At 30.8% G+C, this 64,700-nt stretch overlaps 5 protein-coding genes and 1 long non-coding RNA gene across 7 annotated transcripts; 2 read left to right on the plus strand and 4 right to left on the minus strand.

Moving 5' to 3' along the window:
• Nucleotides 1-1,160: 1,160 nt before the first annotated feature.
• On the minus strand, nucleotides 1,161-5,155 carry LOC109814601 (catalase-4). Its single transcript, XM_020379061.3, has 8 exons — nucleotides 4,997-5,155; nucleotides 4,716-4,812; nucleotides 3,864-4,141; nucleotides 2,512-3,288; nucleotides 2,268-2,357; nucleotides 1,710-1,777; nucleotides 1,511-1,604; nucleotides 1,161-1,407 (listed from the first exon to the last, which is right to left on the minus strand). Exons 1-8 carry the CDS (start codon nucleotides 5,009-5,011, stop codon nucleotides 1,348-1,350), a joined length of 1,479 nt encoding a protein of 492 aa, XP_020234650.1. The 5' UTR covers nucleotides 5,012-5,155; the 3' UTR covers nucleotides 1,161-1,347.
• A 15,047-nt stretch (nucleotides 5,156-20,202) lies between these two features.
• Nucleotides 20,203-28,779, plus strand: LOC109814602 (1,4-alpha-glucan-branching enzyme 1, chloroplastic/amyloplastic). 2 transcript variants are annotated; one of them, XM_020379064.3, is made up of 14 exons: nucleotides 20,203-20,556; nucleotides 21,168-21,284; nucleotides 21,768-21,978; nucleotides 22,923-22,992; nucleotides 23,091-23,360; nucleotides 24,061-24,967; nucleotides 25,115-25,231; nucleotides 25,367-25,429; nucleotides 25,611-25,718; nucleotides 26,440-26,541; nucleotides 26,838-26,905; nucleotides 27,197-27,278; nucleotides 27,812-27,928; nucleotides 28,264-28,779. In XM_020379064.3, exons 1-14 carry the CDS (start codon nucleotides 20,488-20,490, stop codon nucleotides 28,564-28,566), a joined length of 2,604 nt encoding a protein of 867 aa, XP_020234653.1. In that variant the 5' UTR covers nucleotides 20,203-20,487; the 3' UTR covers nucleotides 28,567-28,779. The 2 variants fall into 2 exon arrangements, with proteins under 2 accessions (XP_020234653.1, XP_029130442.1); XM_029274609.2 differs by lacking the exon at nucleotides 20,203-20,556 and having other exon boundaries at nucleotides 21,691-21,978.
• Nucleotides 28,780-29,947: 1,168 nt separating this feature from the next.
• LOC109814618 (uncharacterized) lies at nucleotides 29,948-30,959 on the minus strand. Its single transcript, XM_020379085.3, has 2 exons — nucleotides 30,764-30,959; nucleotides 29,948-30,680 (listed from the first exon to the last, which is right to left on the minus strand). The coding sequence occupies exons 1-2, from the start codon at nucleotides 30,882-30,884 to the stop codon at nucleotides 30,181-30,183; spliced, it is 621 nt and encodes a 206-aa protein (XP_020234674.1). The 5' UTR covers nucleotides 30,885-30,959; the 3' UTR covers nucleotides 29,948-30,180.
• A 10,054-nt stretch (nucleotides 30,960-41,013) lies between these two features.
• LOC109814612 (Zn-dependent exopeptidases superfamily protein) lies at nucleotides 41,014-46,248 on the plus strand. Its single transcript, XM_020379078.3, has 11 exons — nucleotides 41,014-41,279; nucleotides 41,679-41,736; nucleotides 41,827-41,937; nucleotides 42,157-42,294; nucleotides 42,770-42,839; nucleotides 42,919-42,974; nucleotides 43,235-43,360; nucleotides 44,552-44,691; nucleotides 45,220-45,292; nucleotides 45,391-45,465; nucleotides 45,789-46,248. Exons 1-11 carry the CDS (start codon nucleotides 41,137-41,139, stop codon nucleotides 46,104-46,106), a joined length of 1,308 nt encoding a protein of 435 aa, XP_020234667.1. The 5' UTR covers nucleotides 41,014-41,136; the 3' UTR covers nucleotides 46,107-46,248.
• A 318-nt stretch (nucleotides 46,249-46,566) lies between these two features.
• LOC109814610 (Pentatricopeptide repeat (PPR-like) superfamily protein) lies at nucleotides 46,567-50,477 on the minus strand. Its single transcript, XM_020379076.3, has 5 exons — nucleotides 48,597-50,477; nucleotides 48,267-48,419; nucleotides 48,076-48,147; nucleotides 47,434-47,626; nucleotides 46,567-47,056 (listed from the first exon to the last, which is right to left on the minus strand). The coding sequence occupies exons 1-4, from the start codon at nucleotides 50,316-50,318 to the stop codon at nucleotides 47,516-47,518; spliced, it is 2,058 nt and encodes a 685-aa protein (XP_020234665.2). The 5' UTR covers nucleotides 50,319-50,477; the 3' UTR covers nucleotides 46,567-47,056; nucleotides 47,434-47,515.
• Nucleotides 50,478-53,371: 2,894 nt separating this feature from the next.
• LOC114916924 (uncharacterized) lies at nucleotides 53,372-58,389 on the minus strand. Its single transcript, XR_003805589.2, has 3 exons — nucleotides 58,019-58,389; nucleotides 54,712-54,777; nucleotides 53,372-53,629 (listed from the first exon to the last, which is right to left on the minus strand). It is a non-coding gene; the product is annotated as an uncharacterized LOC114916924 (long non-coding RNA).
• Between the last annotated feature and the right edge of the window lie 6,311 nt (nucleotides 58,390-64,700).

The raw sequence follows: 64,700 nt of genomic DNA on the forward strand, positions 1-64,700 counted from the left end.
ACCAACCAAATAAAGAATTAAAGACAACCTTAGTTCAGTTTTATTTAAGTGTTTTTAGTGATATTTTAACTTCAAATTAGTATTTTAGCATTTGCAATGCACATATTAAATATTTATTATATAATTAAAATTTATAATAAATTATATAAAATAAATATTATATTTAAAATTTGTATAAATATATATATATATTATTTATAATAAATAATTTATATTATAACATATTATTTTTATTTATTGAAAATTTATTTAATATTCAAATTTAATTATGAAATAATTATGACAAATAAAAATTTAATTAGATAAAACATTAAAAAATTTTAAAATTCTTCTCATTGAAAGAAGTTCCTAATATTGTTTGCATAAAATAAAAATTCGTGTATAATATGAGATTGATTAGAAATTCTTCCACGAATTTTAAAATATAGGTTTTGATTCTTTTTAATTGAAACTATGCATTTCAAGTTTTGAAATGGAAATTTGCAAGATAGGAATTAATATTGAGAAAATGAAAAAATGTAAAACAAAATTAAGGTACGCGAGCTCAAAAACTTGGTAATAGGAAGATTTGTTCTCCTCGTGATTGATATCATGGGAGTTTTTATACCAAGCTAAAAAGCATGATTGAATTTTAAAAATGGAAAGAACTGAGAGGACTAGAAAATGTGATTGACAAAATAAAATTAAAAAAAGAAAAAAGAAAAAAGAAGATAATTACAATTAGGCTGCAGCGAGACTAACAAACTTAACATCTAACCAAGGCCATAACATCCTAACTAATTTTGAACTCTAATGGAAAGCACCACTAAATTGAAAATAGCCATTTCTAGGTTAAAGAAAGCAACTAAAGCCATACATGTTAAATGGCAGTCAATGCCTCAATAAAAACGAATTAGCATGATACCTGACCAGGAAGAATTTAAGTTCTTATCAACACAGCCAACATAAGCCATAATACATTTTATTTTGACATTTTATTGTTGGTCGAATCTCATTTTTTTCTTGTAAAACAATAACGCGAAGCTGCTTCATTGATGCTAAGAAATTGATTAATTTCAAATTCTCATTACTTTTTAATTTAAAAACTTTCTTAATTAATACAATAACAAGGTGGAAACACAGTTAAACAACAATAGCAAGGAAACATGCCGAAGAGAGAATAATACTAACACATACAAATGGCATTTATTGAGATAGCTCAACGAGTTGCATATATGGATTTATGGGTACACAACACAATATTGCAGGAAAAGGATTAGTCCTTTCAAATTATATTCAAAACTACATCCATATCGTACACTTTGAACATCTGCAACTCTTACAATCATTCTGGGATTGGAAACAACATTAAATACTTGGCCTCAAGTTCAGATGAGATGCTATCTTTTGGCCTAGAGAACGATCAGCCTGCATTACAATCCCAACAAAGAACATGTAAGCAAACCATGCAAATTCATTTATAGTAGTTCCTAGATTGAATAAATTAGCATGTTTAAAATATAAATCTCACCTGTGACCAGTATGTTATCCAAACACTGCGGATTTCATGAGTGACACGTGGGTCAGATAAAGCCTCAACCCATCGGCGGATAAATCTATCTTGCCTGAAAATGAGTAAAAAAAAAAAGAAAACAGCAGAGAACCCAACGTTAGACCTCACCCAACATATTTCACATTGATCACTTCAGTAGTTTGTTTATAACAAGAACCTGTCAGGTGCCCAAGATCGGTATCTCTCTCCAGGCTGCTTGAAGTTGTTCTCCTTCTCAATTGCACACTGCATTAAGACGAAGAGTTGTTCAAAAGTTTTAAGTGATATTTTACTGTTTTTCAAAATCTTATCATTTGTTTTATAAAGCCTTAATAATTAATCTCTTCTATCCAAAAGTAATGCTAAAAATAAACACAACCTAACCTTGTGTTGATGGAAGCCTAATTTATCAACAATTATGAAACATTTAACCAGTGTTTGGGGTCCATTCTTTGTTAACTTTCTTATCAGATCAATTTTACATACTGTATTTGCTAAACAAAAGTATTTTTTCTTACAGATTAAATTAAAAAGCATATAAAAGAAATATACATTTTGTCTAATGCTCTTTGAATTTTTCAGAAATTTTTGCTAGATATCTAAAATGTGTAATTTGGTTTCTAAGACAAACAAGAACTGAATGAACTATGCAATCTAAACTAAAACCCATGGCAGGTGGGTTCCTTCACTCACAGATGTTCCACATTTTCATATTAAGCAATTTGTCGAAACTAACCTTTTCACGCCTTCCGGTGTAGATAGCAGGAGGTGTGGGAAACCTTTCTGCATGACGAACAGGATCATACCTTGAAGGGAAGTAATTGACCTATAAATTGGCAGAGCTCAGTCACAAGAAAAAATGTGAATAACAGCTAAAGAATAGGTAGCAATCTCACCCTATCAGCATGTAAATAAATAATTTAACCGCACTAAGTAGTTAACATGGCAAACAGCTTCTCATACAGAAAACATTAACTTACCTCCTCATCCCTGTGCATGAAATTCATGAAACCTTCATGATGATTGTTGTGGTGAGCACACTTGGGAGCATTAGCAGGAAGTTGCAGATAGTTTGGTCCAAGTCTGTGCCTCTGTGAATCAGCATAAGAGAATATCCTGGTTTGAAGCATCTTATCATCTGAGTAATATACACCAGGAACCACAATGGCAGGGCAAAATGCAAGTTGTTCATTCTCAGCAAAGAAATTATCAATGTTCTTATTCAAGACCAAGCGACCAACAGGCTGCAAGGGTATAATGTCCTCAGGCCAAGTCTTTGTTACATCAAGAGGGTCAAAGTCAAATTTGTCTTCGTGATCAGGATCTATTGTCTGAACGAACAGTTTCCACTCAGGATAGTTACCAGCAGCAATTGAATCATGAAGGTCTTGAGTGGCATGGCTGTGGTTGGATCCTCCTACCTTAATGGCCTCTTCCTCCAATAGACACTTTATACCACTCACGGTCTTCCAGTGAAATTTCACATACACTGCTTTCCCTGCCTTGTTGATCAGGGTATAAGTGTTAACTCCAAAACCATCCATGTGCCTGTAATCTTGTGGAACGCCCAAATCATCAAATAAAAAGGTGAACATGTGAAGGCTTTCTGGAAAGTGAGAGAAGAAGTCAAGGATCCTCCAATTCTCCTGGATGTGGGACTTGGGATTGGGTTTAAGAGCATGGACCATATCTGGAAACTTCATGCCATCACGTACAAAGAAGACGGGAAGGTTGTTTCCAACAAGGTCAAAGTTACCCTGTTTCACAAGGTAAAATTTGGAATCATGTACAAGTACAATACCATACAACTACAATTTCCATATCACCTCCTTTTAAAAACTAGAGCATTTCAGCAACTCAGCTAGCACGAAAGTTACAGTGGGAATTTCTTTCAAGGTTAAGCTATTCATTTGGTCCTTTTAGTTGTCTCCATTAAAAGTTTCAGTCCTAATATAATAAAAAAAACTTGTAAGTTTTAATCCCTACTCCCTACACATACATAAAAGTTGAGGTTTGGTCCTTTATGACTGAAGAAAAATTTTCAGCCAGTATAAAACTGCTTCAAAACTTTCTGTCGGAAATAAACTGCTACAAAAAAAAAAAAAAATTGACTAAAACATAAAAAAGATACAAGTACAGAGACCAAATTAACAGTTTAACATTCTTTATAAGAGATAAGGAGAAATCTAAACAAATTGTTTAGGGACTAAAACTTATTGAGCACCACTACAGAGACCAAATGAACAGTTTATAACCTTCTTACAGTAATCGTATTAATTCACTGAAAGTGGAAGATACTTTTAAATTATGCTATATACTCGTAAATCTTTACCTCTCTGGTGTAGAATTTCACAGCAAAACCTCGAGGGTCCCTCAAGGTTTCAGGGCTACCACGCTCATGAATGACAGTCGAGAAACGGACAATTACAGGTGTCTGAACTCCAGGGGCTCGAAGGAAATCTGCACATGTCAGATGAGAAATGTCATGAGTGACCTCAAAGAAACCCTTTGCACTAGCTCCCCTGGCATGGACAACACGTTCTGGAATCCGTTCCCTATCAAAGTTTGCAAGCTTTTCCACAAGATGATAATCCTCCAGCAGAATTGGACCTGCCAAAAGGGGTCAAATAACATAAATTTTCTGATTCAATAATAGTCATCCAAATTCAATCCTAGCTATACACGACAGAGTGACAGACAGATAAATAAGCCACCACCCTATCAGCACCAAAAAAAATCAGGAAAAAAAGGACATGTATAAAAGCACTCGATCTTTTTTTCTTTCTACATAATGATAGGTAACATGCTGTAACATAGATTAACGAAATAAAAGATTAAACTATGCACAACATATATAATTTCTACCAACAAATAAAATAAAAAATCAATCTTTGGCACAGGGTGTTGCATTTCTGAATATTCTGTAAGCTGTAATTACCAAGGAAAATAGCTAATTACATAAGTCACATTCATTTACATGCATGTGGTTTGTGCTTTATTAAAACGCAGGACCATATCCTGCACTAATAATAGCACTCACTACACACAATAAAACCCGTGAAATTATATTATTTAGCGGGATTCTTCTTCACTGGCATGAAACAAAGAGAAAGTTGAACAGTTACAGCAAATAAGAAGTCATTAAAATGCGTAATTATGCAAGAGTATCGGGTAGGATTGATACCTCTAGCTCCAACGGTTAAAGAGTTGTTGTTGTTCCAAACAGGAGCACCAGAATTGGTGGTCCAGAAGGGAGAATTGAAGGCACTGGATGGCCGGTGCTGCATCACATAAAACACTAGTAAGCAAACATAATAATTGATTCACAGTTACACACCAAGTAGTTGCTCAAATTTCAAAGAGTTGATAAGTTTCAGTAAACATAATGAAGAGTTGAACGCGTGGAGATATAATCGGAAAACAGAAGGCAACAAAAGAAGAGAAGAGAAGAGTGAAGAGCAATACCTTGTAGGGATCCATGGCAATGGCAGAGAGAGAGAGAGAGAGAGAGAGGATGAGGATGAGATTAAGGAGAAATGGAGAATGGCAACGCTATTTAATTTCGTGTGGCAATGGCGAGTCTTACCGCCTTATAAAGACTCTCACTCTTTTATCTCTATTTTCCTTTTTCAATATTTCGTACTCGTCTTTTTCACATTTTTTTATAAATAGAATAATATTATCACTCAATTTCACGAGACGGGTTGGATGGTATATTCTTATAATCTTATTAGGACGAGAGAATACAAAATAAAGACAAAAATTAACGATATTTCTTTTTAGTTAAAGGAAAAAAATGAAAAATAAATTATTTCTACATTTTTTTTTTCAATTAAGAGAGTATATTAAATTAGGATTTCAAAAGAAAATCTCATAAAAATCATGTGACTTTTTATCGAGATTTTCTTAATATAAAAAATTGTGATATTTAATTTTTTTTTTTTTTGAAAAAGAGTGTCATAATATTTAATTGAGACTTTTTTATTTTAAAACACATCTTCTATTATTTCTAAGATAGCTTTTTTGAGGTTTTCTAATATAATTTATGCATAATGTATTTATGCATAATGTATTTATCCGACAATTTCATACAAACTCTCGAAACTTTGAATGAATTTTTTTTAACTTTTTTCTATCCTCATTTTTTTTCTCTTTTCCTCTCTTCATATATCTCAATTTTCTCTTCTATGTTGTTTCGTGGATTTTTTTATTTTTTTATTTTTTTATTTTTTACCAATGAGGTATAATTTTAAAAAAATAAAAATAAGTAAATTTTGAAAAAATATCTAAAATAAGATAAGTCGTGTATGAGAATCACCACTTTCAAATGGAACTCGTATTTGATAAAAACAAATCTCAAATTTATTTTAAAAGTCATGTTTGAATTCACGACCTTTTTTTATTATTAATTTTTCAATAACAAGTCGTATTTTATTCACAATTTGCATAGTTTTATATTTTTACGTTAAAATAATAATTTTTCACATGAAATTAAAAATGGTTTATCAAAACATAACTTTAGATATTTTTTGTTTTTTTTCTTAAAAAAAAAAGTGATGGTAGTGTTTGAGAAACACGACTTTCATTTAAAAGTTGTATTTTTCAAACACAATTTAAATTTTACCTTATTTTGAAAAAAAAATTAAAAATTTACCAATTATAGAGACTTTCAAAAAATAATTTTATCCTATTTTTATTAAGTCTTATTTCTCCTATCTTTTGTAGTTTCTTTTATTTAACATCGATGAATGAAAGATACTTCGTATCTTTTTGTGTTTTATTTAAATGAATAAAAAAAATATATGTGAATACTGTTGTGTGTAAAATAATCGTTGATCAGAAATTGTGTAAAAGTGAAAGAAAATATTAAAAATGTCTTAATATAAAGTGGAGGCTAAACGTAGTTGAGGATAGAAGTATCCCTTTATATATTATTAGAAATTTAAAATTTTAAAATAAAATAAATTGAAATTAAATAATAAAGATGTTTAAGAATTTGAGTGGTTAAAGGAGTAGTTATATGAGTAATGTGTAACATGCATAATTTTTTTTCTTTCAAAAAGAATGCCATAATGTTGAACCAGTGGATAAATCTTTACCTTTATTATTACTAATTAATAAATATAATATTTTTAAAATGTATTGTTCGAATTCAAAGTATAAAAGAGAAAATGTAATATGAAATAATGTTATATAGAAGAAAGAAGATGAAATTAAAATTAATTGTTTATTAAAAAAATTAAAAAAAAAATGTGTCAATTTTACATTTGTGTTATTCAAAACTTTACCATTTTTTTTTATTAATTGTGTTGTTTTTAAAATTTCATGTTATCATTTGAAATCTCATAAAATCCTTTTAAAATCTATAAATTTTTATGATATAAATCTATTAAGATTAACTTATGATATCTTTTTTTATTAAAAATTAGAAAATCTTGATAATAATTTTAACAATATATTAAAATTAATTAATTTTGATTGGTTGTGAATTATTTTTTTTAATATATTACAAAAAAAATTTGGTCTCCAAAGCCCAAAAATAATATATTAAAATTAAATTATATTTTTCTAAAATAACTATTACATTTAAAGCAAATTGAAAATAAGAATAATGTTAAAATAAGAAAAATAGTGTTCATAATGTAATAATATTTTTTTGGAAAATTATAAAGTAAATCATATATAATTATCTCATTTATATAAAATAAATCATTTTTATTTATCTCAATTAAAATACTCTTTATTATCTTGATATTTTATTTACTTATTTAGCTATGTCAACACTAAACGGATGATAATTAATAATAGAGATTAAATAAAAATACTAAAGAGGAGAGGCGGATCTTGATATATGTAAAAATTATGATAACTAAAATAAGAAAGACATACTTTCAAAAACTTAAAATATATTTAAGTCTTCTTATTATTACATTTTTAATAAAAAAATTAAATTAGAAAATATCTAGGTATTCCAATTTTATAATAATATGATCTATATCTACGTTATCATATTAACAAATTTATATAAACAAAATTTATCATTTTTATATATTTTTTTCATTTCTAATTATTTATTTAATTAAATTATAAAAATATTAAAAAAATTGTAAATAAATTTAGCATTCATATAAATATTTAAATGTGTTAAATGTTTTAAAAGAAAAATATGAAATTTATCAAGTTATAATGCATTACTTTTCTCTAATTATCATTATTTTTTATACTCTAAAAAATCAACAAGTATTACATAATTATCTTAACAACTGTAATTATTATTATATTTTTATTTAAAAATAAATATATGAATTGTCTGCATATATCATGTTCATAATAGTATGAAACTATGAATTGAAGGGTGATAATGATGAAAAATGAATTACTTTAACTAGTGACAAGAATTTTGACTTTAATTATATTTTATGTCCATTTTATTTCACTTTTTTTTTCTTCTTAATCTCCAATAGGACCCAAGTGTGGATAGGTTCTCGCGAAGTTCTCGGCGATATTTTACGGAATGTAATGGATAAGGACCACAAGTATTATTTAAATGAATTAATATATAATGAGTAATATTTTATGGTGGGAATAAAAAAGCGATAGATAAGAGTGAAGAGAGTTGGATTAAGTTGAGAAAACGATTAAAAAAAATTAGAGAACGTGATGCATTCATGGTTCCTTATCTTAGTGTTCCGGCGTTTTCTTCTGTGTTAGCCGTAGCAATATGTAGAGACCATTCCTAACATGACACGATACCTAAAGTCCTTGAAACGTGTGCTCCCACTCCCACCATAACTATCGCTTAAATTCAAAATAAATAACATCAGTTACAATCTATAATTTATATTAAAAAATAGTTATATTATTTATATAATATTTCTTATATTTTTACAGTTTTTTTTTACTTATTAATATATACTAATAATATTCTATACTATTTTGTTTAATGATAATAAATATATGTACAATTTATACATTATAACTTTGATTAGTTTATTAAGAAAATTCATTATTATAGTAAGATTTTCATCTCATTATACATTTATTTCTTTTCTCATTTGAAATAGTTATATCTTAAAAAAAATATTAGTTGAAGTAATTTGACATGTTATTTAACCAAAAATTAAGGTTAGATTCTCAATTTGGATAGAGATATTATTTTATCTTTATAGGAATTGATTCAATAAAAAATAATTATGCTTTTTTATAATTAATAAAAATAAAATAAAATTGTTATATGTTTTATGGTTGAAAGGTCAAAAATATAATTATCTTTTTTATCATATCGATTATTTATTATATTATATTTTTTTTATTTCTCTTAAAATGGTATAATTTTTGTGGACGAAATCCTATACAATACAATTACACATATCCAAGACGTCCTTAGGTGCACCCAAAGAGACAACTTATTTTTTTGGAAGGGTGCATGTCGTGCCAACATTCAACCTTTTTCTACTCTATTTTATTTTTCAAAACACGCTATAGAGTAGTTTTTGTAGGCCAGCAATGTAAGAAAAAGTTAGAGTATAGTTTTTGTAGACCAACAATGTAAAAAATTATTAGAAGTTTCTAATATAAGTAGATTGATATTTGTATGACTAAGGTTCAATTTTTTTTTTTTTATTAAAAAAAAGAATTGAACCTTAGTCATACAATTAAAAGCAAAATTTACTTTTAAAAATAGGTTAATTCGTGGAAATAAATTATATATTATAGTTATTAAAAAAAATTAGTATAAATTAATCATAAATTACGTCAAGAAATTTTTAATATAATCATTATTAGTCAACAATATAATTATAAAAAAGAAAAATCAACAATATACAAATTCTTTATAATATCTTAAATGACCTTTTTACTCAAAAATTATTAATATGAAAAGCTTGTTGATTTTCATGAGACCGAAAAATCTTACAAAATTGAAGTGTTTAACAAGCATTTTCTTTTAAAAAAAAGATTTAAATACATTTTTCATCCCTAAAATTTTAATTTTATTATAAATTTTGTTTTTTTCATATATATATATATATATATATATATATATATATATATATATATATATATATATATATATATATATATATATATATATGCGCATATACATGTAAAAATTTAGTCTTTAAATCTTGATAATGTTGTGAATTATTACACTTTTGTCAATTTTTCATTAAGATCAAATAGATTATTTACATGACATTAAGTTTAATTGCATTTTATAACTCCTTTTATCCTCAAATATTTTTTTCATGAATTTTGTCCTGAAAATGTTGAGATTGATGGCAATTATAATTTTACATTAGCCTATACTTAATATAATATAATTGTAGATAACTATTTTAAATTTATATTAATCTTCATATTATTTTAATATTAACTATAATTGAGTACTAGATAAACCTCCAAAATAGCATAATTTATGATATCTAAATTAAAAAAGACTTGATTATGTATTGACATGATTCAGTACATTAAAATAAATATGACATTAAAATGTATATATATGTAAGTAAATAAATGAAGTGTCTAACCCATATTTTGGTTGCAATGTAGACAGAATCAAATGCATTTCTGGTGTGAAGGGTGATATTGTAGAGAGGACAAAATGCGAATGACTGTATAAGTGGTTGAGATAAAGCCATGTACATTCCCAACTCACCATCACTTCTACTGCTGACCCTACTTTTACACCATGTTTGCTTCCACAATTAAAACTCGTTTATGTAGTAATTTCCTCGTCAAATACACAAAAGCTACATATTCTATAATTTTGCTATTTTTCCACATCCAAAACGTGTTCCCAGACACACATTCGCCCCTCACTGAATATGGAAAGGAAACAATTTGTGGAGACTATGAAGAAGAAGGCAACGACTTCTCTACGAACAGGTTCACAGAAACAGATGGAAAAGGTCAAGTTTCAAGAATACCGGGACCCTCGCTTGGGTTCAAAACTTCTTTTCTTCAGTGTAATTCCATTTTTTCTTGACCATGAGGGACAAATGAAATTGTTCAGACTGCACTAACATTTTAGCTATTTTTCTAAAAAATATTACCAAAGTACCAAATTAACTCATTGTTAATATTCATCAAGAAAAAGAAACACTTGCTCATTTATTATAATTAATTAATGGAAAACAATAATGTATCAACATTTTTATTAGCTTAATGTATAAATTGAATGTACGTAAAAAAAAATATTGAAAGCATGGGCATTACAACATATTATAAATCATTCAAAAGTTATTATAAACAAAAATGAGGGAACGTAGAATACAGAGTTAACAGTACTTTAAATTATTTATTAAACCATGACAGAATGTATTCAATTTATATAAAGAAAAATGAGTTTGTCGGATCATTTATTGAGCACTGTTCTCTACTTTCTATTTTCTCTATGTTTTCTCATTGATGATTAATATTTCAATTTGTTTCATCGACCCGTATTCCATATTAATACTTTCAAATGTTTTATCAATATGTTTCAATGAAATATTATAATCTTAAAAATATTATAAATTTTTTATTTAAATTTAATATTTTTTTTTTGATATTTTACTAATGTTTATTGATGATACATATCGATAAAATATTTAAATTTATTAAAATATTACAAAATATCTATTACAGTTAAATAAAATATATAAATATATTTAATAAAAAAATATTAATCTATGATAAATTATAAATAAAAATTATTTTCTATATAAATAATTTAAAGGAAGAAATGAGATCGATAATATTATTTATATTTTATAAATAATAAAAAATAATTTATGATAAAATAATTTATAATTTATTTATTTTTAGTAATGTAAAGTAAATATATTTTTAATTTGAATTTATAAAATAACAATTATATATTTATATATTTGAGTTTTATAAATTTTGATTAAAATTATAACTATATATTTATTATATTTCATGAATATTAATAAATATGAAGACATATACCATATTTTATATATTTAAAATAATCTATTGTTAAGTTCTTTCTTTTCTAGAATTAAAAACTTGTTAATTCTACGTTTTTAATAATCTTGTACTAGTTATGTATTCTCGATCTATTAATGAAAATATTTTATTATATTTTAAGGACATGCGTGAGAGTCTATATACATAAGAGTATGTTTATTTTATAGTTGAGAAGTCTTAAACGTTCAATTCAAAGTTACAAGACTCATAGATTCAGTTGAATAGACATTAGAAAATATGCTGATGTTAAAACAAACACACACTAACAATATATGTTTGTTTTATAGTTAAGAAACCTCAAACATATGTTCAATTTAAAGTTATAAGACTCATGAATTCAGTTGAACGAGCATCGAAAAATGTATGATGTTAAAACAAACACGGCCTAAGTCATCTACCTTTAGAAAAGTACATTGCATATGTCAATAGTTCGATTCAATTCGTAGTATTGGCATCTACCGACAACATGTTCCACGTGAGGCCAACATTGTTGCGGATAAATTCTACTTGGTTGTGTTTGTTTTGGAGTTAAACTCCTGTTAAATCCAAAGCAACTCCCTCCTGCTTCTTAGTTTTTTTTTTTCTTTTGAAAAGTAGAAAATGTTGTTGGCCTACTTGGTTTTTCTCTTTTTACGTGTTCTTTACAGCTTGTACCAAAAACAAAGGCGGTGTACACATTCCAATTTATGTTATACTCTAATATATACTTCAGTACTTTATATAGTAGCATCCCTAATTTTTCAGTGATTACTTGTGACACCCTTTATTTAATAAACCTATTTCCCTTTTGCAGGTGTAGTTGCACACAATGGATGGGAATTCCAGAAGCTTCAACTTCAAATCTTGCTCCAATGTTGTACAATTTTACCTTTAAAAAAGGGTTTTCAAGGGTCCCATTGTTGAGCTCGTATTTGTTTTTGCATGTGTAATCTACACTTGTGCTGCCTTGTTACTTCACGTCTTTATTGTAAAATTTAGCATCCTACTCTATGCTGATGGGGATTTGGTTGTAGCTTTTTAACATTAATGTGTATGTTTTTACGTGAATGAGTACCTCGTTCCGGGTAAATACCGGACCATACAAGTTTGTAAAGTTTTTGAAGCAGGTCCCTTATGTTCAATTGTTTTACACCATTCTGGGTGCTATTGTCTCTTGGTTGAACAGGTTTTCCTGAACATCATTAAGCAAAAGGGTCGCTTGTGTGCTCAATAATGTTGTATGTAGAACAATTGTTTTACGGTTCAATACAGTTGTATTTGTTTCAAAATTTAATGAATTCATTTGCTCATTACTTCTATGTTTTTGTTTTTTTCTTTTTGTTTTAATTTTCATTTATTCTTCTTAAAAGATAATAATCTAGTAATGGTAAAATGTTTCAATCTAAAAAATGTATTAAGATTAATATAATTGCTCTCAACCAAGACCAAAATTAAATATTCAAAAGTGTGTTTTATTTATCCTTACTCTAAAGTTAGATTTTTTTATATTTGATTGTTATGATTTTATGGGTATCGAGAATTTTAAGGTCTTCTAAGATCTTTGTTTATTATGAGATATTGTATTTTCATATATGATTATAATTATTAAAGATGTATAAGATTTTGTACTAGATATAAGAGTCAGACTAATTCTAATTGCTTTTAAAAGTGTCTAATTTAGTCAGTTATATGATAGATATAGGGATCTATTTTATCTCAACTTTCCCTTGGGTCTTTGATGGGCTAGGATTAATTTCAACTGCCCCTTGGATCTTCGCTGGGTCGATTGCATGTTTTCAACTACTGATATGACTCTGTTAGAAAATATTTAGATGGATATACTTATTTACCAACCCCAAGCTTGAAATGCGTAAATGTTAGATTGAAGCATACTTCAAACGAGTCAATACTCTTGATCCTCCTAACATTGCATTATTCTATCAAAAATATTTGAGAGGGTACACTTTGTTGTACACTTGTCCACCAATCCTAAGCCTGAAAGGCTTAAGGGCTAGGTCGAAGCGTACTCCAAACAAGTCAATACTCTCGGCCTTTCCAACTTAGCATATCTCAATAAAAAAATATCTAGAAAGGTACACTTTTCCCCAAATCCCAAAATTAAAAGGCATAAAGATTAGATAGAAGTGTATTTGAATAAGTCGATATTCTCGATCCTCTCAACTTGGCATATCCCTATCAAAAAATATGGAGATTACGAGTTTAATACACTACTTATATATATATATATATATAATATAATATAATATAATATAGGTTGACATGAGTTGGTCAACTTTTACCTCATTTATAAAGTAAGACTCCCAATACTACGTGAATTTCTTTCCATACTAATAAATAAATGATAATATGTTGTGAAGTGATGAATTATGACCTTGAAAAATCATCAATTTTTTTATTCATTAAACTTATAATTATGGTATCAAAATTTATTATAAAACTTTGTGCATATTACTACAACTAACTAAATCAATGTTAATAATTAAAAAATCATCCATTTAACTTGTTAGATACCGACATGTTTAATAGTTTACAAATTTCTTAATTATTTTGGTGGTTTTTTTTTTTGTAACTAATATATTTAAAAATTTTAATTATAAAATTTTAGATGATTTGGTAAAGTTTAAAAAAAGTTTTATATTTTAGGGTTTAAAATTTATGATTCTAGAGTATAAGTTTCTAGGGTTTATATCATGTGCTTTATTAAAGTTTAAAAGATTAGTTATACCATGTCTTTATTTTTATTTGATTGACAATATTTTTTACACACAGTTAAATGGTTAATGGAGGGAGCCAAGATGAAAAATATGTTTCATAATGATGGGAAAAACATAATTTTTTATTATTTAACCAATTATTTCATAAAACACCTAAAATTTTGTAAGTAACATATTTAACTATAAAACTGAACACTATCAAAGTTTTAAAAATTAGTTTATCATGACTTTTTTTTATTTGATTGATACATAGTTAGATAGTTATTGGATGGAGACAAAATGAAGAAATATGTTTCTCGATGAGGAGAAAATGTAAAAGGAAAAAAAAAAGTTATTAAACGAATCAACCCATGAAACATTCAAATAAAAACTCTAAAATAAAAAAATTACTAAACTCTATCTTGAGAAAAACAAAGAAAATCTTAAACTCATTGATAAAATAAAATAAGAGAAAAAAGTATATTTTTTTTACAATATATGTAGAAATGAAATCAGAAAAAAAAAAAAAAAAGTTAAAACCATCAAACACAAACATATTTGTTTGATTGTATACCACATAGATAATGAAATGCATGAATAAAGTGTAAATATACATGATAAACACGAAGATAAAGTAAAAACAAAATAAATAAGAAGATTCAAAACAAAACAAAAAAAGACACAAAATATATATCTAGAAGAAACTTATTCAAAAAGCATGTTATAGATTAATGAATGATATATATATGGTGATAGTTTTAAAGAAAGCAAAAGGTAAAGAGTTTAGGATTTAAATTATGAATTTAATTATAAAATAAAATATTATCTTTTAATTATAATTTAAGTTAGAATTTCAAACAAATTTTATTTTTTAAATTAAAAAGATTAAAAAATTATTACTAAAAATACTTTAGTGCTTTCAGTTTTAAATATGACATAATATAGAGAAGTATAATTATGTAAATTTGTTAAGCCTATTCAATTTATATATATATATATTAATTAGATAAAATGTTTTTTATTTCAATTTTAATTAGGATTTCAAACAAATTTTTATTTTTTAAATTTTTAAAAAAATATATTACTAGAAAGAGTTTAGTATCCTTGATTTTTACACGTGGTGTAATATAGAGAAATATAATTATGTAAATTTGTTAATCAACTCTGTTAATAACGAGGAGGATTTAAATGATATTGGTATAGTTTTTTATCAACTATTACACCGTTTAATAACTTTCAATTAAATGTGAATTTTTTAAAACCTACCGTTAGATTGAAAGTTTCTTACTCCTAGATCATATATACAAAATTTTATATTAAGTTAAAATGATTTGATACCTTATTCTTATAGAACAAAATTGATATAATATATACATTTCAAAATATACTAAAATATGAATACTTTAATTACTTTAAAATTATTGTTCAATTTTAACAAAATTTAATATACACATAAGATGATGTGAAGTTATAATTCAGCAGTTAGATTAACAAAATTCACAATTAATATAAATAGAGATGACAATGGGGCTAGATTGGTACGAGTTTCTATCTCTGTCCCCATCTCCTATACTCATTCCCATCTTTGTATCTATCGGACATGAGATTTGTGTCTAAAAATTAATTAAATAACTTTTTATAAAAAAAATAGGAAACAAAATTTTCAATAAATTTCACTCGACATAAATTTTAAAGTAGAGTAAAAATTGTATAAACATAAAATATTTTTTTTAAAAAATGTTTTTATAAGTTTAAAGTGCATACTAGCTAGTACGAGGTGGATAAACATATATCTATTTCTATGTTCGTATTTGGTCAAATTGGATTTTTTTGTCAAAGTTAATATGAGTTGGAATATTATTTATGAAAATGAGTTTATTTATCATCCATAAACATAAAATTATTAAAATAGTATAATAGTTGATAAAAGTTATATCAATATCGTTTAAATCTTCTTTATATATAACTATATATAATACGATTTAAATATCTATTTTATTTGTATATTTTTATTAATTTTAATTTTTATTCTTATAATTAAAAACTTTTCTATCTTTACCAAAAAAAAAGTCTTCCAAAAGAATATATATATATATATATATATATATATATATATATATATATATGGTTATAATTACACTGGTGTAACTTTTACTAAGTGTTCTTACCGGAAATCTACTGTAGAGATGATCTGCCGAGTAAGATTGGTGAGCCTCCTTCGCTGGTACGTTGGTGTTCCAAGATGGGGGTGGTACCTGCAAAAGAGACTCTGATGCTAAAGTTAGGGTTTATGTGAATATGAGTCTCGTATAAATAATGCACGTACCTTTGTGTGTATTAGGGTTTTGTTGGGCCTTGGGCCCGAGATCAGTTTATGACCTAATTGGATAGCGAGCCGATGTCGCCTAGCGCGTGTCCGAGGTCACTCCGCGCTGTGATGCCGAGCTCGAGCTCGGCATAGCGGTACGGATAATACACTAGCCCCCCGAGCTCCGAAGACCGTAGGTCGAGGAGTTAAGACCGAGCTTGACAAGGGATCGTGACTTTTCGCGTACGCCTATTTGTCATGACGCCATGTGTCATAATCGTCACCTCGTTCCCATAACGCGTGGGCGGCGCGGTGACAAGATTATATTTTTATTTGTTTGATGACGTGACCTCTTTGGGCCGATGTGGTGTTCCGATGTCCATGTTTCATGGTCGGGCTGAGGAGCTCGGCAATAATGAGCTTACTGCTTGATTAGGCTGGTAAACCTTTGACCGAGTCAGCAGATTGGTGAGGGATAAGTCGGCAACTCGGTTGGCCAGTACACTTGCCCCCCAAGCACCGAGTGATGTAAGAGCAAAGGGGCTTCTAAGGAGTTCCCAAATTTGTTGTTTGAAGGTTCAAATTCGACCTTGTTAAGTAGATGTGATCTCAAGGTTCAGACTCGACCTTGGCATATCAAGGTTCGAACTCGACCTTGGTTAAGAAAATGTGATCTCAAGGTTCGGACTCGACCTTGGCATATCAAGGTTCGAACTCAACCTTGGTTAAGAAAATGTGATCTCAAGGTTCAGACTCGACCTTGGCATATCAAGGTTCGGACTCGACCTTGGCATATCAAGGTTCGAACTCGACCTTGGTTAAGAAAATGTGATCTCAAGGTTCGAACTCGACCTTGGTATATCAAGGTTCAAACTCGACCTTGGTTAAGAAAATGTGATCTCAAGGTTCGGAGTCGACCTTGGCATATCAAGGTTCAAACTCGACCTTGGTTAAGAAAATGTGATCTCAAGGTTCGGACTCGACCTTGGCATATCAAGGTTCGAACTCGACCTTGGTTAAGAAAATGTGATCTCAAGGTTCGGACTCGACCTTGGCATCAAGGTTCGGATTTGACCTTGGCAACGTAATTTGTATTTGAAGGTTCGAACCCGACTTTAACATCAAGGTTCGAACTCGACCTTGGCAAGTCATCATGGTTAATGTGCCAATACCGAAAATGTATGGGAATGGAGTTGCTTTGTTGATTTATTTTTGAGGTGTGCCTCGTTAAAACCTTCCTTGGCCAAAAACCCTTTTCTTTAGTGGGAAAAAAGGTTGAGGAGGAAAAAAGAGTACATCACCTGAATTTACAAGTTAAGAGAAATAAAATTTGAGGTGGGTGGAATTTCAAGTTCCAAATTTTCCTTTGGAGGGGTTTGTTCTTGCTTCTCCCCGTAATCGCCAAACAAGGTCTCCAACTTTAAATGTTCGTGGCCTGACCTTGGTCTTGCTTTCCTTGTGGTTTGTCGCGAATTGCCTTGCAAAACTCGGCATGCTCCTCCATTTGGATGTACCCAGCAGCGCGAGCTCAGAGCTCGTCCATGTCGGGAGGAGGTCATCGACAAAGGCTATCGACGAAAGGTCCTGGCTTCAACGCCATGAGCATGGAGTGCAGTGCGACCTCGGGATTCAGATTTCGGATCTTTACCGAGATGGCGGCGAATCGTTCCATGAACGTCCGGAGTGGCTCGTCGTCACTCTGTTTGAGACTGGCCAGGGCAGCTGATGTTATGTTATGAGGTCGACTCGTCGCATACTGTGCTGTGAACCGTCTGACCAGGGTGCCGAAGCTGTCAATTGACTCAGCAGGTAGCTGGGTGTACCAGTTGAGCGCGACCTCCTTCAGTGAGGTCGGAAAAACCCTACACAAAATAGCATCGTTGTTAGTGTAGAGGTTTACCTGTGTCGTATACAGGTCGATGTGCTCATTGGGGTCCGTCGTGCCATCATAGCGATCGAGGTGGAGAGGCTTCCACCCCTGGGGGAGTGGTGTCTCCATGATGCTGTCCACAAAGGGATGACGGTGGAAGGTTGCTTGACCCCCTGTGACATGAGTTGGGGCCTTGCTGACTTCATGGGCCGACTTGTTCGTCGGAACATGAGACCGATGCGTGGCAGGTCGTGGAGTCGGTGCCCTAGTCGCAGTTCGGGGCTGAGAGACCGAGTGCCCTTCTTCCTCGTGGAGGTTGCTCGCCTCAAGAGGATGATCAGAGGGGCGTCGAGGGAGCTGGGCGCGAATCTGCTCGTTCTCATAACGTAGCGCCGCTAGGTCAGCTTCATTGGCGGTCTGCATTGCCGCTAGGTCAGTTTCGTGCTGGGCACGCATGTTTCGCAGATCGGCATCGTGTTGCTGCCGCATCTGTTCGACCTGGTCGATCAGTCTCCTCAATGTGGCTTCGTTGTCCATGGTAGTTGAGTGATCTGCGTCGTCTGTTGCGCGTTTGCTATGACTTCTGGTGAATACCATAAGCGTGGCCGATAAGAGCTGTCTTGATCGGCCCCACGGTGGGCGCCAAATGTTTTTACCGGAAATCTACTGTGGAGATGATCTGCCGAGTAAGATTGGTGAGCCTCCTTCGTTGGTACGTTGGTGTTCCAAGATGGGGGTGATACCTGCAAAAGAGACTCCGATGCTAAAATTAGGGTTTGTGTGAATATGAGTCTCGTATAAATAATGCACGTACTTTTGTGTGTATTAGGGTTTTGTTGGGCCTTGGGCCCGAGATCAGTTTATGACCTAATTGGATAGCGAGCCGATGTCGCCTAACGCGTGTCCGAGGTCACTCCGCACTGTGATGCTGAGCTCGAGTTCGGCATAGCGGTACGGATAGTACACTAAATATTACACCGCTCAATAACTTTATATTAAATGTGAATTTTTTAAATTCAACCGTTAGATTGAAAGTTCATATTACTTTATACGTGTATATTAAATTTTGTTAAAATTAAAAAGCAACTTAAAAATAATTAAAGTGTTCATATTTTAGTGTATTTTGAAATAAATATATTACGTTATTTTGTTTTATAAAAATGAAGTATCAAATCATCTTGAACTAATATAAAATTTTGTATATATGTTCTAAGAAATAGTAATATAAACTTTCAATCTAACGGTTAGATTTACAAAATTCACAATTAATATAAAGTTATTGAGCAGTGTAATACTTAGTAAAAGTTACACCGATGTAATTATAACCTCACTCATATATATATGAGGAGGAAGATGATTATTATAGCATCGATGTAATTTTTATTAAGTATTATATCGCTCAATAATTTTATATTAAATACGAATTTTGTAAATTCAATCGTTAGACTGAAAATTATGTATTTAAATCTAACGGTTAAATTTATAATTTCATATTTAATATAAAGTTATTGAACAATGTAATAAATTTACACTTATTATTATACGAGTTAATCATTTATACACTGTTAGTGTAAAAAAAAATTTATACTGACAACCAATCATATCTTTTAGTAGTGTTATGTCAATTACTTATTTAATGAAATAAAAATAAAAAAATAATTTAATAGATATAATTAATTATTAATATAAAAAAGTTTTACACTACTAATAATGTATAAGGGATTAAGTCTTATTATACCCCCTCTATATATATATATATTATTGATATTTTCTTGACAAACATAATGTAATTAGTGCATGTTTGATATATTGCGAGAAGGAAGAGGACGACGTATAAAAGATAAACAGATGGAACCTCTGGCACCGTTGCTTGCTTCTTCCAGCGGGGAAGGATATGCTTTACTTTCCTCTGTTTCTTCTTTGTAATCTAGCAATGAAAGGACGGTTAAGCTTAATAATTCATCCCAAAATGGGTCCCTGATACTGATTTTTCAGCACATTGCTATTTATACAACGCCTCTTCTACTTCTCTTCATCATGTTCGCGGACATTGCTTCAAGCTGAACTCCAACTTGGCCTCCTTGATCCAAGGCTGTCTTTGGATTCTGCAGAAATGATTAACTGTTTCGGCCTTAATCCTCTCATTTCCGCCTCTTCAACAAGCATTGCCTGCATCACTCACGTAATCCACTCTCTTCAACTTTTGTCTCTGTTTTCTTCTTTCTACACTCTATAAATTTTACGCCGTTTTCCTGTCACTAACAACCATTGTTCCTTTTGCTTTTATCCCCTTCTTAACCCTAGATTTGTCACGGTTCATGCTAGAATAACTAGCTCGTGAAATCATGAGCTAGAGATGTAAATATACAGTGCTAGTTTTGTTATCTCTGATATTTCGTCGCGCGAAGTTATTTTCTAGTATGTAGTGACCAGTGAGTGAATCACACTTATTTTAGTTCATTTCTATATTTATAGCAAGAGGTTCTAAACACAGAATTAAAATTACCGCAAACACCGATCCTTGTTTACCAAAACGTGTTGTGAATGACAGCGTTTTCATGTTTAAAACTGTCGTGACTCGTGAGAGTAAGGTAAAACTCAACTATTGGGGTTCATATTATAGATCTTTACCACCGCACCACTACTTGCTTTTGCTCTTGTTTACATAATCTCTCCATAATTTTTTCATAATTTAAACTTTAGTGATGTAGGCTATCGGCTTGTTACTATTATGCGTTGATTGCTTTCATCTGTAATGATTTATATACGATTCTCTGTTTTTGTTTTTGGCAGAAATTGGGAAATAAGCAGCATCTTGCAACGCAAAAGTCAGTAGATCTAGCTCTTGGCTATCGGAAGTCACATGGATATGGGTTCAGTTTTGGATTGAGAAGATCAGTACACGAGACGGTATATTTGACTATGTTTCATGTCCCTTATTTAAATGATTAGGGTAAATGTTTCTTGAGAAACTTAAACGCAAATGTGTTGTCCGTAGTCCTAACTGGTATCCAGTGTTGTCTGGAGGTCATGTATTTAAGAACTGTTTGTTGCTTTTGTCAGAATAATTTTCTTTTAAAATATAGTTCAGTATGTTTGGTGGCAGTGCGTAAATGTGATTATGGAGCCCAAGTTGGTTAAAACGTGAACATATTAAACGTGAACATATCAATGTGTGTAGTAGCATGTTAAACTTTTCTCATATTTTCTACTTGTTTATTCCAGATAGAAGTGAATGATAAAAGTGAATTAATTAAATTGACATGAAACATTTGGACTCTAGTCTGATAGATTTGCCACATTTTTTTAATGGAAGTTTGTACATCAGTTATCCCACGTACACAAATATGCTGTGCATGTGGATAAGTAGCCTCAGTGTTTTCCTACAACTAGGTGGGCTCTCGTTTCAAGGGCATAGCTGTTATGACAGATGACAAATCAACAATGTCATCTACCGAGGAAGACTTAGAAAACATTGGCATCTTTCGAAGTGATCCAGCCCTAGAGCCATATGAAAAACACTTCAAATATAGACTGAAGAGATATGTAGATCAGAAAAAGCTCATTGAAGAATATGAAGGAGGTCTTGAGGAATTTGCTCGAGGTGATTTTGATTCTTGGCATTGTTTCATGTTTGCCTTTTCTTTTATATATATCTATGCATACAGAATTAGATAATTGCTATGATTTTGTGCATAACTACAAACTACATGTCCATGATAAAGTTGGGATATTACTCAACTAATATTTAGTGGTGAGTGTCTGTTATGAACCCTAGAAAGAGAACTGAGAAATTGATAGAAACGTAGGAAACAAACAATTCCCCCTTTACAATGGGTTTCCTTTTTCATACAAACTTCCTAATTCTGTGCATGAATCTATCCATCTTTATTTCTCCATATTTATCTAACTGACATCCCCTTTTAAGTTTTAACTAACTAATTGATCTAACTGTCCGTAACTAATTTTCATCTGTCCCAACAGTGTTTGTGGTAGATAAGTTATAGTAAATTATCAAGCATGCACAAGCAAACTTACAATAATGTAAATTTGTGTGAACACTGTCAATTGATTATGTTGGAGACATCAGCCTATTTCAAATTAATTGCCATGTTTATGTTGTATCCCTGTCAGATCTCTGCCAGACACTTCATAGATACTTCAAGTACTCCTAAATGCATTATATGATTTTTATACCAAAACAGATGGAAATATCAGAATTATTAGATAAACTATAGCATTTTATGATCTTTATAATGACTTATGTTGACTTCACTTTTTAAAACATTCTTTTTTTCTTTTTTTAATTTGATCCTTGTGTTTTATTTATTTTCTTTTATACTATATTTTTATGTTGTATTGTAGTTGTGTCAAGTCTTTCAATTTATAAACTTGTTGTATCTCCATGTTCATGTCATATCTTATATCATATCCATGTTTCAACTGGATTGATTTCTTTTAAAATGCCTCACTAATTTGTTAGATTGATTCTAGTGACAGCTTTAATATAATGTTTCCTTTTCTTTTCCCTTCCACTTTCTCTCCTAGGTTATTTGAAATTTGGATTTAACAGAGAAGAAGGTGGCATTGTGTACTGTGAGTGGGCACCTGCTGCTCAGTATGTTATTTCTGATGATACAAATTAGTCAAGTTTATTTGTCATTGGTTTATTTAGTTTTCTTTTCATCTTTTATATTATATTTCTTTCAATGCTAGGGAAGCACAAATTATTGGAGACTTTAATGGATGGGATGGATCCAACCACCAGATGGAAAAAAATCAGTTTGGCGTTTGGAGTATTAAGATCCCTGATGCTGATGGAAGTCCAGCTATACCTCACAATTCAAGAGTGAAGTTTAGATTCAGACACGGGGATGGAGTTTGGGTTGATCGCATCCCTGCTTGGATCAAATATGCCACTGTTGATCCTACCAGATTTGCTGCTCCTTATGATGGTGTCTACTGGGATCCACCACTTTTAGAGAGGTTCCATTATTCACCTGTTGAATATCTTTTGAACTTTTATCTTTGATAAAGAATTAAGCATTGCATCTGAAGGATCAATACTAAAAGGGACTTTGACTTATGCCACATATTAACTGGATTTAAAATTCTGTGAATAATTTCTTACAATTTTGGAAATTCTATTTTTTTTAATATATATATTTTAATTGAATTTCAATTAATTAAAAAGTTTGGATTAAAATTTAGGTAATTATTTCAGTTGAATGATAAATGAATTCTTATCTTTAAGGCATATATGAAATGCAAATGTAACATGATACATGATTTTTATTATAAAATATTTAATTTTTTTTGCTCATGTCATTATTTGAAATTGTCAGTTCATATCATGATTGATGAATGAAATAATAGTCTAATACTGATTTCAAATGTGTTATATTAAAATCCATGTACCAAAAAGGAGTTCCAATTTTTTTTTATATTTCACACATTGGCATTTTCCCCCCCTCTTTTCTGTCTGGTCATTAAAAATAAAATAACATTGTTCTGGATTTAGTTTGCAAGAGAAAGAGGAAAGTGTCTATTTGATTTAACAGTTGTAAATAGCTTAACTAGGCCAAATGATACTACCATTCTTTAATATATTTGGTATCTATATTTTCCTCACGCTTGACTCTTGATTATGTTCAGATGATATTATATTTTCGTTTTTGTTCTGCAGGTATCAGTTTAAATATCCTCGTCCACCAAAGCCGAAGGCCCCACGGATATATGAGGCTCATGTGGGTATGAGTAGCTCTGAACCCCGAATAAACTCTTACAGGGAATTTGCAGACGAGATTTTGCCACGTATTCGGGCAAATAACTATAATACAGTCCAGCTGATGGCTGTGATGGAGCATTCCTATTATGCATCATTTGGATATCATGTAACAAATTTTTTTGCCGTGAGCAGTAGATCTGGAACCCCTGAAGATCTTAAATATCTGATAGATAAGGCCCATAGCCTAGGTTTGCAGGTTTTGATGGATGTCATCCATAGTCATGCTAGTAATAATGTTACTGATGGACTAAATGGTTTTGATGTTGGCCAAACTTCACAAGATTCTTACTTCCATACGGGAGATAGAGGCTATCATAAATTGTGGGATAGTAGACTCTTTAACTATGCTAACTGGGAAGTTCTTCGTTTCCTTTTATCTAATTTAAGGTGGTGGCTTGAGGAATTTAAATTTGATGGATTTCGATTTGATGGAGTAACATCCATGTTGTATCATCACCATGGAATCAACATTGCATTTACAGGGAATTATAATGAATATTTTAGTGAAGCAACAGATGTGGATGCTGTTGTCTATCTGATGCTGGCTAATTGTCTGATCCATAGTCTTTTGCCAGATGCAACTGTCATTGCTGAAGATGTCTCTGGCATGCCTGGACTTGGTCAGCCAGTTTCTGATGGTGGAATTGGTTTTGACTATCGTCTAGCCATGGCTATCCCTGATAAATGGATTGATTACTTGAAGAATAAGAATGACTCCACATGGTCAATGAAGGAAATATCTTCGAGTTTGACAAATAGGAGATACACTGAGAAATGTGTTTCCTATGCTGAAAGCCATGACCAGGTATGAGCTTTGCCATTGTATGTTTAGTGCTACCTTTGTGATGGAGATACTATAAGATTTTAGGCAAAATTAAATTTGTGAACGGCTGTAATGTTTCATTGTTTTTTGACTCCACTATCAATTTTATATAATTTTTACCGTGGGCAGGCCATTGTTGGAGACAAGACTGTTGCATTTCTCCTAATGGATAAAGAAATGTATTCTGGCATGTCTTGCTTGGCTGATGCTTCTCCTGTTGTTGAGCGAGGGATTGCTCTTCACAAGGTTGTTTATCTGGTCATAAAGATTGCTGCACTACATCATTCATATAGAAATGAGATTGCAAAGCTGCTAACACAATACATAATTATCGTTGCTCTATAATTTCCCTAGAGTCATTGTTATCTCAATCTTTTGCAGATGATACACTTCATAACCATGGCATTAGGTGGAGAGGGCTACCTAAATTTCATGGGCAATGAGGTATGTATACTGCATTATTCTTCCTGCAAAACTGCTGCTCACTGTGTTATGTATAGTTCTACTAACTGTGATTATTTTATTGAATATAAAGTAAAGTGTTTATGAGCATCCCACCCTTATTACTATAGTTGTATAACATGTATTAGATTTTGTTAAGTTATATTCATGAGGCCATTTTTAGTTTGGCCATCCTGAGTGGATTGATTTCCCAAGAGAAGGCAATGGATGGAGTTATGAGAAGTGCAGGCGTCAGTGGAATTTGGTGGATACAGATCACTTGAGATACAAGGTAATATTTTATTTATTTATTTGTGTTTGGTGGTAGTCTTTTGTGGGGGCTAGGGGTGAGTTATAGATCCCATATTTATTTATTTGTTTTTGGTGGTAGCCTATTGTTTATACTTTATAGATCCCATATGTCTTCACTTGACACAATATTGATATCTCTTTTGTGGCTTCATTTCTCGGACTTTTGTGAAAGTTTAATTATTTTCAGTATCAATGGAGTCCTTTAATTGTTGTTATGCATGTATGAAGCAAGTATATTTTTTGAACATTAACCTCATTTGAATGTGCTCGAATAAACCTTTTATTCAAATTGTTAAAATTATGAAAACCTTAATTCCTTGCTGAATTGGGTTAAAACAAAAGGAAATATAAATTTGTAAGATACAATACAAGAATTTTCTTGTTTACATGTATGATTTTCTTGTAAATGATAAAAAAAATGGTGTAAACAGATGTGTAACATTTGAACTCCCATCAACTTCAGAAATTCATAGATTAAAATTTATTGTTACGACTGGAATATCTGTGTTAGCTTTGTGTTAAACTGATATGCCAGGGTAAGTATTGTTATCAAATGGGCACTGCCATTCAGCATGTTTTTATAATCATATTTTGTGGAGCCCCCTTTTCCCTCTGCAGAACTCTGATTATTCTCTTTTCTTCTAGCAGTGTGTTGCTCATAGAAACAGTATGTTATAGTTTATTTTTTGGAACTTGTGCAGTTCATGAATGCATTTGACAGAGCAATGAACTTGCTTGATGATAAATTCTCATTCCTCGCATCAACAAAACAGATCGTGAGCGGCACAGATGATGAAAACAAGGTGAATATGCCCCCAATTGATTGTACTATACTCATTCATAATTTGATGATTTTTGCCACTTGCTATTCATTTAAGAGATTGTCTTGTATCAAGATTGATTAAAATAGAACTGCTTTCAAGTTTCAATGAAATATACATAGGTGTTGTGAACATAATGAAGAGGTAATTCTCAAACATGAGTGATTGTAGAAAATAAATACATTAACAAACGATTGACTACTCCGAGACTTTAGTTAATTTCAGGTTTAACAACTGCTATGTTTTAATTAACTGCTTAAGGGTTACTTCTTTTATAGGTTATAGTCTTTGAGCGAGGAAATCTGGTATTTGTATTCAATTTTCATCCAGAGAACACATATGAAGGGTATGAAATATATGTTCAATTTTCATTTGTTTAGGGAAAAAACTTAGATACAAACTCTTAAGTACTTTTAGTGTTGTTCTTCAATCAAATTAGAGTTTTACCTCGGTAATTTGCATAATAAAAGTTCACATTAATTATCAACATGGATTATCGAGGCAAAACTTCAATTTTTATTGGAAACAACACCGATAGTATCTAAGAAACTCCATTTAAGTTTTGTCTCTTTATATGTATTACTGTAATAATAACTGTTAACCATAAATGATTTGGCTGAAACGTTTGAATATGCAGGTATAAAGTTGGATGCGACTTGCCTGGGAAATATAGAGTTGCCCTGGATAGTGATGCTTGGGAATTTGGAGGACAAGGAAGAGTAAGCAGCCCTAATCTCTCTGGTGGTAAACATGAGTATAATCAGGGAGGGAACTGCGGTCAGCCAAGGGGGATGCTACCCTATCGTCCCCAAGATTGATTTGAAATTGCAAATAGCACTTCCCTAAGTTCTCTTTAAGCTTTTGTAATTTGTTAAAAATATAAAATTAAAATTTGTTTTGCCTCTCAAACCTTCTATTCTGCCCGAATCTAATGATTTATTACATGCCAATTGCCACTTATGAGCAGCAGTGAGATTGGGGTGGGTGTGGATGGGGTTGGGGTTGGGGAACAACTAAGGAGGAAAGGATGAAACCAATAATATACTATGAAATGATATAACTGTTCTGATTTTTCCGTGAGTGATAGTGAAGGACAAAATGGATGTAAGAGGGGAAGAGAGAAGAATGGGAGGGGACAGTTGACACACGACTCTGATTTTTAGAGTTCAACTCAGTTGCTATTATTAAGTGGTTCCTGAATATGTGTTCATTATTTTTCATGTTGCTGAGGTTGACTATTTTCCACTCCTAGGTGGGACACGATGTAGATCACTTCACGTCCCCAGAAGGCATACCAGGAATCCCCGAAACAAATTTTAATAATCGCCCCAATTCATTCAAGGTCCTCTCCCCTGCCCGTACTTGTGTGGTATGTTTATCTGATGCCCTTTAAAATCTCTTTTATTTCTACTTTCTGTTTTTTTTAAAATTGTCCTCTTTTACTGGTTTATTTGCATATGCTTTTTTAGTCATACATTTGAGCTGCAAAGTTAGCTTTCCCATTTTTCTTCCCTACAACGATGTGAATTGCTGATTTATTTTGTCTGGGAAATTGGAAATAATATGATCATGAAAGGAAGATCTCTATTTTGTGGATGGTTGATTTGTTAAATGTCAAAATTAAGTTTGAGCTGCCATGTTAAAGTTTTCGTTTACTCTTCCCTCGATATACCAATTGCTAATTCAATTTGAAAATTTCCAAAGGTATATTATAGAGTGGAAGAAAGCCAAGAAGAAGACACTAATGACAGTTTGGTTGGGGTGGTAGAAGAGACTTTTGCGGCATCAGAAGTTATTGAAATTCCTGATGAATCTGCTTCTATAGAAAGTGAAGCTAGCAATTCGGACGAGGTGATAGAGACATTGGCTGTAGCAGATGGTGAAGTTGCAAAAATTGCTGATGCGGTAGAAAGTCAAGACAGCAATCTTGATCAGGTGGAAGAGACAATAGCAGCAGCTGTTGAAAGTGAGGTAGTTCGAGACGAACTAGACGATGCAGACAACTGAGAATCTTTTATCGTTGTGAATAATAGAGTTTACTTGGCTTCTAGAGTATTGAATCCAGGTGGATGGACTGAGCAAGATTTCGGGTATTATTGGTGGAAAATGTTTGTTTGTCAAACCATCGTGTATATACATGTTATCTAGAAGGTGCAGACAATAGAGTTTTTTTTTTTTTTTTTTTTGAATATTTATCATATTATCTAGAATATTATCATATATATATATCCACAGACACACAGACATATATATATATATATATATATATATATATAGACAGAGAGAGGGGGTGGGGGGGAGGGGAGAGGTATAGTGTTTGATTGGAGAATGTTGAGGAAGAGGGATATTTTTATAATTTTTTCTTGTTTGGATTAATATTTAGGAGGGAAAAGAAGAGCAAAATACTTCGACATCTCATTTCAACTCTTCTCAAATATTAGAAAAATTGGAGGAAGAGGAAGGGTTTTAAAATATAAATTAAAAATTATAAGAGTAAAGAAAATGTCACCTCTCCTATTTATTAAATTTTTTTTGGATTTTTTTTTCAACTAAACAAAATTTTTAATTTCATTCCTCCTTTCTCCTTCCCTTCTCCATTTACCTCTTTTTTTTTCTTTTTTTTTTTCCCACTTTTGAATCATATAGACTCTTGGAGGGGGAAAAAAGAGAAGTAATAGATGAGGATGAAAAAGTGGGTAGCTTGGTTGAGATGAAATATTAACAAAAGATATTAAAAGTAAGTGGGTGGAGGCATTTTAAAATTTCCACTGTAAAGGGTGAAAATTTTGACTAAGGAATAAGGATCAATTTTATACTGAAATCGTTTGTCTTGAGATTTGATCGATCAAATTACTGGCATGAGAGGTGAAGGAAAGAAAAAAAAATTGAAATTTACACACATTTAAAATGTTTTTTTTAGATTAAAGTACTAAACACTTATTTTATTTTTCTTTTTGTTTATTTTAAAAAAACTTATTTTTATCCTTGTTTTTCACATATTTTTCTTCGCTCTCTCTCTATTTTCTTCATGACAAACACATTGTTTGTGCTTGTTAATTTAACCAATTATATGCACGTTACAGGCATGAAATGTGAACGAAAGCAAAAATTTGAAATCAGTAAAAAAATAATTAAATACCATTGAAAGGTTTTTAGAAGGAAAATAAGAAAACCTTGTTCGTTCATTTGTGATCAGTGCTAACTACTAAACAACAACACATTAAATAATTTGTTATCACTCTGAGAAAGATTTCATCTATAAAAAACCAAAAAGACTTCAGTAGTTCTTGAATCCGGAATTAATAAAGCAATTAGCAAATCCCAGTCAAGCGGAAAACAGAGTAATTTGCAAATCCCAGCCAAGCATAAAACAGGGATAATTTGTAAATTGTTAAACAAATGAGAAAAAAAATTTATTTCATAGATCACGGATATACATACTAATATCACGTAAGAATTATAAAGAGAATGATCTCAAATAAACTTGAACGTTTCATTGGCAAGTAAAATTGCAAACTATAACCAAGATAGAGAACAAGATTCAACCCCAAACATCAAATTAAATGGAGTTCTCAATCTTTCCCCTCCAAGAAAAAAAAATAAAATAAAACCCTATCGGTTTCATATCCTTCGTGCTCTTGTTCCCATCTTTTTCTCTCCAGCGACAACAGATTTGTCAAATTTTGCAGCAAGAGGAGGTTTCTTATTCTCCTTGGTCATGCTTCTAAGCATATACCTTGGTGTTTCGGTCATACCAGTAGAGTAAGCAGCAGAAATAGATTTTCTCAAATTTCCATTTCTTCTCACAGTACTCTTCTTTCCAGATTCCACCGTAACCCCAAGAGAACGAACAGGCTTAACCTTAGATTCATCGACCGAGCCCACTCCCTTCTTTCTCATGAGCCTCTCGTTCCTTCTCGCCGAATATTCGTCGTAGAATCTCCCTCTCTCGAACAGAACATTAGGGTTCGCACCGCCAGAGTTAGCACTCGGGTCCGAATTCACGTTGCTGAACTCGTCGCGAACCATCTTAGCCAGAGCCCGCAACTCGCACGAGATGGTGCGGTATTCGGGTCGCATCTTTGGAGAGAGAAGGGGTTTCTGAGATTTGGTCAAAGAACCTGCTTCAAATTCAAAAAAGATAAATAAAATGAAAATAAAAAAGAAGAAAATATTGAGGCGTTTCAAGAAGAAGAAGAAGAACCTGGTGGGGTTTGAAGAGAGGCAGAGTTTGATGAGTGAATGGGTTGAGGCTGTCGAAGACGCGATGGAGATCTTGGAAGTGGAGGCTTGTACATGGATTTCATTGTTGAAGCAGAGTACATGGTTTTTCAATGAGTGGTGAAATAGTGTGTTCTTGTGCCTCCCTTTTGTTATTTTATTGAAGGTGATGGGTTTGTTTGAATTGAGAAAGATATAGGAGCGTCTACAACGGTCATATTTTCCACCACACGGCTCACGACAGGTGTGTTCATTTCAAACGGTGAATTTTTTAGGTTATCAAATGAAAACCAGATTCCCTGTTTTAATTTTCCTGATACGCTTCTTTTTCTTTTTCCTTGCATTTATTACTATTAATATTATTTATTATTAATTATTATTATCATTGATTTCGATATTTTCTTCTTATCTATCTTTTTTTTTTTTTTTTTTTTTTCATTTATTAGTGTTGGACAAAGGACAATATATATTAAATACAGCGTACGTACTCCGTTTCAGTAAAAGTATTTGGAGAACGTTTGTTTTATATGTTAAATACAGCGTACGTACTTCCGCTTATACCGTTTGAGTAAAAGTATTTGGATTGGATTGAGTTCATTCTTGTCCATATTTGACTAGATTTTTTTATTCGAGCCATTTTATAAAATTTAATTTTGATCTAATTAAAATAAAAAAATATATGAAATATATTCATTTTAACATTATATATAGTTAAGTTGTAAATTAAAAAATATAAAACTTAAATTAAGGTATATTTTATAATATATATTTTTAAAATAAATAATTTTATTATAAATATAATATTATTTTATTAAAATATTAATAATTAAATAATTTTTTATAATTAATATATAATAATTTAATAAAATTTATATTTCTTAAGACAAAATTTCTATTAAATCGGGTTGGATGACTCGAAACATAACTTGAATCCATCTTAAAAATATTATGAACTTAATTTTAAAGTTCAAATTCCTCTAAATTAAAACTTTATTATTGACCATGATATTAAACAAATGTTATGATAATTAATATGTATTTAATAAAATAAGAAATAAAAGTACAATCTAATTTAAATAATAAATATTGATTGCCAAAATATCAACTTAATATTTATTATCATGGTTAACATTACACTTTTAATGGTTCACGAATAAATATTTAATGGTTGAATAAAAATTATAGATTTTATAAAATTAGAAGAACAAAATTGTGAAATGTATATAATAGGAAATCAAATATGTAATTTAGCCTAATTATTTAAAAGAGAATACACTCAAAGATAAAATCACTCTTTAAAAAAATAAATTTAAGAGAATAGTTAATTAAGGTTTAGACAAAAAGATAATACAGAAAGATAAATAAAATTCAATTAACTTAAAATATTTATTCTAAATTAAATTTAGTTTTAGTTTTCTAATTTTTAATTATATTTTTTCTAATAAATTTTAATATTAAATGTAAGACCCATTTTCTTCCCTCTCAACTTTCCCTCCACTCTTTTCTTCCTCCCCATTCACTCATTCTCTCCTTGCCTTGTTTTCTTTTCTTTGATCCTTGGTGGCTATAGGTGCTGAGCTAAAGTCAGGTGGTGCTAGCTGAGTGTTCGGAACTTTATCTTCCCCTCCTTCGTTGCTCAAGCTTTGGTGAGACCCCGTACGGATTTGTTTCCTTCCTTTAATTCCCTAACCCTCATTCTTTGCTCACTTCTTTGCTGGGGACTTTTCTTTTTGGCTGATTCAAGGTGGTAGAGCTGAGTAAGTAGGGTGCATAGCTGGTGTTCGGAGTTCACTCTTCTCCTTCCGTGGGTGTTCAAACTCTTCTTCCTCTTCTTCTCTTTTGCCCCGGAAGCTCGGATTTTTCAGACCGAGGTAAGCGGAGCTAGATTTTTGTTGTGTATTGGCTGGACTGAGTCTAGGAACTCCTTTTGATTGTTGATGATTCATGATTTTGGGTTGAGATGGTTGAAAAAAATGGAACTTTGGGGGTTTTTGGTTTTTGAAGAAAATTTGGGGATCTACTTATTTTGTTGTTGCATGTGTGTAAAGGTGGTGTTTTTGGACTCTGGGATGAAAATATAGTATTTTAAACCGATTGCATGTGGAGTTTTCTGATTATTTTGCAGATTTTTGGAGCATTTTCGAAAATATGAGGTCTGCTGCTGAACTCGCGCTGGGCGTAGTTCTTCGCGTCGGGCGCGTGGTCATCTGAGGGCAGCATTTAGGCAAGCCGCCGGGCGCAAGGATGTGTGCGCCGGGCGGGCTTGGAGATGTTAGCCTCTGGATGGCCCGCGCCGGGCGAGAGTCGAGCCACGCTGGGCGCGATGTCAGTTGAAGATTGATTTTTGGGGTTTCTGGCATGACGCTAAGCGCGACTTTGGCCGCGCTGGGCGCGAGGACTCCTTGGAGTCTCTGCCATGGGAGGCGCTGGGCGCAATTCAAATTGCGCCGGGCACGAGACCAAGGGAGGTCTCTGCCTTCCCCACGCTGGGCGTGAGTTTGGTGCGCTGGGCGTGAGTTTGGTGCGCCGGGCGCGAAAAATTACTGAGAGTCTCTGACTGGCTTGCGCTGGCGCAATTACCTATTGCGCCAAGCGCGAGAGAGCCTTGAGCTCTCTGGCTGGGTCCCCACCGGGCGCGGGCATGCTTGCGCCGGGCGCGCTGACCCTCTTAAAAAATAAATTTAAGAGAATAGTTAATTAAGGTTTAGACAAAAAGATAATACAGAAAGATAAATAAAATTCAATTAACTTAAAATATTTATTCTAAATTAAATTTAGTTTTAGTTTTCTAATTTTTAATTATATTTTTTCTAATAAATTTTAATATTAAATATTATTTTTATTATTTTATTAAGATTTAATATATATTTAATTATCTCATGTATTTTTTTATAGCATTTAATTATCTCTGGATGACATGTTTAGATGTATGATTTAAATTTAAATTTGGAGACAAAATTTATGATAAAATTAAAATTTGTGTCACAAAAAGTAATTAAGTCAAATAAATAATATTATAATCAATTGTTTGTTGTGATATGATATGATAATTTTGTTATACTATTTATCATATCTTGTTGATACGCAATAACAAATTATTTATCAAAAATAATATATATATATATATATATATATATATATATATATATATATATATATATATATATGAATTTTGGATTATGATAATTTTACTCTACTATTTATCCTTTTATTCTCCTCGATTTAGATTGACTAAAGGTAAGAGAAACTTTGTGTCTGAATCATGAGTGGATTTGGTGTTTATTGGTTGTTTTCAATCATTACTTACTAGCTGTCGAATGGATTCTTGTTGAGAAACTGAGTTGAGTTTATTAAAGTGTTTTGAGGTGTAACATGGTGATTTTGATTCTAATGGATGCATGTTGATGTTGATGATAGAATTGTGTTTTTCATGTTGTATATAAGTTATATAGGGTGTTGCATGCTGGAAGTTTTTTGATTTTTAGGTGGATTTGAAAGATTCGAGTTTACTGTCCTATACATGTATAGATTATCTAAATCATCAGATAATTGTTGCATGTGAACCCTATGATAGTTGTTTGTTGTTGAATCTTTCTACTGTGTAATAATTGAACTATAGTAAGTGTATTGATCTGTCAAATCATTACACAACACAAATTCATAATCTCCTCAATATACACATGTTAAAATTACCTTTTTAAGATTAATTTATTAAAATTTTATTTAAAAATATATTTTAGTTATTTTAAATGTAATAATACTATTTAATATAGAAAAAAACCTACAACTTATGATAAAGATTCTTAACAAATTATTGATCTTACATTTTTTTTAAAACATATTTCTATTAAGAGGAGATAGAATATACATCATATTTTACATTATCATATAATCATAAACTAACGGTTATAAATAGTTTTTTAATTTTTTAATTAATATTTTAAAAATTATATTAATAAAGATTTTCAAATTAATGAACTGATAAAAGTTAAACCTTTATGTTAAAAAAATTAATCATTTTAAAATGATAATTAGAGGTTAGCCCATCCCAACAAATCAAGTTACGAAAAGTAGGCCATAATCATTTGAATTTTTGATTCGTTGTAAATTTCTTGGCTCCACATGGCCAAACAGGCTAAATTAACACGTGTTCTTCCTGTATTTACATAAACTTTATAAAAAATAAAATAATGAATAATATTGGACCAAATAGCCTGATAATTTTTCAATCTACATTTTATAGGTTCGATGTTCTAGTCCATCGGCCTGAGCAATTTGTCCAAACTTTTTAGCTTAAAATTTAAGAGTGTTTGTTATTTTCACCTCCCTGACTTATTAGATACACCTCAAATCTCCTTTTATATAAAATTACTTAAATGCCCTTTTTTATTTTATTTTTTCAAATTATTCTCTATACCTCAATTCTTTGCACTTTTCTTGTGAAAATTACTTTTCGAAATAATTTTTTTTAAATGATATATTTATTCTTGAAAGTATTTTTTAGACCGATAAATTATTTTGAAAAGTACTCTTTAAAATAAGAAGTATGTTTACATAAAAGTATTTAATAAATCACAATAGGAGAGAAAATAAATCTAAAAGTTTGAAGAATGATAAAGATGAGGGGTTGTGAAATTAAGATTTAAAAATTCATAAAGATGGAATTAAAAAAATGATTTTAAAAAATAATGGAAATGGGACCACAAGTCTTTTGTTTGTTAGAGAAAGGAATCTAAGAAGTAAGAAAAAAAAATCAATATAGAGACACTAGACTAGGGAAAGGTTGTGGCAAAAAAGATAATGCATGGAAAAAAAAAGTAATAGAGTAGAGAAAAAAGTGAATGAGTGATGAATATATATCTCATTTGACAAGTGAATCAAGAATTGTATAATATTTGAAGATATCGTCCACGGAAATTTGTAGATATTTGTAATTTCTTTTCTAGTTCAACTTGTAATAATAACTATACATATTTATATAATTTGAGGATCATGTAATTAAAACAAATCATTAAAGATAAAATTGATTTAAAAGAATATGTTGTAGGCTCAAGTTAATAAGACCAATAAAAGAGAGATTGAGATTAAAATGCACTTGCACAATACTTATGCTTTTCATTGATTTTTACATATGAATTCAATTTCTTATAGTCCCACATCCATTATAATTATCCAACTTGATTCCTCAAGCTTTATTTTCTACGAATTTAACTTTGATTTATGATTTCTCAATGATTAAGGTTAGATTCCTACATTAAGCACGAGAATGTAAATAACTAACAATTCCAAATCTATTCCCAGCACATGGAGTTGTTAGGTTAGTTGATTCAAACAAGTTTAGAAAATATTTTCCAACTAGATTCACAACCATTAATTATAAGACGAGTGATCAAATCAACTTAAACATTAAGAGCAAAACCAAAACACAATACGAAAAAGCTGAATTATATAGATGATCCAATGGATTACATAAGTGTTTGGTAGTTGCATTTAATCCCAACCCAAGAGTAATCAACCACTCATGATGAGAGCTTTAACTGATATAATAAGAAATTACAAGATGGGAAAAAAAGGAACAGATAAGGTGAAGATCCTTGTTCCCAAAGGATCTTGATCTCCCAAAGTCTCATTGGATGCTCTATTTCTCTCTCTCTCTCTCTCTCTCTCTCCTTTGTTCTGAAAAATCCCTTTTGCTTTTGCAATCCCTTATTTACAAGTTTTATGTGGAATAAGGGAAAAATCATAATTTTAAACTCCATCGTTGCAGCTCCAACTCACTACTGCAACTTTGATGATTTCTTTACATTGAAGAAACCTTGTGTTGCTGGGGCGCTAGGCTGCCGCTAAGGCACTAGTTTATCCTTTGCTTCGTTGTCTTACAGGGATTCAACATCGCAACTTCAACATAACTATTGCAACGCTAGATCTCTAGAATTCTTTTCCAACTACCAAATCTCAATGCTAGAGCACAAGGATGAGTGTTGAAGCGTTAGGTCTCTAGCACCCTATGCTCCCTTCAATCCTTTACTGCTGGAGCACTAAATAAACACTAGGGAGTTGAGCCTTAAATTTTTTCCTTTTCTTCCTCTATTTAGTTCAAAACTCAACCTAGGTTCTCCTAGGTTCTTTCTACACAAAATTGAGAAAATTCACTGCTTAATTCACCAGACATCTTTTAACACTTCTCCTTTGAATTTCTAAGAAAACGTAAGGAGAATTCCATATTAAATATGCTTAGCTAATTCACAAGGAGTGCTAATTATAAGATGAAATCACATACTCCATGCACTCATCAATGAGTGAAAATAATGTTTCTTAAATAGAAAGTGTTATATAATGTAACATTGTACACTTAATTAATTATTGTTGGTTGAACTAAAATATAAGTTGTTGTGGTGAATGGTTGTTTGATTGTTGAGAAACTTTGGAATTAAGAAATTCCTAATGAGTTTTAGTTATTTATGAATTTCTTTGAGCAAAGGTCAACTTTGATTAGTAGGGAGAAGGTATATGAGATTTTTCTTAAGACTTAAGTTTCATAAGTTCATTCTTAAGAAAAACTCGGAGAGAATCTAGAGAGAGGAGCTTTAGAGCCGGTGAGATTTCTCTCCTTCTACTAACCTCCTAGAACTCATAGAATCCCTTCCCTAAGAGTGTTTTGGTAGTTGAGTGTTAATCTAAAGCTCTATAGTTGAGAACCAGAGTGGTGGTTACGTCCATGCAAAGTTGGCTGGGGAAAACTCCATCTGCTTCCTTCTTCCCCTATTCTCTTGGATTTTGATGTAAGGGAAGTTAGAATCGAGTCTTTGTTGATTTAGGGTGTTGAATGTTGTTTGATTTCTTTAAATTCATGATTGTGTTGGTGATTTAAGATTAAATGTTGAGGATGGGAGTCTTGGTGTTTTCATGGTATGTTTGATATTAAATGCATGATTTTGAGCCATATTGTTGTTGCATGTGGATCTTTCGGTTGGATTTGAGTTGCTTATGATGTGTATGAATGAATTGGTGCCTTGCATGTTGGTTTTTCTTGGGTTTTAGGTGGGATTGAGCTAAAACGTGAAGTTGCCAAGTGTAGAATTTACTATCGCGTCAAAAGCAGTTTCATGGCGTCGGGCATGACTTAGGTTAGAGGCTTTTTGCCTCACTAATACCAAATGTGAGATTGGCAACGTCGAGCGTGAGTTAGAGGAGAGTTCTCTGATTTGGTCATATTGGGTGTGAGTTGAATGACATTAGACATGAAAGTCTTAAAGTTCTTTGACTTAGTGACGTCGAGTCCCAATTGAGTGACACAAGGCATAATCGAGATAGAAGTTCTCTACCTAGATGACGTCGAGTGCCAATTTAATGATGTCAAGCATGAGTCAGGTAGAGAGTCGGGCATCGGATTAGTTACTCCAAGCGTGATTGCCACATGGGTTCTCTACCTTATCCACATTAGGCACAAGTTGAGTGGCGTTGAGCGTGGATGAGTAAAAGGTTTTCTGCCTCAATGACATCGGTGTTGGAAGAATGGCATCAAGTGTAAGTTGCTTAATGAAAATGTGTTGTTTTCTTGCATAAGTGTTGTACATGTATATGTTAGTTGAATATATTGCATGTTGTGTGTTGAACTATGGTGTTAGTTCTTTATACATTGATATGAGATAACGTATATTGATGATTAAATTATTAATAGTTGTATGTTGACATGTTGAGGTAGTTGTGTTGAGAATGTTTCAAGCATTAAGTTGTGCTGTGTTGATTGAATTAAAATTAGGGGAAATGTTGTTTTAAAGTTAAATATCTCACTATGAGGATATTGTGTTGTGGTGTTTCGAGAGTCTAGTTTGTTGAAAATCCTTCTTAAGAAATTGACTCTTAAAATGGATTGTGAGTCTCTTCTAGCATCTTAGTTGAAACGATATGGGGCCAAGGTCAAAGTATATTGATTATAAAATGACCAATGTCAATCTGTACGAGGATTAGGTCGAGTCATACATGTATAAAGCGGCCAAATTAGAGGAAGGTATAAGGTTAGGGGCCAAAATCTTTAACTAAGTATTGAAAGAAACATAATATTTGAAGGAAAATCAACAGACTAGTCCCATAAAAGACTTAGTTATGCATGTTAAAGTCATGGTAAGTTCACACCTAAGTTGTCATGTCCTAACAATAATACTAGATTTTCTTAATTTAAGTGATGAAATTCGAGAAATCATGTTGTGTATTTTTATCCAAATTGGTAATTGATTTAGCTAGGATGAAAAGATCGTGTTGTTGATTCAGTAAGGTCAAGTCACTTAGACTGTTCACCAATGTTGTAAGAGATCTCTTAATAAAATGCATGACGACGCATATAGTCATAGTGTTATGCATTTGATGTGTTGATTGTGTTGCATTGTTCATATACTATGTTGAATGGTTGATGAGTTGTTTTGTTGTTGAATGATAAATTGAAGTATTTTTGTGTTGTTCAAGTTGAAGAACATGTTGAATTGTGTTGAAAAGTTGCAAGTTGATAAAATGTTAAAGTCAGTTAGGTTGTTTATGTTGGTAGTATAATTGTTTTTACTTGTATACATATTATACTAATTCTTTTGAATACTAATTTACCCTTACATGTTTCTTTATTATTGGACTATAATGATCATATTTATATAGGAACAAGACATGAATAGGTCGAAGGTGAAGGTTAAGTCGAGAGTTATGTGAGATTGTTGATGAAACTTGAAGTTACCTTTTTATAGTTATTTTTGTGGTAATTCTTGACTGACAACCTAGGTTACATTTTTAGCTTTTGGATTGTTATATATACATATATATGTGCATGATATATTGTAGTTTCATTGAGAAACATTTACATTTTGAATTGTTTTTATTCTAATACATATATTTTTACATGTATTGTTCATGAACTATTTGTATGTTAATTTTAAATAATTATATTATATTTTTCACTATTAATAACTAAATTATTAAATATAAAGATCATGATAAGTTATTATATATAAAATTATCTTTAAAATAAAAAAAAGTGTTCCATAAAAGACATCATAAACAACGTTCATGTGCACGAACCTCGGAGCTATTGTTAACCATTTTGAATGTCTATATCTCACGTTGATATATAAACTAATATTTATAGATAAAACTAGACAAGACTTTTTATCTTTTAAAATAATTCAATTTTACAACAATAGATTATATATATTTTAATAAACTGACGTACCAACGTATAAAAGAAAATTTAAATTTATTTAGATAAAAGAAAATCTTGAATAATTTATTCAGGGGAAGATAATAAATATAAATATATTTTGCCTAAAAAATGTTTTTAGACACTAAATTTGCATGGAGTAAACAATGATGATTACATAAATTTAATATTATACTTTATTATGTAATTACCATATGTATATATATTAATTAATTTGGTAAAATAAAATTTAATTTTGATTAGATACAAAATTTTAATTAAAAAATCATCCTTGTGATTTTTTTTTATAAACGCAATGAAAATTGAATCTAGATCCTCATGCTTCTAACTACTCCGATTCCTCCCCACTCAACTACTAGGCTAACCTTAATGATTATCCCTATAGTTTAAATATAAATTTCCCTTCTTATTTCCTTAAAACAAATATTCATCCTAATATGTTATATTTTATATATTTTATCTTACAACTTAAATCTAATTTTTTCTGCATATTTTCATAAAAAATATTCATATTCATTAGTTATATTTTTAATATTATATAAAATAAAATATAAATTAAATTTTTACTCGGAGCAGAGAAAGTAATAGTGGGGATCTTAATTTTATTTTCACATACAATATTAAAATTTCCATTTTTGTTAAAACATTTGTTGGTATTTTAATAAATTAAGAAAATTAAATAATTACGCGGTCAAAGGAAATCAAATAATTTAAAAAGTTTAATTGTTAGAAGTTAGTAAATATTTAAAAGTTTGTTCAATTTCTATATATTTTATCTAAACGTGTAAGGTATTAAACTATTAAAATTGAATTAGTAGTGAAAGATGTAATATATACAATATTATATTCGAATTTTAATGTCGTATTAAATATGGAAAAAAATGTATAAAGTACTCGTTTTGTTGTACAAATGGCATTATTCTAATTGTAATAAAATACATAAATGAATATGTGAGGTGACCTTCCAACATTGTTCGATCGAGACCGTTGAACGTGGAAAATGCTACATAACCTACTCTGTCTTTAAAAAGTCATGTAAGAGAATACTACCTCGTAGACAATACTCGACAACTTCACAAGTTAATAACAATGATATCATTACCATAAAAATGAAATGAAATTTAATCTATTCATACTCTGTTCTGGATCTTGCCATGGCGATTTCAAATTTTCTTCTGTTCTCAATCAGCTTCTGCTTCCTCGCTTCTCACCAAGATCTTCTCTCTGTTAACGCCCAATCTCACAATCTCACTCAATCTTCAGTTACGCCAATCAACTATGATCTCTACCATTCAAGGTAAATCCTCTTTCCGTTATTCCCTGATCTACCTTTCGCTTCGTTTCTCAGCTTCGATGGATTCGAATCGCAGTTATTTATTTATTTATTTCATAGTTGAATTTGGAAATCGATATCTGTTACTTTTTTTTTGTCTGTTTTCTTTTGGTAGTGTAGATCACGTTTTATTAGCGTTAAATTTAGGTACGATTTTGTTGAATGAATCTCAAGGACGCTTTCCTTGCCTATTGCACTTGTCTTGCTTTCTCAATTATTATGCTCTCTGCAACGTTTTAATATTCTTCTTGTGGTTATGAATTATTGTTTGTTGATGAATAATTCTTTTGAAGATATTTGGCTGGCTCAGTTGACTATGATATTGTTTATTTGTATGCTGAACTCTTTTGTGGAAATCTGCAGTGTCAATTTGATGGAGGAGATCAGGACCTTGGTCCGTCGTCACCCGGATAAACTCACTGTGGGTTATTTATGGAGTATCTGGATTGCCTATTGTGTGTGTCTCACTGTTCTAGAATTTGTAATTCATATCTTTGATGTTTCTAAATAGATGGAGACAATTAAAGCTGGAAACAAAGGCTACGGTGCTAAGGTTACGGTGGTTACTTATTGCAAGGAGAAGAAAGAGAATGATGAGAAGTCAAAGCTTCGGATTCTTCTTGTAAGTTTTCCACATTCATTTGTGTTAGTGACAGAACTTTCACGTGACAAGGCGTTTAATATTGCAGAAATTTGTATGAAAGCCCTAAAGGGAGAAAAAAATGATAATATGATTACAATTGGGTGTTGTTATAGGAGATAGCTATGATTTGGCATGTAGTGGATAGTTATCTCAAATTGGTTATTCTGGTGTTTTGACAGATGATTCCTTGTCTTCCAGAGTTTTGGGCAGCATGGAAGAGAGCTGATTACCACAGAACTTGCTTTAAGGATTTTGTCTATCTTAAGTGAAGAAAAATTTCTACCCAGCATGGACCAAGCTTCCTTAAATAGTGCACTTGACAATCTCGTCATAAAGGTTTGTTGAAATTTCTACCATAGTAGTAGTACCATAAGTGTCTGGTTATCGTGAAATCCATCTGGAGCTTGACTCTGATTATCAATTTGCTAGTAAAGTTTCAGAATAATTTATACGAAGTATTACAACTCTGTCTCTGTTGTTGCACACTTTATACTATGCAGGCATAAAGCAGTACAATTCAAGTTCTTCTGGTCAGAGTCATTATAATTTTTAGTTATCTTCCATCCATATATTGAAGTTTTAGACTTAGCAAGTACTTTTAGAAATTATGTCATTCCATATTATTTTTCCTCTTTATTATTTAATATGCTTGCATATTTGCATGCAAGGATTTTTACTACATCTTTAGTTGTATCTTGGAGTTGATTTATGAAGCACAAATCAAATGAGATTTTAGATGTATTCATAGTATAATACAAGTAAAAGGAGAGATTTTGTATCTTCTTAATGTTGATGGCTAATTATTTATCAGGTGGTTCCAATGGAAAACATGAATGGCCGCAAACTTGTTGAAGCTGGAGATCTCTGTGAGAGAAGAAATGGTCTTGTATTTCTCCTTTATAATCGTTAGTGTGATAATTGACTAGCTTTGAAAATGCCTGAGTTTGTGTTATGTATCAGGTAGAGGAGTTGACCTCAACCGGAATTGGAGCGTTGATTGGGGCAAAAAGGAGAAGGTTAATTTTGCATCTTCAATATCTCAGTTCATAACATAAGATATTGTTAATTAATGGTGCTTTTCCAGTGTCCATTATCGATTTGCACCTAGTAGATAGGTTGCGATAACGATAGTGTATGGCGTGGCATTCAAAGAGGCTCTTCTTGATTGTCTGCCTGTCAATCTATGCGCTGATTTCTTTCTTTTCGAGAAATATATCAAATGTTTTATATTTTTGAAGCATCTCTTTTTTCATTCTTATTATTCAAAATTCAATAGGATTATGATCCATATGAGGAGAATCCTGGTATTGCTCCATTTAGCGAGCCTGAAAGTCAAATTATGCGGAAACTAGCCATATCTTTTGAACCACATCTATGGGTCAATGTGCACTCTGGAATGGAGGTAAGTTTAGTTCATTTTTCACCTGTTTCTAAAAACAAAATAACTACCCTTAGATTTCTTATCCACATCTGGGCTGTATTTAGTATATGCTTATTATATAACCCAAGCGAGAATTATAATTAATAATTGAATTGTTGACCAGAATTCATACATGCTTTGATAGATTCTATTAGTATTATGCGTCAATTTCTTTCAAACATTATTTTATTTCATGGCTCAAATTTATAAATCTACTGATCCTAATTCTTATTTTAATGTTTGGGGAACCCTTGTGGCTTACAGACCACTACTTTCCACCACCAAACTGGGATCATTCATTTGCGATTTTGACAACCTAATGTACATTACAATTGCCCCTTTCTAAAGCTTGAGTTTTTCTCAAGAAATAACCAGTTTGAGTAACACGGTAACCTAGCTTTATAGGTACACAAAGCAAGTGTCTGGCTCAAAAAATGACAACTGAAATCCCTTTGACTTAATTCTGGTTCTGACTCTTTTTTTAATGTCTCACTCCCAACACGAGCTTCATATTTGATTCATCTAGGAAACCATGTGTACTAGTACTCTTGTACTACTCCTCGTCTTTAACAATCTATTTTTATTTTCTTGAAAACCTAATTCTCATGTTTTGAAGTATAAAGTTTCAATAAACTGGAATCAAGGTTAAGCTTAAGAGTAAGACTCCACCAGGATTTATCATATTTTTATGTAGCCGAAAGTTGTGATAGAAATTCTTGATACGTTATAGACGGTCCATTACTAACTGTTTTCTTCTGCCTTACCAAGGGCAGATCCATTTGTATCAATGTGGTTTACATGCCCCCACATTTAATACTAATATATTGTTGTCATTTAAGCCTCACTATCCTTAAACTTTTCCCTCATCATGTTAATTATTATCAGATTATATTATCTCATGTGAAAAGATAATGTCTTGCCCCCACTACCCAAATTTCTGGGCCTGTCATCAGCTCTTATTCTATTACTGTTCTGTATTTACTAGTTAGTACCATTGTTTTGGTTGGTATTATTGCTGCCTTTAAATTATTTGACGGTACACCTACTTTTATGGACAAATGTGTTAAAAGTACATTAATTGTAATTTGATCTACATGCTAAGGAACCATTCATATGTTGTCACTTCACACAACAATTTTCATTGTTCTTTCTCCTCCCCGCCCCCCTCTGCAGGCTCTTTTTATGCCTTATGATCATAAAAATACAACACCAGATGGACTGCCCTTGCAACGAATGAAATCATTGCTTGAAGAAGTAAACCATCTTCATTGCCAAGAGCGCTGCGTGATTGGGTCTGGAGGCGGTTCTGTAGGGTAAGCTGAATGTTATGTGGGAAAAAAATTGCACTGTTGTGTCCAAATTCCAGAACTGGTTCAATAGGGTTAGTTGATTTCTGGTATAAGTGGAATGGGTAAATGCTGCAAAAATGCTTCTTTGATTACATGTTTTCTTCTGCCGTCATCCCTGGTTCACAAGTGATGCCCATTTTACTGGATTTTATGACCAGAGGAGAAAATTGACCATTGCCATTTTCTGTGTCCATTTTGGTTTTGTTTTAAATGCACCATGAGATATATGGAACAAAACCAAGTATACATAAAAGATGGATAGAGATTTTCTTGCGCAAAAGTCAACACTATTACCTTAACTTATAGATTTATAAGCTGTATTCAAAAGGCACAAGTCTGGAATTGACCTCTTAGGGCCTCAAATATTCTATACCACTTTTGATAATTTGAAGTTGTAAGTGGGTAGCTTAGCACTGATTTTTTGGGTGCCGAAGTTTAAGAATGAAAACTGTAAATTTTGAAAGTACAAAATTTTTGAACTTGCTTATCCAGATATTTTGCACACGGGACAGCAACTGATTTCATGTATGACATTGTGGGGGTACCCATGGCTTTCACCTTTGAGGTTTGTCTGATGAACTTCCTTTTCTTTTTTTTTTTCTGCTGGACTTTTCACCTTTGAGATTAGGTGGTGTCCTTACGTCTTCTTGTATTGACTCGCAGATATATGGAGATGAAACAGCCTCATCAAGTGACTGTTTTAAAATGTTCAATCCCACTGACCTTGCTACCTACAATGTATGCTACTTTGACTCATCAACGATCACTCCATTAATTAAAGTGTTTTCTATTCTTTTACTTTCAAGAGTTTTTTTTGTTTTTTAAAATAAATAAATTAATAAATATTTTTAACTTATAATTAAAGTGAGGGAGAGAGAATGACCCTTTGCCCAACAATAAGGTTGTTGCCTTTTATGGAAACCTCTACTTGCAGGGATAAGGTTGTGTACATTTTACCCTCCCAGATCTTACTGGATGGGAGACCAATTTTGAGGAGGGAGAGAACATTTTGTAAAAAGTGGGACAACAATAATTCTAATATTTTATATCGTCGTTTTCAGAGAGTTCTCAGTGACTGGACCGCAACATTCTTTACAATTTTCAAATTGGTGCCGCACCAGCTTGGCGAGTTCAATTCGAAAGCGTCTATGTTGAAGCTGGATAGGTTGGTATCGATAGATGAATATTTAGATGGGTATTTGATGGAAAGAAGAAATAGATATGGGAAGAAGATGGAGGTGCTTGAGCTTGGAATGCAAGAAATAAGAACATATTTTAGGCTCTTTTTATTATCTTCAGTGTTATTAATGTTCATGTTCTGTTCTAGAATTTCAAAAAGTAAGTGTACTAGACCAATTGTTTCTGCCATTCCCCTCTAAAACTAGGTCGTAGGTGAAATTGTATATCCAATTTTGAGAAAAAAAAATGAAGTTATAAATTGTTGTCTGTATTACTACGTATACTACGTAACACGGGCCTTTCCATTCAGGCTATATAATCTAATTCTTCATCGTGCCCAAACTCGGCGACTGGTTGTGTTGTAAACGATGTAAATGGGTGTTTGTTTTACCTGGATTGGACTTTTCAAGTCACGAACGTGAATCATTCTCACTATGTTTAGAAATATGCATCTAGCGGCACATGACGCTCATAACTCGGGAGCCATAAAATATAGCTTCCGCATTTTTTCTTAACATTAACGTGAAAATTAGTGCAAACATTCATAAATGATGTGTTAAGCCATAACATATAGCTTCCGCATTTTTTCTTGACATTAACGTGAAAATTAGTGTAAACATTCATAAATGATGTGTTACCAAACACGTACTAAACATTGGATTCACGTTCAAGGAGATTTAACTGGGATTCAAACACGAGGCTTTACATGATAGCAAGGTCTTTGCCTTCAATTGATAAGTAAAATAAATAGATAACTACTTATTCATCAAATTTCGGATGAATAATAGCACGGCTCAGTCCTCTATGAAACTTACCGCGATGTAAAACAACAGTGGGGATGCAAATGAAATGCATAACCACTCACACTCTTCCTTTTTTCTTATTCTAATGTACACACACATTTATGAACATGAAATATGCATTTCAACATATAAATTTTACTTACATTAATGTATGATACATAAATCCCAAAGATTGATATGATATGTATGGTCCAGCATTACGGGAAGCCATTAATTTTCTATGCCTTCCATGTTTGGAGCATGTGCTTGGAGCATAAATATCCAGCATGGCACACTGCCCAAACGCACTGCTGTGAAGGGGTTATGCTAGTCTACAACAGGAATCAGGATTTTACTAATACATTAACCTGAAAGATTAAAAAGTTCATCATAAATTAAACCTTCCAAATAAGTACAGTAAAACAAACATGGCAGACTCCAAAATTGTTTATATCAATCAACATACGACTACCACTCATTACAACAACGACAATATTAATATGTTTTGCCCGAGATAACCAGTTTAAATTTCATATTGAAGGACAAACAGACAAATGCATCTTCTTCAATGGAAGGCAAAGTAATAAAAGAGCCAATTTCAGACCAATTTTGCTTATAATGCAGACCAATTTCATGGTTCAGCACCAAATCCATAATGCAGTTACTAAGAAAATAATCATTTCAAAATCAAAAGTAAAAGCTTGAGTACACGCAATTTTAAGAAGAGGCTGCAAGTTACACTAACCTTCAGAATTATAACCAAGCAAATAAGGTGAGCAAATTTGATTCTGTTTTGTCTTTATGAAAGAATGTGCTTGATAATTTTCCTATGATTTCAGTGTCTGCTTCATGTATCTAAGAGCAGACCGCAGCATTGCTCTTGCTTTTCTATCAGGAGTGCACCCAGACGTGACCATTTCTTCATACACAGCTGGAACCTGAAACTCAGATAATGCAGCATAGTTTGTGTGATGAAGTTGATTGAACTTAAGTCACAAATAAACTAATAAACAGGCTAAACATCCTCACCAAGGTTGCTACTATTTTTCTTCCATGAAAATCACAATATCATCCACAATAGGGATAATGTGCAATGTGATGGTACTTATTTACTTCACCTCTCAAAAACATGGTAAAAAAAACTAGAACATATGTTGAAACTTTGTTATTTTCACTGATGTTTTTACTATGATCGCCATAGCTTAGGGACTGCAAATCAATATAGACAAGAACTACAGAAAAAGGTCACACTTGTAATTCTAAGAATGTAGTGCAGGCAAAAAAAAAAAAAAAAAATCCATGATAATTTCCTTTGATGAAGTGCAAGAGTGAAGGATCGTGAAAATATAGATGACAAACAGACTCTGATTGTGATAATATTATGTACCTTTTGGAACTTTTCAACACGAATCAAAGCTTTCATAAGTGTGGTATAAGTAACTACATCAGGTTCCATGTTCTGCAGTTAATATGAACAAATAGATTAGTACTTGACCAAAGACAACTTAGCATAATAAAAAGGGTATAGTCGTAAAAGAAGAAAAAAGAACGAAAGAAAAAAATGTGAAAAAAGCATACGTTTTCTTTCATGTACTGAAGCACAGCAAAGGCTTCAGCATCTCTTCTATCTTCACCGAATGCATTAATTAATGAATTGAGAGCTAATAGACTGGGTGTCAGACCCTCAGCTGTCATCAGCCTAAATGCGTTTACTGCTAGTTCAGACAAACCCTGTAAAAATTATGCAAGTATTAACAAATTCAGTACTTTCTCAATGACATATCATATCATATGAGTTCATAGCCAACACAATCAGCATATTGGTATGTACAGACCAGCAATGTTTACATTAGCCAGCAGTCAAGCATTGAATTATTTGTAGTGATTGTTACTCATTGATAGACATACCCTTTGTGCATAGGCATTGATCAAAGCATTATACATGGTTGAAGTCGGCTTGAACCCCGTAGATTTCAAGACCTCCAAGCACTCGATTGCATCGCTAAATCTCCCCGACTTTCCATACACATCAACCAGAGTTGTGTAAGTTATCGAATTGGGCAGCAACCCCTGACTCTGCATCTTGCTCAACAACTCAGTCACTTGGTCCCACCTTTGCTGCTCCCCCATGGAATTAATCATAATGTTATAAGTAGCAATGCAAGGCGAGCATCCCCTCTGCTGCATCTCCCGGAACAACTCCTCCGCCCTGTTGTGCAGCCCGGACTTACAATGACAGGCAATCAGAGTGTTCCAGGTGACAGTATCCGGCCGAATCCCCTCCGACAACATCCTCTTGAACGTAGCCATGGCGTGATCAAGACAATTGAACTTCCCAAACGTGTCAATCATCACATTGTAGAAATGCCTATCAGGCTGCACGCCACTGCTCTTCATCTCCTTCAGAACCTGAAACGATTTCTGCCACTCCCCTTTGTCGCGATAACTCGCCAAAATTCTACTAAAGACATAGGAATTCGGCTGCACATTGCTCGCTTCCATCTCCTTCAACACAATCCTCGCACTCTCCCACCTCCCAGCATGAGCATACGCATCAATCAACAAACTATAAGTTTGTTCATCAGGCATGACCCCTGCTTTCTCCATTTCCGACACAACAAACTCAGCATCCCGGAGCGAGCCAGTTTTCACGTAGCCTTTAAGCAAAGCATTGAAAGCCCTAGTTCTCGGTTCTGACCGATTCTCCCTAATCTCCTCAAACAACGCTTCAGCCTCTTGCGTCCTTCCCGAATTCCCAAGCGCTAGCATAACCGCGACGAGCGTGGACGGCTTAGGGTTCAAGCCGCTGCTCTGCGCCATGGCGAGGAAACTCATGGCGCGCGTGGCGTCACCGGCTTTGGAAAACCCTAGAATGAGGTCGTTCATGAGGTGGCCGTCGATTTCGATCTTATCGGCCTGGATTTCGGCGTAGAGCTTCTGCAGAATGGGAGAGTCGACGCGGTTGGAGCGCGTGAGGTACTGGATGATGGAGCTGTAGTTGACGAAGTCCGGTTGGTAACCGTCGCGGCGCATTTTGGACATGAGATTGAGGGCTTTGTCGACGTCACCGTTGCGCGCGCAGGCGCCGATGAGCGCGTTGTAGGTGAGGGGAGTGAGGACCTGGCGCTGGGAGAGGAGGAAGGCTTCGTAGAGCTTCTCGGAGCGGCCGAGGGCGTTGATGAGGATGGAGTAGAGGAGCTCGTAGGAGAAGCAGAGGTTGTGTTTCTGCAGCCATGAAACGACGGCGTACGCGAGGGGGATCGAGGAGGGGGAGGCGCAGAGGGACTTCAGGAGCGCGTGCCAGAGTGGGGCCGGGACGGCGCGGAAGGACTCGGCGAGTTCGAACTCTGCTGAGTCGAGGGAAGTGGGAGGGGCCGAGCTGGGGGCGGAGTGGGGAGTGGCTGGGTCCGAGAGGAAGTGGAGGAGAGGGCTGAAGTCGTAGCGGCGGTTGTGCAGCGTGAGGATGTCGTCGGGGCCTTCTTCCAGGATCAGTGGCTTGGCGGAGGTGAAGGTCGCGTGGTGGGGGAGGACTCGGTGGTGGCGGTGGTGGTGGTGGTGTTGGTGGTAGTGGAGGGTGGTGACGTGGATGGAAGGGAATGGAGCTGTTAGTTGTGGTGGTAACACCAACATGTTATGATGAATAGCAGTGGAGTGGATATGGAGAGAGCAATCCCATTCGCATTTGCTCCCCGATAATAGACGTCAGGTCCAGGATAAGGTGACGTGGTTAGGACTTGCAAATGTTTTGAGAAATCTTCTCCTTCCTTTCTTTACCGAATACATTTTAATTTAAAAAGTGTTAAGTTTTGTGAGTCCTTCAACAGCTTAAATACTTCTCTCTATCAAATTACTTGAGAATCTGTTACCACATAATGATTTATTTAATATAATGAAAATCATAAAGGATATCTATGGTTTCACCATTTTTTTTCTCTCATAGAAAATAAAAAATAAGTATTAAAATGTGTGTTTACTTTTAAGTTTAGAAAATATTTTCTTTGAAAATGTTTTCAAAAAGAAGCCCAAAATTGAAAATAAAAACTGTTTTCTATACTTTTGAAAACGTGATAACATGTGATAGTAATTATTAAAACTTTTTACGAACTAAGCTTACAATCTTGCACACATGATTCAATAGACTTAATTTTTGTCTTATAAATGTATTTCAATTGATTTGTTTTATATTTTCTTTTTGTGTCGAGAAATTTTATTTGATGTTTGCATACATATTGTAAGATTTATTATATATAATTATCCTATAGAATTTTAATTACATATGTTGTTTATATTATTTAATTATTTTAATTAAATATAATTAATATTTAGTGTGATTAAATTTTGGTTGTTAGACTTTAAGATAAGTAGTACTCTCTCTGTTTTTTTCATAGTCGTTTAAGGTTTTGTACAAGACTTAAAGAAATCATTGATATTTTAGTTTTCAAAAATATTTATTACTTACTTTCTTATTTTACCCTTTTTTTTTTTTGCATTTTTGAGACTGTTGAACTACACAATCTACTCCATTAATTATTAGTGCATTGATTACACGTGAACTGTAACTTACTGTATTTAATTATACTTGTCCATGAATTAATGGTTATAGTTAAAGAGTCTTGTAAATAGTTGTCCATTTTTTTTATTTTTTTATAGTATTTTGTTGGGAACATATTATTCTTATAAATGCACATTAAGTTTATATGGGTAGTTGGAGAAAAAATAGGTAGACATTAAAAATAAATACACACATTGTTCAGTAAATATGTATTAATTATCAAGGGTAAAAATAGAGAAAAAATAATAATAAGTCATTGATTTTAGTAAAATGACAATTAAAAAAAATAACAAATTCTGACAAAACAACTATGAAAAAAAAAACAGAGGGAGTATCAATTATATACATGCGCGCGGACACACACATATATATATACATATTGTTATACAATTATTATTTGTTAGTTAATAAATTATTCATTTGATACAAAAAAAATAATATAAGAGACATTTGCACATTTTTAAGAGTGAAACTCACCTATTATGAGATGAGAATATTCAAATGAAAATAAATATAAGAGTGGAAAGAATGAAATATTTACAAAATAAAATAATTCATATACAGAGAATAATTTTGAATATAAATTTTATAATATGAACTTGTATTAGAAAAAAGTCAAATCAAACATGTTTTCTAAATTTTTAAAATTAAAAAATGAAATTATTTTTTGAAAATAAAAATAAAATTATTTTCTGAAACCAAACTCACCCTTAGTAGCACTTGTTAATTTATTACTTTTTTACAAACCTACGTAAGAGCAATGGTCGAATCATCAATCATTGCTTCCTAATAATGCACACACAATTTGTCAGCTATGACCATTCGAAACACAGCTATAACCATTCGAAACACAGCTATAAAGTGGTAAATGGTATGGTATTTCGAATTATTACCACCGATTTCACAAAACTTATTTTGCACCAAAACCAAAGTACTGGATACAGTAAATAGGACCTTCAAGCAAATCTTCCTCAAACTAGTAGATGAGAGTCTCTGACAAAACTCTGACTTTTATCTCCCTATAACAATCCCTCTAAATCACCCAACTTTCACACAACTCCCTCTATATATAGGGGTCTAACACTTTCCAGCATAGGTAAACCATGTCCTTGCAATCAAAGGATAGGTCTGCATACTCCTCCGTCAAAACATTCCATTTGAATGATTCCTGCATGTCTATGGTTAAAGGGCATAGCAAAAGAACCCTCTTATTTGTGTAAAGATTTAAGATTTAGGGTATATACAAGATATTTTATTTCTTAACAATTATTTCTTTTGATGTCAAAAAAAATTATGTGTAAAGCGTTTGATGTAATTCCTATTAAAGACACAGAACAACATCAATTTTAACCTCAAAAATATGTTTCTCATAGGTTCGCATTATTCTTTAGAGCACATTATCTTTACATTATCTCAATTAATTTCACTTCATGTTAGCTTGTCTATTTCAATTTTAATCTTTCAACATCATCTTGTTCTTAAAGCGATGATGGCCAACTATCAAACTCAAGTTTTAGTTGTTATCTTATTTCTATTTAACTTTATGTATTTATAATTTTCTAGTCAACTTCAATTAGAAATCAGCCATGAACTATAGAAGTATATATAACTTTTTTATTTCTAACTACACTCATACCACAACTAGATAATACATTTCATAAACTTTTTTGGTGAAGAAATGTTTCATAAACTTGAATAGACATTTCATAGACTTTAATGCACAATTCAAACAACTCACTGGGTTAAACGGTACATGTATTTGAGTTATTGCTTTCGTATCTACAAGTAATGAAACATGCAAGAGTACTAGTCCATTGATATGTTATAGAATATAAATATAATTGTGTTACATAATTATGTAGAAAAAAGTTAGACACTCACCTACATATTCACTTATTCTTGAATCATTTGTACCACATCACCTATGGCTAAAGTGGTCCTTTCAAATTCTTCTTTCACTAATCTCGTTACTTTATACAAGTGTTATCAAACAAGTATAACCATATTCATTCAAATGTCTAGTAATAGTCTCCAAATACATATGTATTTAGAAGTTACAACTAGACATTTAGATGAATATGGAGATTGTGACACTCTCTACCCTGCATACCATAACACATAAATAACAAAATTTGAAGAACATAATCTTTCATAATTAAAATATCAAACGTGTTCAGATAGAGAGTATCACATTCATGACTTAAACAAATAACATAATCAACAGAAATTACAAAAAAAATAATGGTAAGGTTTTCAAAATAATTTAATAAGAACAACATCCTAATCTAATCCTATCTATGTCTCGATGTCACATGTCCTACCAGAGCAAGGCCCAACATTAAAGCCTAAGCTTCATCACCAACATCCTCAGTCTCATGTTGATGATCACCTGTATAACAATCAAAGGAAAACAACACAAAAGAAACGGGAGTAAGAAACATCTCACTCTGGCTCACGGTGTAGGAATACACACCGGATAGTCAAACACAAACAAGACATGTATATGTACATAGCATAGATAGATTAACAACAATATCACATCTCACTCACCAAAGACATAAAAATCAATTTAACATATAACATTAAAATACACATGTAATGGACATGGACTACATATTATCATGCATGTGGCGCCAATAACACATCACATGGTGTATTGCCGCTAGCAACACATGTAGAGTAGTGTAGGAGCACATGCCGGGTCACACCCTCTATGCACTCTCACTAAAAGGACATACTACCAGGGTTTAGTCGGGATAGCTAAGCCGTGTAAGATACATCCCATGCACATAATGAGCAAGACTGGGACTTACAAATTGAGTTATCCCCAAGGACTAATCCCCAAGATTTTACACAAAGGGGTCTTCCCTAGCGGTGTATTTCATATCGTACCCTTTAACATTTATGCAAATGATGCATGTAATTCAAGATTCTATGCATTCTCATATCACATTATCATGTCTCATTATCATATAATATTATCATGTCTCATTATCATATAACATTATCATGTCTCATTATCATATAACATTATCATGTCTCATTATCATATCGTTATGCCGTATCAAAATGTCTCACATCACATACTCATCAACTATATTCATTAGAGGGTAACATTGAGTAACGCAAAAGATTTACATCATTGCATATCATAGATCTCTTCATACAATCGGTAAAAATATTATAATTTATACAATAAATATTTAAAATAATACAATTTACTCATATAATTACCTCTTCAAACAATCTCATCTTACAACCACCAATGCATTCCCTTAGAATTTCCCATAGGAACCCATAAAGATCTCAAATCATACAATTAATTACATATAAGAAGAACAATAGATGAAACAAATACAATTGGGAAAAACCCCTCATACATGAGTATACAACAAACATAGGATTAGGGGTTAATCCCACTACCCAACATACATTCTCACACCTAGAGCGAGGTTTCTCACTCCCCCTTACCTTGATAAGCAGGAGATGAAACTAGAACAGCATCTTGCTAGTCTCCTCCTCTTGGTTCTCCTTAGTCTTCAGAGAGCGTAGAAGAAAAAGAAGTCAAAAGCGAAAAAAATGCTTTTGGCAGTGCCAGAGTGTGCTATTTATAAACGTCAAAAGTGGCCAGAATGGCCCGTTCTGGATTCATTCATCTTGTTTAAAATTCACATCTAGAACGACCTGTTCTTAAACCAGAACGGCCCGTTATGGAGTTGAGTTTAACTCATAACGGTTATGTTTGGAATGACATGTTCCCAAAGTAGAACGACTCGTTCTGGTTTCGAATATTACTCATAACAATCTATGTTGGAACAACCCGTTCCAACCTAGGGTTTATAGACCTTTTTAGTAGTTTGAAACGGTCCATTCCAGATTGGGAGCGGCCCGTTCTGGGCCACTAAATCACCCTTATTGGGTTATGAGTCTTCATATAATTTGTGAAAATCGGGGTGTTATAGAGATGTTGTTTGAGAACATTTATCTTGATGATTACTCTAATTGGAATAGCAAGTTTCACAAGACCACTACAATTGTCCTGACATAGAGGCAACGTTAAAATAGGTTTTAGAAATTATGGAAAGAGTTGATTCTTCAACAAATTCCAAATTTTGTACAACTTCTTCTCCCCCATTATTTTACATATTTTGTCACTATATTTACCCCTCTATATTTGTATATATATAACTAACTTCAAATAGCATATCAAGATTAAATTTAGTTATTATCGTTTATTAATAGCAACAAATAATATGGTGTAAAAAATGGTAACATATATAAATTAATTGTAATATAGAAGAGTTTATAAATTTCAAAAATCTAATATGTCAATGTCATACCTATTATTCAAGCTTTATATATTATAAATAGAGTAATAGATATTTATATCAGTTAGGTTAACATTTTTTAATATTTTTTTGTTATAAACGATTTATAAATGAGAGCAATAAAAGAAAAAATCCAATGAAAAAACATGTAATAAATGAAGTTCTTCAACTTTTTCAACATTATGTTGACAAATTTTTTATTTTTATTTCAAATCCTCTAGTTAAATCTATGCATAATTTCTTTGGCTATTGATACATGAAAAGTTCGGAAAAGCATCAATGGAAGATTTCTTAATATAATTAACTCACTTGTTTCTTTGTGAAAAAATTTAAAACCGTAAATCGTTAAGATACTTAAACAAAATAGTTTTAATATATCATTGTTTATCTTTTTTAAGAATGATTATTGGCAAGTATATTATAAAGAGTATAATATAATTTCTAAATATTTTCGTAGTATGTATAATTTTAAATATATTTTCAACCCAAATTAAACAAGATCATCCTATTCTTGCATACAAATGAAAAAAGATCAAGTAAAACTTCTTAAAATTCTATCATTATAGAAAAACAAATTATTACCAGCTAACTCTTCTTAAATCAAGAAAGGAAAAAAAGAAAAAAAAAATTGGGACACAAAAAAACAAAAGTAATTCAAGAAAATTCTTACATTTAATTCAAAAGATAAAGTAAAAATCATTAAAATTTTACCATTAAAGATAAAACATATTATTAGGATATAACTTTTGTTAATTCAAGAAAAAAAAGTTTGGGACACGAAGAAACATAAGAAAATCAAGAAAAGAAATCAATTCAATTGAAAAGAAAAGATTTTGATATTCAATTCAATCTAGCAAAAATAAATTAAGCAATGGAGAAATAAGTTAAATTAGAAAAGAATTTAGGAGAAAGAAAAACATACTGATTGTATTTGAGTATAATATAATTTCTAAACATTTGTATCATCATCTATGGCTAAAGTGGTCCTTCCAATTCCTTTTTTCACTGATCTTGTTACTTTAGACAAGTGTTCTCAAACAAGTATTACCATATTCATTCAAATGTCTAGTAGTAGTCTCCAAATACATATGTATTCAGAAGCTACAACTAGACATTAAGATGAATATGGAGATGTTGTTTGAGAACATTTATCTTGATGATTACTTTAATTGGAATAGCAAATTTCAGATGACTAATACATTTGTTCTAACACAGAGGCAATGTTCAAGTAGGTTTTAGAAATTACGGAAAGAGTTGATTCTTCAACAAACTCCTAATTTTATACAACTTCTTCTCCCCCATTATTTTACATATTTCGTCACTTTATTTACCCCTCTATATTTGCATATATATAACTAACTTCAAATAGTATATCAAGATTAAATTTAGTTATGATCGTTTATTAACAGCAACAAATAATATGATGTAAAAAATGGTAACATATATAAATTGATTGTAATATAGAAGAGTTTATAAATTTCAAAAATCTAATATGTCAATGTCATACTCATTATTCAAGCTTTATATATTATAAAAAGAGTAATAGAGATTTATATCAATTAAGCCAATAGTTTTTTTTATAATTTTTTTGTTAAAAACAATTTATAAATGAGAGCAACAAGAGAAAAAATTCAATGCAAAAAACATGTAATAAATAAAGTTCTTCAACTTTTTCAACATTATATTGACACAATTTTATATTTTTATTTCACATCCTCTGGTTAAATCTATGCATAATTTATTTGACTACTAATACATGGAAAATTCGGAAAAGCATCAATGGAAGATTTCTTAATATAATTAACTCACTTGTTTCTTTGTGAAGAAATTTAAAACCGTAAATCGTTAAGATACAAAAACAAAATAGTTTTAATATATCATTGTTTATCTTTTTTAAGAATGATTATTGGCAAGTATATTATAAAGAGTATAATATAATTTCTAAATATTTTTGTAGTATGTATAATTTTAAATATATTTTCAACTCAAACAAGATCTTCCTATTCTTGCATACAAATGAAAAAAGATCAAGTAAAAATTCTTAAAATTCTATCATTATAGAAAAATAAATTATTATCAGCTAACTCTTCTTAAATCAAGAAAAGAAAAAAGAAAGAAAGAAAAATTGGGACGCAAAAAATCAAAAGAAAATCAAGAAAGGAAATTGATTCAATTGAAAAAAAAAATTCTTACATTCAATTTGAAAGATCGAGTAAAATTTGTTAAAATTCTATCATTAAAGAGAAAACTTATTATTAGGATATAGCTTTTGTTAAATCAAGAAAAGAAAAAACAATTTGGGATACGAAGAAACAAAAGAAAATCAAGAAAAGAAATCAATTCAATTGAAAAGAAAAGATTTTGAGATTCAATTCAATCTAGCAAAAATAAATTAAGCAATGGAGAAATAAGTTAAATTAGCAAAGAATTTAGGAAAAAGAAAAACATACCGATTGCATTTGAGTATAATATAATTTCTAAACATTTGTACCATCACCTATGGCAAAAGTGGTCCTTCCAATTCCTTCTTTCACTGATCTAGTTACTTTAGACAAATGTTCTCAAAAAAGTATCACCATATTCATTCAAATGTCTAGTAGTAGTCTCCAAATACATATGTATTCAGAAGCTACAACTAGACATTTAGATAAATATGGAGATGTTGTTTGAGAACATTTATCTTGATGATTACTCTAATTGGAACAGCAAGTTTCAGAAGACCAATATAGTTGTCCTGACATAGAGGCAACATTCAAGTAGGATTTAGAAATTATGGAAAGAGTTGATTCTTCAACAAACTCCTAATTTTATACGACTTCTTCTCTCCCATTACTTTACATATTTTGTCACTTCATTTACCTCTATATATATATATATATGACAAATTTCAAATAGCATATATCAAGATTAAATTTAGTAGTTATTGTTTATTAACAGCAACGAAAAATATGGTATAAAAAAATAGCGACATATATAAATTAATTGTAATATAGAACCGTTTATAAATTTTAGCCAATGTTATACCCATTATTCAAGTTTTATATATTATAAAGAGAGTAATTGATATTTATATCAATTAGGTCAACATTTTTTAATGTTTTTTTTTATATTATAAATGATTTATAAATTGGAGCAATAATAGAAAAAATCCAATGAAAAATTGATTAATAAATGAAGTTCTTAACTTTTTCAACATAAAATGTTGATACAATTTTATATCTTTTATTTCACATCCTCTGATTAAATCTATGCATAATTTCTCTTACCACTAATACATGGAAAGTTCATGTAAGTATTAATAGAAGATTTCTTAATATAATAAACTAATTTGTTTCTTTGTGAAAAAAATTTAAACCATAAATTGTTAAGATACTAAAACAAAACAGTTTTAATATATCATTGCTTATCTTTTTTAAGAATGATTATTAGCAATTATATTCTAAAGAGTATAATATAATTTCTAAACATTTTTGTAGTATGTATAATTTTAAATATATTTTCAATTCAAACAAGCTCATCGTATTCTTTCATACAAATGAAAAATATCAAGTAAAAGTATTTGAAATTCTCTTGTTACAGAAAGATAAATTATTACCAGCTAACTTTTCTTAAATCAAGAAAAGAGAAAAAGCAAAGAAAAGAAAAGAAAAAAATTAGGATGCAAAGAAACAAAAGAAAATCAAGAAAAGAAATTGATTCAATTGGAAATAAAACTTTTGATATTTAATTCAAAAGATAAGTAAAAATCGTTAAAATTTTATCGGTAAAGAGAAAACATATTATTAGGATATAGCTTCTATTAAATCAAGAAAAGAAAAAACGATTTGGGACATGAAGAAACAAAATAAAATCAAGAAAAGAAATCAATTCAATTGAAAAGAAAAGATTTTGACATTCAATTCAATCTAGCAAAAATAAATTAAGCAATGAAGAAATAAGTTAAATTAACAAAGAATCTAGGAGAAAGAAAAACATACCGATTGAAGAAAAATGACTCGAATTGGAGGGATGAGTTGAAAGTGCAAGACAGACGAATAGCAACTCAAGAAAATAAAAGATTGATTATCCCAAACATATAATCTCATCTCTCAACTTTGTTAGTATTTTCAAATGAATTTTATTATGAAAGCTTGTATTATTTATAAACACATGTTCAACCGAATAGAGTAATTTAATTTAAATTTAATGAGTAAATATTAAAAATTGTAGTATTTTTTTCTTAGATATTTTATTATTATTTATAATAAAACAATGTAAATATATTAACAATATTATTAGTAATTATTAAATATATGTTGTTTTTTTAGAAAATAAGAACATATTTTAATCATATATGGATTAGTAATATATATATATATATATATATATATATATATATATATATATATATATATATATATATATCAGATAAAGTATAAATATAGCAGAAGAAGAAGATTGATAAAAAAGAATATGTGATATAAATATAAATGTGACTAACAAAAAATTTTAATTAAATATTTAATATTTATATTATATTGTAATTAATTTTATTTTAATATATTTATATTTATATTCAATTATTTATATTTGTTAAATTACTAATTTTCTTATTTATATATTAATAATATATTTTATTTAATAATAAGATATACTTGTATAATTTTAGTTTGATTGAAAGTGTATATTTACTTTTTTCATTATATATATAAAAAAATTCTATTGCAGTAATTTAAATATCATTGAATTGTACATTAAAAAGTTCTAATATGGTAGAAAACATTGTTACATTTTTTTATTTCAGCACAAAAAATTTGTTAACTATTAAATTTAAATCTTTATTATATCATGAAAACTTTTATTTCATAAATGAGATTTCTAAATATCCGATATCAAATACTCTTAAATTTTACATTTGAAAAATTATAAAAATAATTTAATGAATTTACGTAATAATTAAATATTTTACATTCACATATTATAATCATCAATTTAATGAAAAAATCATTTTTTGATATTTTCTTGTGCAAATTTTTGTTTAGTTAGTGATCATTTTTTTTAAAGCAAATTAAATTTCTTTTATTTAATTCATCGGAATGTACAATTTGGTTGAAATTGTATAAAATTATACTAACCTCTCTTATAACTTCTTAATCTATATTTAATTCATCAATTAATAAAATTAACTATAATTACTTTTCCCTCTCTCACATTAATTAAAACAAAAAAATATTATTTTTTAGGGGAAAAATATTATTAGAATACCTTAAAAGCAACATATTATAATGCATATTTCTTTCAACAACAAATATATAAGCAATTTTACAAACATTTCTTATTTAATTTAGAACATTCATATTTATGAAACATTCCAATTCATTAATTAAACTCTCTTATTAATTTATTTAAAAAAAATTAAGATGATATAAGAATAAATATTATCAAATTTTGTTTACGTATATCAAAAAAGAAACTCAAGATATATGAGCAAGAGATAATGGCAATACTGAATGAAGTTAATGATCGGATGAGTTTCAAAAATCATGTTTATTTTTAGTAATTCCACATTATAAATTTAAATACTTACTTTTAAACAAAAATAACTATTTTATTGTATTTTATTTGTTTCAAATATTTAATTAAATCTAGTTTATCTTAATTTAAATTTTGAAATTGAAATCTTAATATGCCACGCAAATTGAATACGTCAAATTTTTCATATAAACTTTTAAGGGGAGTGTATTGGTTTAGGATTTCGTAGGATTTTAAAAGACTTTTTTTTAGTAAAAAAATCCATTAGTATTCAATCAGGATTTTATGTCACTTAAAAACAATTCAGTGGTATTTAATATGGATTTTCAAGATTTTTTAAAGAGTCCATTAAAATTCACTGGTATTCATTTGAGATTTTTTACAACTTAAAAACAATCCATTGGTATTCAAAAATATAAGGATTTTAAAGGATTGTTGTGTGAGAGAGATTTTGAAGGACTTTCTAGTGTTATCTATAAATACCAGATTCATAAAACAATCCCATCCAAACTCATCGGATTTTGAAGGATTGTTTGAAGCGATTTTTCAAGTGTTTCAAGAATTTTCAAATGAGTTTTTCATCTTTTTTTTTCTATGCTCCTGTCTTCTCCATTTTTTCTCTACTAATAATACTACACTATTATTCATTGCTCATATATAATATTGTAGTACTGTTCTCATCCCATTCCACTATTTTGTGAAACTCTGATATGTAAATGATAGTGTCATTGACTTGTTCTATTTTTCTGTTTGTTCTCTTTAATTGACTTGCTTTATTTTATTCTATGTAGTTGAATTTGTTCCTTTATATAATAAAAAAAATGCTTGAAATTTCAACTTTTAAGTGATAATTTTTTTTATAACACATGTCAAGAAAAGAAAAAGGTGAAAGATGAAATTGATATCATAATCTCTCTCTCTCTCTCTCTATATATATATATATAAGATGAATTTGTTAGGGTTTCTGTGAGTAAAATGAGATGAAAATGGATCTTAGTTGGGGGAAGAACTCTCTCAGCATAAAAACTGCGAACTCTCTCATTCCCTTGAATTTGTTACTCTTATCCCTCCTTCTATGACTCAACAATTATTTTATTTTTTTTACTATGAATTTTTCTTTTTATTTTTATATTGTGAAATTAAGATTTTTTTATATTTTAAAAAAAGAAAATTAACATAAGACATTGCAGTATCTAATTATTTAGGGTTTAGGATTTATGCCTTCATTAGCTTATTTTTTAAAAAAGGAAATATTGTTAAAATATTTGTTAGAATAATTTACATTTATAAATATCGTTAAAAATTATCATATAATATATAACTAAAATAATATATATATATATATATATATATATATATATATATATTCCCTATATCTAAATACTTCCATTTATATAAAAAAATTATATATCTAAATATTTTCTCAGTATCGAATATACTGATTTTTTTTATATAAAAATTATTTTTTGTTTCTATATTTTTGTTTTTACATTTTTTTATAGTTTGAGATATTTGATTCATTTGGATAGCCAAGATATATTCGATCTTGTATGATTGGTGTGCTTCTAAAAATAATAATATAATTTTATTGATTTTGTCTCTTATCCATAATTATTTATATAACTAGTTTTCAACGTATATTATTTTAGTAATTCAAATGGGAGATTCACATGGAAATAATAAAGAAAAAGAAAAAGAGAAAGAAACCTATGAAGCTTGGACCAAGGAGGATTCCGATGAATTGTTACAATTGATAGTGAATACTATAAAAAAAGTATAATATTATGGAGAATTATTATTATTATTTATCTAGATATTATTGTTTTTTTTATTATTTTTGTCTTTGACTTTTTTTAAATTTGAATGTATGAATTTTTTTTTAAATCTTATCAAATGTCAAAACTCCACAAAATCCTACAGAATCCATTAAAATCCTGATTTAAAAGTCTTGTAAAATCCATTAAAATCCTGATTTTAAGTCTTGTAGAATCCTGCAAAATCTTAAAAGTCATGAAAATCCTGCAAAGTCTTTTAAAATCCGCAGGATTTTTTTTCACTAAAAAAGTCCTTTAAAATCCTAATCCAATACACCCCCCTAAAATTATTATAATCTTAATCAATTGAATTTAAAAACAATATATTTTCACAATTCCTTCATTAATGTTAAAAACAACACTTTAATTTGCTCTTTTATAATAAAATAATATATTACTAGCATTTTAGTCAATACTTTTTATAGCTAAACATTTATTATATATACTAAATTTAATAATAAATTATATATATAAATAAGTATTATATTTGAGTATATAAATTATATTTTAAATTTGTATAATATATTTTAAATGCATAAGTCATATTTTTAATTTAAGATAAAAAAATAATATTATTGTACAAGATTATTTTTAATTATTGATACTTTATTTTTAATTATCAGACATTTCCATGCCCAATGCAACTCTCACACCTGGTGTCATTAAGGTAAGGAGTTTTTTTTCTCATTCACTCTTGATGCCATCCAAATCGTGCCAGCATAACCAAAATGAAGTTACTTTTTAAAATATAAGTACTTTTATAATTTTATAATAATATTAGTATTTTCTTATATTTTTTATTTTTAATATTATCAAACTTAAAAATATTTGTATAAACACAAATTTTTGAATAACTATGTAATTTATAAAATCAACCGGTAATTATGTTTATTGGTCTAATTGATACTATAATTAGTCCTCAAGTTTTAAAATCTCAAGTTTGAATCTTGAATTTAATTTAATTTTATATTAAATATATAAGAATTGATTATTTATAATAATAAAAAATAAACACATTTCTTACTATACTTATTAAAAAATAAGTACTTTTTAAGTTTTTAATAATATTAGTATTTTCTTATATTTTTCTATTTTTAACTTAAAAATACTAGTAATAAATCATAAACTTCTAAATAATTATGCAACCCATATTCCAAACTATCATCGTTTGATGTTACAGTTAGTCTACAAGTCTTAAAATCTTTAACTCAAGTCTTGAGTTTGATTTAAAAAATGACCTTAGGAAGAATAAATTTAATGTTCTCAAAATTTTAAGGTGAACTAGATTTCAACAAAATCAAAAAATACTCTTATCAATACTATAATATAAATATAAAAAAAATTCACACTAGTACAAAAGACCTTTTTTACGTCGGGTATTTAAAGTCATTTATGTCGGGAAAGCATCAGACGTCATTACAGGAGACGTAAAATTTACGTCGGGGGTCAAAAACCGACGTAAATTTACGTCGGACATACCCAGGTCCGACGTAAAAAATCGTAAAATTTTTTTTTAAAAAAAAAAGAAAAACGAATGCAGCAGAATGGCCCGTTCTGCTTGGAGAACGTCCCGTTCTCCTTGCAGAACGGGGCGTTCTGCTTGGAGAACGGCCCGTACTGCTTGGAGAACGACCCGTACTGCTTGGAGAACGGCCCGTACTGCTTGGAGAACGGGCCGTTCTCCAAGCAGAACGGCCCGTCCTGCTTCCCAGAAATCGCTTTTCTTCTGGGTTTTCCTCCCAGAAATCGCTTTTCTTCCCATAATTGCTTCTCTTCTCTATTCTCCTCAGGCTTGGCTTCAGCCACT

Source organism: Cajanus cajan, chromosome 4, assembly GCF_000230855.2.
Source record: "Cajanus cajan strain Asha chromosome 4, NIPB_CcT2T_4, whole genome shotgun sequence".
Classification (NCBI taxonomy): Eukaryota; Viridiplantae; Streptophyta; class Magnoliopsida; order Fabales; family Fabaceae; genus Cajanus; species Cajanus cajan.

Bases quoted from the DNA above. Each gene is read 5' to 3' on its own strand.
- LOC109814601 (XM_020379061.3), bottom strand. The intron at 3,289-3,863 runs GTAAAGATTTAC...CTTGTGAAACAG, and splicing joins TGAAATTCTACACCAGAGAG to GGTAACTTTGACCTTGTTGG. The intron at 1,408-1,510 runs GTGAGATTTATA...ATTGTAATGCAG, and splicing joins GGATAACATACTGGTCACAG to GCTGATCGTTCTCTAGGCCA.
- LOC109814602 (XM_020379064.3), top strand. From the start codon at position 20,488: ATGATTAACTGTTTCGGCCTTAATCCTCTCATTTCCGCCTCTTCAACA. The intron at 21,979-22,922 runs GTGATTTTGATT...TTTCTCTCCTAG, and splicing joins TCTTGAGGAATTTGCTCGAG to GTTATTTGAAATTTGGATTT. The intron at 26,906-27,196 runs GTATGAAATATA...TTGAATATGCAG, and splicing joins CCAGAGAACACATATGAAGG to GTATAAAGTTGGATGCGACT.
- LOC109814618 (XM_020379085.3), bottom strand. From the start codon at position 30,884: ATGTACTCTGCTTCAACAATGAAATCCATGTACAAGCCTCCACTTCCA. The intron at 30,681-30,763 runs GTTCTTCTTCTT...AATTTGAAGCAG, and splicing joins CTCTCTTCAAACCCCACCAG to GTTCTTTGACCAAATCTCAG.
- LOC109814612 (XM_020379078.3), top strand. From the start codon at position 41,137: ATGGCGATTTCAAATTTTCTTCTGTTCTCAATCAGCTTCTGCTTCCTC. The intron at 41,280-41,678 runs GTAAATCCTCTT...GGAAATCTGCAG, and splicing joins TATGATCTCTACCATTCAAG to TGTCAATTTGATGGAGGAGA. The intron at 44,692-45,219 runs GTAAGCTGAATG...TTGCTTATCCAG, and splicing joins TCTGGAGGCGGTTCTGTAGG to ATATTTTGCACACGGGACAG.
- LOC109814610 (XM_020379076.3), bottom strand. From the start codon at position 50,318: ATGTTGGTGTTACCACCACAACTAACAGCTCCATTCCCTTCCATCCAC. The intron at 48,420-48,596 runs GTATGTCTATCA...TAATTTTTACAG, and splicing joins TCAATGCCTATGCACAAAGG to GGTTTGTCTGAACTAGCAGT. The intron at 48,148-48,266 runs GTATGCTTTTTT...TATTAACTGCAG, and splicing joins TTCAGTACATGAAAGAAAAC to AACATGGAACCTGATGTAGT.